Raw genomic sequence first — 69,693 nt, 5'->3', positions numbered from 1 at the left:
GGGGTTAAACCACCATGCTGAAAAACCAGAAAAAACAAACAAACAAAAAATGAACATGATCGATCTAAAAACAAAAATATCAAAACAAAACTATTGGAGCTAAAGAGAAAAAACCCAAAACTTCCAAATGCAACGAAACTGAAAATTTGGAATTAACATTGATTTTTTGTATCATGCGAACACTTCTTACCGTTCCACTATCATTGAGATCGAGATTTATACTATGCAAACACATCTTACCGTTCCACTATCATCGCTGTCATCTTGAATGCCATATGCCTCTCCCTAAATGTGGCAGCATGTATTTAGAATATGCTGAACACATTTAAAAATAATATGAAAAACAATAATAACATAAAAAAAATTAAATCTCTCTAAAATGAAGTGTCTATAATTCTCTCCAGAGTCATAGACAATTATACTTACTTCATCAAAATTTGTTGCGGGTCCCGCCGGCAGCTGTTGGAATATAAGCATAATGAGAGATATGATGGTCACGTTGACGCCAATGAATTAACTAATTCAAGTAAAACTATCTAGGAGGTCCAATGTTTTCCTGATCAAAGGTGTATTTAAATGTTCGTAATTCCATCAATTTAACCATCAGTTTTTAAAAGATATAAATACATCTAACCTCATTGCGGGTCAGCGCCTGGATTCTTTTTTGACGAACCTAGGATTTAATATTGTTCAAAGTTAACAGCCGTCCTCTCCAGCAAGCTCCAAGGAAAGACAGTCCTTTTCCCCTCAGCTTCACGTGTGAAGTAAAACTAAACTTTCGTTGTATTTTTGCCCGACGCAAGCAAAGTTCAAAAGTACTATTAAATCAATTTAGTCGTGTAATTTTAGCTATGCTCTAAAAGGTCCAGACTGTTGAATTAAGGGTTTAGTTATGACTTTACATTCCCCTTACTGTGATCAATTTGCCATATCAACTCTGTTGATAGAACCAGATGATCAAGATTCAATAGGCAAGGAATTGGTAGATTATATCTACTCTCTATTATTTAGCAACTGGCAGGGCGTGAAATTAACTTTTTTTTCTGATAGCCACTTGGCTCCTAAATTCTTCAAAGTGGTAGCCAATTCAAAAAAAGTTGGTCGCCATTTTCAAAGACAAACAAAATCTTTCTTTACGCTGTCAGCGTGCTAGAAAGACCCTCAAAAATTAACGTGCTACAAAGTGGACACTAGGATGGATGATATACAACGTTCAGGCTCATCTAAATCCAAGATGGCGTCTAGTTATCCATCGAGATGCATGTGCTACGTTTCGGAAACAAACTTAACGAGGAAGTTTTCCGCCGATTTATCTTTGCAAATCTTTTTAATTCACTATATCTCTTGGTAAGGTTATGATGAAACGTTCTAGTCGCCAATTTGGCGACTAACTTTCAGGATTTGGTCGCCAAAGTGAAAAATTTAGGCGCATTGCCGCATGTATTAGGCGCAATTTCACGCCCTGAACTGGTCGTGCATCATTCAAAGCCAATTTTTATTATATATAGAAAAGGTATTTTAGATCAATACAGGGTATGCACCTGACATAGAAAGTGTCCAAAGTGGCTGTGAATATTAGTGCAAAAGCAATTACCCATTCACTGTCTGGTTCGGTGACATCAAGGTCTCCTTCTTCCTCCTCTGCCTATGAACATTTTTGTAAGAATTATGTATTCATCTATGGTTGGCTTGCAATAGATCTAAGTGTTTCAGTTGCCTAGCCTTGAAATGTTTAGTAAGGGAAATTTTATGCAGAGCTATCTTTCTACCGTTACGCTTAGAAAAAGTTGTCACGGGAAATCTAATCTCAAATTTATTTAAATCAGCGATCATTATAAGCATTCTGCAGGGTATTTTCAGAACTTTGCTTTCATAACCTTCGTTTGCGGTATCATATCAAATTGGAGATGCAAATTACACTTATTGTCGCTGTTTTCATGCGAAAACACAAACGATTAAGACTCTTCAAATCTACCAGGTACCTGCTCTTATCTACTTACCTCACGCTCACGTTGTTTTCCTTTGTCTGCGGCCTCCTATCGATACAGATATCCACAGTAAGCGTAAGTCAAAGGTTTACATAATACTTATTCTTAAGCGAAAAATGAGTGATCTTTATTGTGTAAAAAATTAAAAATTCCAAATGAGGGAGTGCGTTTAATTGAAAAGTAATTATGTAATTATCGTGGTTAGATCCCGGGGGAAATTAGTAACAACGTTAATGACTATTGAGAGCGCCGAAAAGGAATGCAAGCTGTTATCTCATACCACCAAACACTCCAAAGATTTTGCTATCGTCATAAAGAGTGTTAAGAGTGTTAAGTATGGGGCGCGCTTGTCGATTCTATTGTCAATTTTTAAACCAGAACATTACAGCATCCTCATATACACCAGGGATATCCCGACACCTTACAAAGCACGAGCTCTCAATAATTTTTTTAAAAATGTGAGCTTTCAAATGTCTTAAAATGCGCGATGTATCAATTGTCTTACAAAGCACGCTGTCTTAAATGACTTGAAAGGCACGTTGTCTCAAATGTCTTAAAAAGCACGATGTCTCAAACGTCGTAAAATGCACGATGTGCTATATGTCTTACAAAGCACGATGTGACAAATGTCTTATAAAGCACGATGTCTCAAATGTCATAAAAAGCACGATGTGTCAAAGGTCTTAAAAAGCACGATGTGTCAAAGGTCTTAAAAAGCACGATGTGTCAAAGGTCTCAAAAAGCACGATGTCTTAATTGAGCTAAAAAGCACGATGACTCAAGTGTCTTAAAAAGCACGATGTCTTAAATGTCTTAAAAAGCACGATGTCTCAAACGTCGTAAAATGAACGATGTGCTGTCTTATAAAGCACGATGTGACAAATGTCTTATAAAGCACGATGTCTCAAATGTCTTAAAAAGCACATCTCAAGTGTCTTAAAAAGCACGATGTCTCGAATGTCATAAAAAGCACGATGTGTCAAAGGTCTTAAAAAGCACGATGTGTCAAAGGTCTCAAAAAGCACGATGTCTTAAATGAGCTAAAAAAGCACGATGACTCGAGTGTCTTAAAAAGCACGATGTCCCAGAAGTCGTAAAATGCACGATGTCCCACAAGTTTTAAAATCCACGATGTCTCAAAGGTCTTAAAAAGCACGATGTCTCAAAGATCTTATAAAGCACGATGTCTTATATGTCTTATAAAGCACGATGTCTCAAATGTCTTATAAAGCACGATGTCTTATGTCTTATAAAGCAAGATGTCTCAAATGTCTTATAAAGCACGATGTCTTATATGTCTTATAAAGCATGATGTCTCAAATGTCTTACAAAGCACGATGTCTCATGTCTTATAAAGCATGATGTCTTATATGTCTTATAAAGCACGATGTCTCATATGTATTATAAAGCACGATGTCTTAAATGTATTATAAAGCACGATGAGTCAAAGGTCTTATAAAGCACGAGGTCTCATATGTATTATAAAGCACGAGGTCTCATATGTCTTATAAAGCACGAGGTCTCAAATGTATTATAAAGCACGATGTCTCAAAGGTGTTATAAAACACGAGGTCTCATATGTCTTATATAGCACGAGGTCTCAAATGTATTATAAAGCACGAGGTCTCATATGTCTTATAAAGCACGATGTCTCAAATGTCTTATAAAGCATGATGTCTCATATGTCTTATAAAGCACGAGGTCTCCAATGTATTATAAAGCACGATGTCTTACATGTCTTATAAAGCACGCTTTCTCAAATGTCTTATAACTAACACTGAATATGAAAATAAACACTTTAACGGGCGCATTTTACGAACACGTAGCAGTCGTAGTTTACGCAATTTTAAAAATTTTACGAACATTTCACGGTTGCAGTTTACGAACATTTAACGGGCGTATTTTACGAACATTTTAGTCGCATTTTGCGAACATTTAACGTATTTTTAACGGTCGTATTTTTACGAACATTTAACACCAACATTTTACGAACATTTAGTCGCATTTTACGAACATTTAACGTATTTTTACGAACATTTAAGAGTCGCATTTTACGAACATTTAACGGTCGTATTTTACGAACATTTAGTCGCATTTTACAAACATTTAACGTATTTTTACGAACATTTAAGAGTCGCATTTTACGAACATTTAACGGTCGCATTTTATGAACATTTAAGAGTCACATTTTACGAACATTTAAGAGTCGCATTTTACGAACATTTAAGAGTCGCATTTACGAACATTTCACAGCTGCATTTTACGAACATTTCACAGCTGCATTTTACGAACATTTAACGGTCGTATTTTTACGAACATTTAAGAGTCGCATTTTACGAACTTTTAACCGTCGCATTTAGCAAATATATAACGGGCGTATTTTTACGAACATTTAACACCAACATTTTACGAACATTTAGTCGCATTTTACGAACATTTAACGTATTTTTACGAACATTTAAGAGTCGCATTTTACGAACATTTAACGGTCGTATTTTACGAACATTTAGTCGCATTTTACAAACATTTAACGTATTTTTACGAACATTTAAGAGTCGCATTTTACGAACATTTAACGGTCGCATTTTACGAACATTTAGTCGCATTTTACGAGCATTTAACGTATTTTTACGAACATTTAACAGTCGCATTTTACGAGTATTTAACAGTCGCATTTTACGAACATTAAACAGCCGCATTTTACGAACATTTAACAGTCGCATTTTACGAACTTTTAACGGGTGCTTTTTACAAACTTAAAGGTCGTACATTTTAAAAACATTTATTACATAAGGCTATTCATTTGACCTTAATTACATAAGGGTTGTTTACTAGTACTGTTTTATATAAGCTGTTTTGCCGTAAATTTAAATGGCTCTGTTACATAGCGCCTTCGGCCCAGATACTGATATTGATCCCATATACATACTTATATATATATATATATATATATATATATATATATATATATATATATATATATCAGAAATATTCAATCATGCAATGACTCTATTCCTATCCTATAATGTGCTCTTTTTTACTTTGTACAGTTTCCCTTAGGATCGTGGAAGTACAGCAATAGGTAAAGAACAAGGTCTCTCTTTTTGTGTGTTAAAATTTGCTTCCACTGTTAAGTTTTCAATAAAAGATCGAGGAAATGCTCTTTAGTGGCAGGTTTTTTTCCCTCTGTATAGAATAACCCTTCCTTGCGATGAGTTAGTAAATTTACCATACTGATTAGCGATTTCGAATCCAATCCACCGATGAAAAAATTAATCCCTCTTGATCTCTTGTTTGGTTTGTCACGCAACGGATGTGGCCAAACAACGGCTTCGAAGAGAACAGACAGAAAATATAAGGCATTATCTTCCCACAATGAAAGTCCATGTTGTAACCGTCATAGAAATTTTCCTACGTCTGGTCATTCAAACATAATATACATCGTAAAAACGCAAGACATTGCAAAACTCTTGGCATATTTGATATGCAGTACTTCATGGTTATCTAAAAATTATTCTTCGTAGTGGACGTAACTAGTGTGAATATTTACCATCTGCTACATCTGCTTGTTAATCGAAAACGGCTGATCATCATATTCGCGAACTATTATTCCAGTTAATTTGCTTGCCCAACAACGTAGATTTCATAGCATTTTGTTAAAAGCGATAAACTGGTGCCATACAGCATCTGATTACACATGGGGCACATTCATTCTCTCCTGGTTTACCTATGGCCGTGAGTTAATTCCCTCACATCTTGTACACCCGGTCCCTTTTGCTATTCAAATTGGGGTAAGCACCTTAAGCAAATCATGACGGCAACGGAAACGAGAATGTGGCAAAACAAAAGATCTAATGGGCAAAACAACAACTCCGCACGTGCATTTTGAAACTTTGTCCTAAGCCGTCCTTTTCAAAAGAAAGAATTTGTAATTAATTCTTGGTATGATACATTAGAAACCAGGCTTGTTGTTCTTTTATCTGTGGAGGATTTCAAGCCTCGCTAGTTTTGTTTTCATCGTTAGCAACGCTGGAAATAAGTGCGCAAACGGAAATGCTAATTTTATCAGAAGTTTGTATAACAGGAAAATGTCAAAAAAGCTCTTGTTAACTGTCAACCTGGTGAATATGCCTAATTTATAGTTTCAACCAGTTTAAAGTACTCTTTGAATATGAAAAAACGCTGAAAAACGCTGAAAAAACTTTCTGACTTTTTGTTCTTGAGGCTGATGCCATATACACACACATATATATGTACATATCATAGCAGCTGACGCCGCCGAATGACAAGTTTTATTTACTATAGAAAAACAAACAAAACAAAATAAAAAACAAGCAAAGATTTATATTTTATCGGCAAAAATGACATAGAAAGTGGTCTTTGCGCATGCGTTAAGTGGCATGAACCTTTTTAATTCGCATTTTCCTATCTGTTTCTTGAATTTCTGTTTAAAAAAATGAACGCCAAAAAGACTTGGTTTTTTCTGCTTCACGGAATGATGCATTTGGCAATCGTCGCTGCTGCTAAACAGTTTCCTATTTCTCGTAGAGCAATATTTTCCACACAGGAAAACGTGCGCTTGAAAGGCCATATTGTTGAGAGTCTTAACTCACCCAGTTTAACGTCGTGCAGCCATTCCTGCCTCAGGAATTCATGGTGTTCTTCCACAAACTTCAAGAAGCCATCAAGGGACAACGACCAAGGAACTTGTGAACTAAACCAACACGGGTTCCTCGACGAAGATGCCGAGTTTCAAGACGAGCAAGGTGTAACATACTCCGTGTTTCTCAAGGTAGGATATAGGAAAAATTTATGTTCATACATTTTTCTCGTATTTTTTTGTCATTTCTTTGGATTTACTTCAGTTTCTGATCTTTGTTATCTTATACATATATATGTGAAACTATCATAATAAACTTATGTTGCACTGAAACTTGCTGGGAATGGCTTATCTCTCATAGAGCACAGGTGTGGTATTATTTTCCAAGGTTGATAAATAATCAAATGAGAATGTAAGCGAATAGCTTTTTGTTAATAATGGGTGTAGTTGGAGTTGTGGTCGAAAGTATTTGAGGTTGGATTTAGAGTTAGACTTGATGTAGCATCAAAACATATTATTTTGAAGTAGAAAGCTCAGTTGTGATCCAAGGATCTCGGCACCTGCCTCTCAACCAGTTTCCCCACTGACTTCGCAACATTATTTTGAATAGGATAAGAATAAATATTTATAGACATGGCGCTATCGACATCGCTGATCCTAGAAGTATGCAGGACGCGTGTCACATATGAACATCATAATGGGCGTCGTTCACCATAGAGTCTCTGTGGCTCAGTGGTACAGCATCGCAGCGCGGAATCCGAAGGTTTGAGGTTCCATTCTTTATAGGAACTCAGAATTTTTTCTTTGTCCCCCGCTCGTGACAAGACGCAAAACATCTTGCTGTATTATTTTGAATATTTGAAGATTATCATTGTTATGTTAATCATAGGGATGTGATACGACCTGTTGTCTCAATGGTGGATCCTGCGTTCTTGACCAAAACAAACAGACATTTCAATGTTCGTGCAAGGCTCCTTGGACTGGAGAAAGATGTCTAAATGGTAAGATCTCTTTTAAGCTGAAATCTGGCATAGTACATGTCAAGCAGGATTTTCAGCAAACTGAGCTGTTTACCTGCCCTGAGGCACTAGTGATTTAGACTATGTAAGTCGTTTGGTGGATTAGAGTTTGTTATAACTTCATTGTAAAATTTACGTAACATTTGATCTATAGCAGAGAATCTGGTGGCTCTTCTTGTCCACTGTTTCCAGGTCAAATTGGAAATTGGAATGTTGGCTTTCGTGGAGGAAGAAAACCGGAAGATCTGGAGAAAAACCCTCGGACGAGATCCGACAATAATCTCGCCTCAGATGTAACACCAGGTCCGGGAATCAAACCCGGGCTACAGCGGTAGGAGGCGAGCGCTCTCACCACTGCGCCATCCATACTCTCTCTTATAGTTAAGCTTATTTCTTTATTCTCCGAGATAGAACGTAAAGAGGTGTTTTCTGGGAAAATATATCAAGGTAGAGTGAATGGGCCTCTCTCTCGAGTAATGTCCCGGTGGCTTTCGCTCTTAGTTGAGCAGAAGCTGGGGGGCGTTTATCGGCTGAGGCTTAAGTGTGGACTCTAATATTTTGATAGCTCCTCTTTCATGCAAGGACATCCGGGACTCATGGGACTCCATTGGGGACGGAGAGTACTGGATCGACCCTGAGAACAGTTGCAAGCCTGTGAAGGTCTTCTGTGACATGACAACGGAAGGAGGTAAGCTTGGTATGAAAACAGCTCATTCACAAGAAAGCGATCAGTCTTCTGTCCTATAAATGCTAGATCAAGGTAAACTAAGTTTTCATTAAACATTTCGAAAAATTCACACGTTACGAGTACTTGAAAGAGTATTTCACCCCTCAAAAATCTAAAAGGGTAAACTTCAAATTTCAGCTTACCTTGCCTTTCTGTAAAACTTATGTATCACATCATCATTTTGATCTTAATCACGTGACAAGTATGAACCTTTGGAAAAACTCAGCTAATAGCTACCTTACCCTCTACCGACAGTTTCACCCTGTAACAGCGAACAAATTACTAAGTGATTTCATTCATTGAAAATAGGCTTAAAAAGAACTTTACATTCCGTTCTGTTTTATTTCAGGAGGATGGCTTCTCGTCGCGAACTTTGTGACTGATGGCTTTACTTCATTTACCAGATGGACTTTAAATTCATCATACCGAGCGATCAGCAACTTCTCCAGCAATAAAATGGGTATTACAACAAAGGCAATGCAAGATCTCAGATCACACTTGAATTTCACTCAGCTTAGATTCCATTGCAGTAAGAAACAGGGACGTACGTTCCACGTGGCCACTGTGGCTAACAGCTCTGGCGAAGCTGTAGTTCAGTATTTCAGCGGTCAGACAAATGTAGTGCCTAATTCATGCGGGTCCTTTCAAAAAATGCGCGGGGATAAATCAAAGCTGGCAGCGCAGTGTGAAAGGTGGGGACATGAAAACAGGTACTATGTGGGAAAATGGGGAAAGAAAAACCAGAAAAGAGAGCAACGGTTGTACGATAGGGCTGCATTTGTTGGGTATAAGTACTACTGGTATTTGAGAGAAGACTACTGGTTCTGTGATGACATGACTAATGATACCATCTCGTCGCCAGGAGACTTTTGGAAAATCTACGTGCGTTAAATGATTAAAACGCACAAGAGTAAGAGCAATTTTGATTTGAGCATCGAAGCAGTATATACAGATCTGCGCTATTCGTCACACTGTTGGAAACTGTACGATACGTTAATTATTCTTGTCTGAGTTGACTGATATTTATTAGTGATTTCGTTTATCTATACATAGCCAAACTAACATGTATGCGGCACGTGTTTTATCGCCCCATATATGGCGCTATTCCACCTGCTTACGACGGGACGTTTTGTGTGTGTTTCCTCGGAATAAGCCGAGAGTTGTTAGTGGGAGTTAACCGAGGCGTTGTAGTAAAATCGTTAAATCAAGTGAATAAACCGTGAGTTAATAAGGAGGCGTGGTACAGCTTTTTCACCTTTTGGACAACACTATGCTTTGTGAACTTTCTACCTTAAGACACGCACCATCCCGGCTCTCAATTGCCAATCAGATCCAAAACTAAAAATAAATAAGCCGAAATTTCCCGCCCTTAAGACCGATTTCGCACAGTCACTCTCAGTTCTGAGAGATCTTCTGATTAGTTCCTTGTATATATAAAAAAAATAAATACTCTTCCTCTAATTTTCGTTTTGTTTCTACAATATTCAATCCAAAATCGCTCTATATATCTCTACTTTGTGTTTATTCGCACGTTAGGTCGTGTACATAAGTAATCTTGGCTATGCAGTGTTCATAAAAAGGGTTCATGAGGGTCACGATGAGGCAAGGGCTTTACGTCTCAAGCTAAACGTTTTAGCCATTCTACGGCCAACGGTTAATTTCTTTTCGTTAAAGTTGACAAAAAAATTTATGGTTAGCTTTTTTTATCGACAACCAGTGTAACTCTGACAGCTTTCAAGCCTGAAAGCTGAATTGTTTTAACCGTTTACGGCTAACGGTAAACCTTTATGGACCCTCTTTCAATGCGCATGCGTTTGTAGGCAAATCAACTGTCATAAAGGTGGCAATTGCATAATGAATACATAATTAAGGTTTTTAAATGGAAGAAACCACCAAACGTTTACAGAAGTAATTTAATTCCGCCAAGTGCAATTTCAAAATCAAACGTGCTGCAGCGCCAATGTATGATTTTAGACAAAATTGCGGGACTCCAAGAGAAATTACTTTTTTTTTCGTATTTTTTCACGTGGAATTCCTTGTATAACACCATAGTTGATAATATATAGATTTAGCCAAGCCTAAAAGCGGAGCTCGCATTTTTTTTCCCGCACGTCTCGAGGGCACAACGCCTTACCCCGGCCAGGACTAGAAACAGGGTCGTCCGACTCGGAGCCCAGTGCACTGACCACTGGACTACTGGACAAAGCCGTGGCGTTGGCGTGCCCGCAGTACAGTTGACCACGCATGTTAAAAGTAGCACTTTGTACGGTCGGTCATACGGTCGTACATCTAAATTTTTTCGGCTTGATGGGTTACTACTATTTTTTATAATTACAGGGCTACGCTCTGCGAACTCCGCTATAATAAAACAAAATAATCAACGATAAAACTAATAAATACATCGATAAGTAATAAGAAGGAAAAAAAAGAAATTAGTGTGATTTTTATTCTCGCCTAATTCGTACAGCGCTGAAATCTGTAATCTTACTTGTTGTTTTTTCTCATTGCCTTAGAGAAAGTTACGACCGATGCCAAAAATTTGCGAAAAAATCGCACTGCAGGTTATCAATCAAACTACAACGATGATGGATTTAATACATCTTGAAATATTTGGGAGATTAAATTGTTGAGGAAATTTGAGCCTGATCATTTTACTGGTGTAGAAGATTTTGAATGACACTGTCTGCTAAATGGGAAATACATAGTTCTAAATGAATAAAGACTGAACACAAAGGAGAAATGCGTTGTTTCACTAAGAGGAAATTTGTAAGCATCGTAAGAGTACACCAGTCCAATAGGTGTTCGCAGCGCACGCAGTGAAACGTGATGCATAAATTCCAAATTATCAAGTAGAGACAATAGCCTCCATTTGGCGCGAAAAATATGCGAAAATATGCGTTTCCTGGAGCAAAGCTCGAGGAAAACTGTGAGCTTCAACAAACAGATATTGTCCACTGAGGACAAGTACAAGAAAAATATCCTTCGCAGCTCAGAGCTCACAGTTTTCCATTAGCTTCGCTCTCGGGAAACTGTTCGCATCTCGGAACAGATAATGTCTGCCCTCTTCTAATATGTAGTCTGGCCCTTCCTGGCCGACTTTTTTGACAACCTTCGCTCTATAATTCCCTGCTTTGTTTTTATTTGCACATTGGGTCGTCTCCATGAGTAATCTATGCAGGTTTATAAAGAGGGTTTCAGTACGCTTACATTGGAAGGCAAAACTGCTAAACTGTTCCTCGAATGACTACTAGTATTAAAAAAAAGAAACATCAGAAGTTTCCTCAAAAACATGATCAGATTACTCGAAAAGCTTATATTAAGACTAACCCTAAGCAAACTTCATTTCTTACGGACCGTATAAGAAGAAAAACAAATTTTTAGACATCTTTTATCCTCTACGATTCTCTTTTGTTTACCAATTGATTTATGTTGAAACAACTCGTCATTCTTACACCTGTGGTACGTGTCCGTGTATTGGTACAAATTTGAATCCGATCAGTTCACCTGTTTTAGAGATTTCAAAAGACACTGCACGCTACCTGAAAAGACATTGTTCTAGCTGAATAAAAGCTGAACGCAAAACAGAAATGCGTCGTTAAACTAAGAGGAAAAACTTGTACATTTGGTAACCATACATAAGCATGTTAGTTGGTCCTCTTGCTGCGCCTATGCACATAGGGCCTCAGCCATAAAACGCCATTGATTTCTTTTGGTTGCCTATCCGTCAAGCTACCCCATATCCAGCCTCTGGCCCTCATTTCCTTTTTACAGCTCTCCTCATGCCTTGTTTGGGCGGTCTCTTTTTCGTCGGTCAAACAACCTTTGGACTCAATAAGATCGAAATCCATTGCTCTGTTAGTGTGAGAGACTTCGTTGGAAGTGCATTTTTCGAGCTAATTTTAGCCTTTACCCCAGGAATTTAATGTGGCGGCTCTAATACCTCAGGGATTAGCCGCGAGCCCAAACCATTATGGATTCTTCAATAACTTATTGATCCTCATAAACTGTGAAAGTTTGAAAGAAATCGGTGAGATGGCATGTGTTACGCCTGCCCGGTCCTCTCGCGGACAGACTCTTGACTTCTCCTTTCCTTTATAATTAGAATTATCCACACCGTCAGATAATCACTAATGAACGATCCGGCTGTCAAAATTTAATTAGAATCTGGTAATATCATTTTATGACAGGGTTTAACTGGCTTTTAAGGGCCTGCTGATTTTCATCGAAACTTGAAAGAGTAGTGAAAGAAACAAGTTTTCAACCTTCCCCCCCCCCCCCTTCTGTAAGTATGGACTCTCGCAATAAGACGATACATCACTACATTTAAGTCCAAACAAACGATCAACAAGTGACTAATGAATTGAAAACATAGCTAGAGCTATCCTTTGTGCTTTTCATTCCTAGGCTGTCCATCTTGCGAAGGTTCCTTCACATTTAGGATTGTGATGGAAATTTAACGACAGAAATATGAGAAAATTTACCGTGCAGATGCTTTGTGAGAAAGCAACTGTACCCCATCGGGACGCTCTTCTTGTGAGGCTGTGTTGTAAAAGAAATGGCTGCGGAGATAAGTAAAGCGTGCCGCGATGGCTTCTTGAAAGACACCTGTCAATATGGTATCTAAGGGGGAACTGGGTGTATAGCAACTTTTGAAAAGTGAGTTTGCATATCTGGATACTTAGTTGGAAAAAGTTTGAGGTAAGAGTCATGTGTCATTCTGGAGTTTCTTTGTTTCCCCATCCATGCTTTGTTTGTCTTTTTTTCGTTCGGTCACGTAGTGTTATTCCCAGTTTACATCTCAGAATGGATTGACTTTGAGGGCCTGGGAGAAAGTCTACAGGAAATATCTAATAGGGCAAATTTGGTCAAGTATTTAATCCCAAGACTTAAAAATGATAAAAACGGGAGAGCTCCATCGCTCATTTTATGCAAAACGCCACTTACATGGGCTAATTTCGAATGCAGACAACTCGGAGACGGCTGATCATATTCGCGAACTAATATTCAAGCTAATTTTCTTGCCCAACGTGAACACTGTTGACAGATTTTATGGCATTTTGTTAAAAGTGATTAACTGGTGCCATAAAGCATCTGATTACAGATGGGGCACATACATTCTCTCCTGGTCTATCTATGGCCTCGGGTCCGTTCCCTCACATTTTGTGTGCACCTGGCTTCTATTGTTATTCAAATTAAGGTAGGCACTTTTAGCAAACCACGACAGCGACGGGGAGGTGACAAAGCAAAAGATCTAATAGGCAAGAACAAGAACTCCGCTCGTGCGTTTTGAAAATTTGTACGAAACAACAACGTGAAATCCCCAAAATTTGCGTGGATTAAGAAAGGAAATCCCGACGGCAAATTAAATTATTTAAGTTTCCGTCTGGAATTAAAACACTACTTCCAAACGTGAAGCTGAAGTTGAAGCGTGGTGCTGCAAGACATTCATCCATTCACGAAAGTCTAACTAAAAATATGTATTTAATTTTTAATCTACGTCTTCCCTGAAATTTCCTTCCTCGCTGTTTAAGGTCCCAAATGATTCAAAGAAATGCAATGATAGCAAGTGGCCTAAACTATGGCCTAAACTGTTCAAAGCTGTCAAGGAATGATTTTTTAATTAATTCTTGGTATGATATATTAGAAACCAGGCTTGATGTTCTTTTATCTATGAAGGATTTCAAGCTTCGTTAGTTTTGTTTCCATTGTTAACAACGCCAGAAATAAGTGCGCAAACGGAAATTCTAGTTTTATTAAAAGTTTGTTTAATACGCGAATGTCAAAAGAGCTATTGTTAACTGCCAACCTGGTGAATATTCCTAAAATTATACTTTCAACCAGTTTAAAGTTCCCTTTGAAAATGATCACTGGAAAAAACTTTCTGACTTTTTGTTCTTGCGGCTGTCGCATATAGAGCAGTTTTCGCCGCTGAATAATAAGTATTATTCTTCATAAAAAACAAAACAAAACAAAACAAAACAAAAAACAAGCGAATGCTTTTTTTTTAAAAAAGGAAAAATTTGGCAAAAAGGACATAGAAAGTGGTCATAGAGCATGCGTTAAGTTGCATGTTAAAAATATAAATCAATCCTTTTAATTCGCAGTTTCCCATCTGTTTCTTGAATTTTTCTAAAAAAATGAACCCCCAAAAAACGTTGTTTTTTGTGTTTCACGGAATTATGCATTTGATAATCGTCGCTGCCGCTAAACAGCTTCCTATTTCTCGTAGAGCAATGTTTTCCATACGGGAAAACATGCGCTTGAAAAGCCATGTTGTTGATAGTTTTAACTCACCCAGTTTAACGTCGTGCAGCCATTCCTGTCTCAGAAATTCATGCTGTTCTTCCACAAACTTCAAGAAGCCATCAAAGGAAAACGACCAAGGAACTTGTGAACTAAACCAACACGGATTCCTCGACGAAGATGCCGAGTTTCAAGACGAGCAAGGTGTAACATACTCCATATTTCTCAAGGTAGGACCTGGGAAGAAATTGTGTTCATACGTTTTCTCGTATTTTTTTGTCATTTCTCTGGATTTACTTTCTGATGTCTCTTATCTCATATTATGTGTAACTATCATGAAAAACTTATGTTGCACTGGAACTTGGCTGAAATGGTTTAGTCACAATCTAAAGTGAAAAAGTAATTATTAAAAAGAAAATAACAGTATTTATAATAAACAGATGAAGATAATGATGACCATAGTGCAACTGATATGACAATTCCATAGACAATAAATGGAGGAGATGATTACAAATGCAACAGTCATGTAATCAATAAAAACAATCAGTATTTCAAACTTTAAGTTACGGGAGTTTGATGTGACATCACTAGTGTTGGCAAGTGTTAGTGTTTTGTTTATAAAGAAGGAGCCAAAAATAAGGCTCTTTTCGGTCTCATAAAAACTTCGCATTCTATAATTATCATTGTATTTCATTTGCATAAGACGTTACGCTGTTTTATTAGCGTAATATTCAGTGTTTTCTCACTACAAAGGTTATTATTTATCTATGAGCCTTTCGTGCTTTACACTGTTTATCAATGGTTATAAGTGCACGCCACTATCTCACATAGAGCACAAATGTGTTGTTATCTTCCAAGGTTGATAAAAATAATAAAATGAGAATATAAGCGCATAGCTTTTTGTTAATAGAGAGTTGTACTTGGAGTTGTGGTCGAAAGTATTGGATTAAGAGCCAGAGTTTAAACTAATCAAGGAGAAAATACTGTGAACTTTGTAGCAGCAAAACGTGATACATTAAAGAAGAAAGCTCAGTTGTGTTCCAAGAATCTCGGCACCTTCCACTCAGCGAATTTGCTCAAGCCAGTTTCCCACTGACGTCACAACATTATTTTGAATATTTTGAAGATTGTCATTGTTATGTTATTCACAGAGATGTGATATGACTGGTTGTCTCAATGGCGGATCTTGCATTCTTGACGAAAACAAACAAACATTTAAATGTTGGTGCAAGGCTCCTTGGACTGGAGAAAGATGTCAAAATGGTAAGATCTTGTTTAGGCTGAAATCTGGCAAAGTACATGTCAAGCGGGATTTTCAAACAAGCTATTTACCTGCCCTGAGGAACTAGAGATTTATAATTTCCCTATGTAAGTCGTTTGGTGGATTGGAGTTGGCTATAACCCGTGAAATCTACATAAAACTTTGATCTATAGAGGAAAATCTGGTGGCTCTTCCCGTCCGCTGTTTCTAGGTTAAATTGGAAAGTGGAATGCTAGTTTTTGTGGAGGGAGAAGAGTTGAAAGATCCTGGTGAAAACCCTTGGAGCAAGGACGAGAACTGACAATAAACTCGACTCTGATGTGACACCAGGCCCGGGAATCAAACTCGGGCATAAAAATTTAGGAGGGAGCCCTCTCACCACTGCGCCATCCCTACTCCCTCTCATAATTAAACTTATTTCTTTATTATCAGAAATATAATGTAAAGAAGTGTTGTTCGGGGAGAGATTTCCAGGTAGGATGAATGGGCCTCCCTCGAGTAATGTCGCAGCAGCTTTGGCTCTTAGTTGAGCAGAAGCAGGCGGCGTTTATCTTTAGTGTTGACTTTGATATTTTGATAGCTCCTCGTTCATGTAAGGACATCCGGGGCTCATTGGACTCCATAGGGGACGGAGAGTACTGGATCGACCCTGAGAACAGTTGCAAGCCCATAAAAGTCTTCTGTGACATGACTACGGAAGGAGGTAAGCTAAGTATGGAAACGACTCATTCACAAGAAAGCGATTATTCTTTTGTCTTACAACTGCTGAATCAGGGTGAATTTAGTTTTCATTAAAAGTTTAGAAAAACTCACGCATCACTTGCACTTTAAACATTATTTCACACGTCACAAATCCAAAAGGGTAAACTTCAAATTTCACCTCACCTTGTCTTTCTGTAAAATTTACGAATCACGTATTAATTTTGGGCTTAATCATTTACGCATAACTGTGGAAAAACTTTTAGAAAATATTTACTTTTTTAAGGTTTAATTTGGTGCTAACATTACCATTTATTATCTCTTTTAATAAAAATGTACATCCAAGCCATTTCTCACAAAAGCTGCGTTCGAATTGGTTACTTTACTCGCTGTCTATTCCGTGATATATAGTGAGTAAAGAAATTAGGAACATTGTGTTATTATAAACAAGGTAAAATAAAAATATGAGGTTTTCTTGTCGTTTGAACGACTAATAGATCTTGCTGAAACAATGAGATAATTTACTTTTGATTCATATGCATAATGTTTATTTGGGATTTGTCTTTGTCAACTATCAAGCGACAGAAATCTCGAGCTCGTATTGGAATTGTGAAATCTCATTTTTTATTCAAGCTGAGTGATTTCTTTTATTGAAAATAGGCTTAAAACGCTGAAAGAATTTTAAATTCCGATTTGTTCTATTTCAGGAGGATGGCTTCTCGTCGCAAACTTTGTAACTGATGGCTCTACTTCATTCACCAGATGGACTTTAAATTCATCATACCGAGCGATCAGAAACTTCACCAGCAACAAAATGGGTATTGGAACAAAGGCAATGCAAGATCTCAGATCACACTTGAATTTCACTCAGCTTAGATTCCACTGCAGTAAGAAACAGGGACGTACGTTCCACGTGGCCACTGTGGCTAACAGCTCTGGCGAAGTTGTAGTTCAGTACTTCAGCGGTCAGACAAATGTAGTGCCTACTTCATGCGGGTCCTTTCAAAAAATGCACGGGGATAACTCAAAGCTGGCAGCACAGTGTGAAAGTTGGGGATACGAAAACAGGTACCATGTGGGAAAATGGAGTAAGGAAAACCAGAAAAGAGAGCAACGGTTGTACGATAGGGCTGCATTTGTTGGGTATAAGTACTACTGGTATTTGAGAGAAGACTACTGGTTCTGTGATGACATGACTAATGATACCATCTCGTCGCCAGGAGACTTTTGGAAAATCTACGTGCGTTAGATGATTACAACGCATAAGAGGAAAAACAATTCATTTTAGCATCAAAGCAGTATAGATCTGCGCTATTCAACACACTACGCTTTGTGAACTTACTACCTTAAGACACGCACCATCCCGGCTCTCAATTGCCAATCAGATCCAAAACTAAAAATAACTCACTCGAGATTTCCCACCTTTAAGGCCGATTTCGCACACTCACTTTCAGTTATGTGATTCTTCCGATTAGTTCCTTGTATATACACTCTTGCTCTGACCTTGGTTTTGTTTCTACAATACTCAATCCAAAATCGCTCTATATATCTCTACTTTGTGTTTACTTTGTGCGGTAAGTAATCTTGGCTCCGCAGTGTTCATGAAAAGGGTTTCGTGAAGGTCATAACGAGGTAAGGGCTTTTACGTCTAACGGTTAACGTTTTGGCCATTCTACAGCCAACGGTTAATTTATTTTCGTTAAAGTAAACCAAAAAAAATTACGGTTGGCTTTTTTATCGACAACCGGCTTAAATTTTATAGCTTTTAAGCCTAACAGCTGAATTCTTTTAACCGTTTACAGTTAAAGGATAACCTCGATGAGACCCGCTTTCAATGCACATGCGTTGGTAGGCAAATCAACTGTCATTGAGGTGGCAATTGCATAATGACAAACATGATTAAGGTTTTTAAATGGAAGAAACCACCAAACGTGTACTAGTAATTTAATTCCTTCAAGTGTAATTTCAAAACCAAACGTGCCTGCAGCGCCACAGTATGATTTTAGACTTAAATTAAATTGCGGGACTCCAAGAGAAATTGCCAGTTTTTCAATTCCTTTGCCTTCACTGCCTTTATACACGACCTCGGTCTTATTCACATTTTAGCAATTTTAACAAAACAGAATAATCAACGATAAAACTAATCAATACATTGATGAGTAATAAGAAGGAAAAAAGAAATTAGTGCGACTTTTGTTCTCGCATAATTTGTACAGCGCTGAAATCTGAAATCTTATTGGTTGTTTTCTTTCATTGGCAGGAGCCCATTACTTGATGGGCTCCTGTCATTAGCTGAGAAAAAGGTACAATCAATGCCAAAAATTTTTGAATAAATCGCACTGCTGGGAATCAATCAGACTTCAACGATTATGGATTTAATAAATTTTAAATTATTTGTAGAATAAATTGTTGAGGATAATCGGGAGTCAGTTCTGAGGGCGACTCTGGCCAGGGCTGATTAGACTCTATAAAAACATGTACATAGATACAAAGTATGTTATAAAAGGTTTGTGTGCTACAGTACGTTTGAACGAGCTTGTGTAATCGTTTTTTTGTGGAGCGCAGAGTAATGAACATTGTTGTTTCTTTTCTATAAACTCTAAGAAGACACGTTTCTCGTTACTATCGAGTAGACTTGCAGTACTAAAAATTAAAACTCTCACACAAAAACGCATGCTCGGAAACCTTAATTAATGACTGAGAACCACCTTTGAAAAAGAGTGTCCCTCGTGCACCGTTTGCTTTATGCTTAGATGCGTTTATATATGACTACCACAGACAGCATGAGTTATTTGCAATATTATTTTATTCATCCACTTATTTTAGCCCCAAAAATTAAGACATCGAGAGTTCTTGAAAAGTGTTCAAGAACTCTCGATGTCATTTATTGGCTGTATTACCAAAACTCATCTAGGCATTTTTTTTAGCTTTTTTGCCTTTAATGTTAAGCCAACCGGGTCAGCCCTGTAGGAAAGTACTGATAATTGAGAAGAATGATTAACTAAATATATTAACGAATATGATTTATCAATGTACTGAACTAATTCTCGTAGTTCCGGTGCATATTACGGTTAATTTTGTTTTTCAATTTTCTCTCGGATATTTGATGTCTCCTATCCCTGCCGGGTCAGCTTCTACGATTCAATTTAAGATTACCAATGCACTCTTTTGGTTCACTAAGAATAAATTCGTAAAACAAACAACATTACGCGAGGCCTCCATGAACAATACAAGTTCCACTTCTTATAATAATAGAAACACACGAAATTTATAACTTGAAGATCCAACTCTTCAGAAAAGAGAAAGAGATTGTTTTTCTTTATCCTTTGAAAAAAAAATAGTTTACGGAGTACAGCCCACGTAAGGTGGCCGATGGTTAGACCCACGCAAAATGGCTCTTTGTTCATTATCAAATCAAATCAGAACGCAAATTCGTAGTCGAGTCTGAATGCAGATGATCATTTAATCTCGGTTACTCTCGTAACCCTTTGTCACTAGCAACGAGTATTTGTTTTTTTACTTTTGCTTTTCTTTATAAAACTACACGGGTCATTCACGAAAAATCCAAGTCTTCAGCAGGATAAATGAGTTTTTAATTTGACACTAATGACGATTTGGTTACTATGTACGTCACCAGGGTAAACAAATCATGTGACATCCCATAATGCGCACGTCGACAATTACTGAGGTCACACAGAGCTCAGTGAACCGTGAGTGATTTTACCATGTCTTACCTAATAGTGTTCTTCTCTTCTTAAACTTAATTAGAAGTTCTAAGTAAGGTAAAAGAGGATTCCAGGATCATGGCTGCTCAAGAGAGAGGGATAAATATGATGGGAAAGCCGGTCTTTGTACATCTCAACGGGGACAGTTATAAGAGAAAGCGTATTGTTGTCAATCACAGAGACATGCGAAGCTTTGAATCTTTCTTAAATACTGTGGCAGCTAGTTTTCGTACACCAGCTCGAGAAATAAGGACTCCAGGTGGAAGACATCGAATCAGAACGCTTGACGATCTACAGAGAGACTGCACTTATGTCGTTAAGGGAAGAGAGCCGTTTAAAAAAATTGGGTAAGATTTTTGTTTGCGATGGCGCGATCAGACTCGTGTTTGCGGAGTAATTCTTCATCAAGTGTCATTTGGTTGATCTTTGTTCACAAATGCAAACTCTCCATATAATGATAGTCTGTTTGCGCTTTATTTTCTCAGATATGATGTGAAAGACTCGAGGCCCAACCGTTTACCGCCTCTCAAAGGACCTGAGGTAAGATATATTCAAAACGCGTCAACATACAGTTAAAATCTAATCTAGTTCATATTTTGTATACTTTGTCGTGCAGTGATAAAGGCAATTAAAGACAAATATTGTGTTCGATGTTTTTGGACTATTTTTTAATGATCGCACATTCGATCACAATCTATTTTTGTAAAGCAACTATCAATTGTTCAGAGTTTGATAGGTTGATCTTCTCTATTATTCATGGAGACGATAGAGCCTTAATTATGCCGAGTGAGTTCAATAACAAATCTGGTATCGAAGTGAACTTACCATGCATGAATAATTAAACACTTAAATGTTTAAATAAATATTTAACCCACTTGCTAAGGAGTTATATTCAAATAAAGACTCAAAAAACGTCAATTTTGAAATCGTGAAAGGATTAATAGGCTGGTCGTATTTTCCAGAGTATACTTCACAGAATTTATTCAATGAGTTGTTCATGTACACGTCTCTCATTGTTTGAGGATGTGACTGTCATTTCGTGATTATATTTCGTTAACAGGTAAATTTCCTCGAGCTAAATCATCGCAAATTTGGAAACGTGCCGGGCAGAGCGAGGGTAAGCGGTCTACGGAAAAAGGAAGAGATAAAAACCATCATGTAAGTACTGCAGCTCTCGGTAAATAATGTCCTTGTCGTTATTCACCATGAATTATTTCAAACTTAGCATGATTTGAAACCCAGCTTGTAAAAGGTGAACCAGTGGACAGTTAATATGTATGACAAAGGATTGAAACTTGGAGCCACACTGTTTTCTTCTTTTTTCATCAATAGGCACCCCCCTTTTTCAGTGCAGTCCCCAAATCAGTTGCAAAAGGCTCATGACCATTCTTTTACACAGCTTCCATCTAACTCTTGGGCTCAGGTTATGTAGAGTAGTATGACTCTGACAATGCACTCGGGCAGCTGTACTGGGTGTTTTTCATAGCATAGCATAGCCCCTTGCAGAGCTCCCTTGCAATACTTTTGTCAGCATCTTACTAGAGGCTATGTGTCTGTCAATTATTCCAAAGTGTTCTATTCCATTTTAGTAACCTGAACAGAGGTATTCTGAATTAAATTTGAGTAAACAATGAGGACCATTTGAAATAAAGTACTTTGAGCCCTGTTACTATGCTTGAGTGAGGCACACATGCCTTGAGTTTTCCCCCTGAAGAACTTTTTCTCTTTGGTTTAATGTGAAATGATTTAACGCAGAATATAAAATATATGTAGAATTATGTTTTGGACAAATTAAGCAGATGTTCTTAATGTTCAACTGTTGTGTGGGTGTTAAACCATTCATATTCATGTCACAATGATTAATGTAATATGTAATGTTTTATTGTAACAGTGTTTTTTGTAATGGAGTTGTGGCCAAACCAAAAAGAGTCCAGTTGCGAACAGACTTTAAAATGTTTCAGGTGAGGTGAATACTCCAAAAATCACATCATGTGCAAAATATGATTTAACCTTTTCACTTCCAAGATCTCATTTTAGTAATTCTCCTTACTATCTGCCATACAATTATTATGATGTTTGTTTGGAGAACTTGGTATTCGATCAGTCAGTAATCTCCTAATTGCTAGTTTTCTCTATTCTTGTTACTTGTCTGCTGGATGTTGTATTGATATTGCCTTGGTTGCTTTTGGGAGTAAAAGATTTTGAAAACATATGTAGGTCAATTTAATAAGCAGATCAGGGGCCTGTCCCTTGAAGGTTCTGGTAATTTAAAGCTGTTCTGTTTTAATACAAAATGGGAGCTTTAAAGGTTTTGAAAACTATAAAATTAAATATTACTATAAGCTAAAGAAAAATATTGTACTTGAGGGGGTGATAGAACTGTGCTTTAAATTTTGATCTTAAAAATTTGGCTTTGGGCCCCTAAAGCTATTGACTTTCAAGAAATGACCTTTGGGCCGAGTTGTTCAAAGGCGGATTAGTGCTAATACCCTCTTTTTGGGATAATTTTCTCTATCCTTTTTACAGCAACCAATCATCAAATTGTAGAGAAAATAATTAAAATGAATTTCTTTTTAAGCTTTCAGATCTGAAATCAAATTTCACACTAACCTTGGGTTATATTCACCCAGCTTTGAACAACCCAGCCAAGGCCCTGCCCTGAATAAAATAATGGAACCTTGACTTTCCAGATTTAATGGATGGAAAGCCTATGAATTTAGGAATTTCAGAGTGTCTTTCTGGAGTGCAGAGTTGATTTAAAAATGGTCGTATCCATACTAAAATTTTAAGCACTTTTAAAGCCAGGTAGTTGTAAATATTTTATTTCTTGATGGCAGAGATTATAGGTAAATATTTCTGAAGCATATTTCACCTTTTAATCTTACCAGTGGTTAGTTTATTGTGATAATCAAAAGCCCTTTTTTTTCCCTGAATACGATTAAGGTCTTGGAGTCTGTGAATGATAAAGTGAGCTCAGTCAGCAAGAATGGTGCAGTTTATGAGTAAGTCTTCATTGCTATAGTAAATTACATGTAGGTAGTCTTGAACAGTGTTAAGAGTGTGGCTATTAATTCTAGACGTGTTTGTGCACTCAAAAGAATTGTTAAAAAAGAAAAAAAGGTCAATTTTCAAATCTCTTTGAAACTTCCAAATAAGCTCTACATGAAACCATTGTCTGTTGAAGGATTGCTTTGTTCATTGATAAATGATATCTACTAAAAAGAACACTGTAAGTTGGATTCTGTTACTTTTTTGCCTGACATGGTAACAAAAAACTTTAGATCAGCACCAACATCAACCTCAGTTGAAAGTCAGCCAAAAATAATCCTCTGGCAAAGTTTTAAATGCAATTTTGTTTATCTAAATTGAATGAATGTGTGAAGACTGTCAACTTTCTTAATATCATTTATGCACATCACTTACTTGATCACTCAGATAATATTCAATCATCTTTCTAATATTTATGTTTTTGTCTCAGTCTGTATACTTTAGATGGTCAAAAGATATCAGAACCATCACAGCTGAATGATTCTGGACAATATGTTGCTGTTGGGAGAGAACGATTGTATGTTTAGTCTAACTTCTTCTTTAATGATGTATCTGTTTAACCTTTCACAACAGAACATCTGCAAGTTTATACTCCATACTGTTCTCTATACATTTCCTATGGTGCTGACAAGGAGAATTTCTTTAACAATCAATAGTATCTTTAGTTTGTGATCAAAATCCTTTATTCTCTTGACTGAAATGTTTGATTCAGGGGTGATATTGAATGGAGAAATTAGATGCTAGTCACCCATTGGGATCAAAGTGCTGATCCATTTTCCATGATTGAAAAGAATGCTTAAAAAAGTGGAAATCAGAGTTGGAGCTGACTGTATTGTGCAACAAGTGAATTATGATGAGTAATTGTGAAATTATTCATAATTATTGTTTTGGAATTTAAAGTGTTCCAGGAAGTACTTCCAGTTTTAAAAGAGCATTTCTAGACACTTAAAGATCAATTACTTGGTTGGTGGGATGAGTCTGTAATTTTCCTTGATTATCATGATTGTGACTTGAAGCAAAAAGGTTCATTCCATGTTCTGAAGACATAATGTGTAGAAGAATCTGACTGGATTGCAAGTGGTTTTCCTTTGGAATATTTCAATTAACTCCCTTGGCCTCCTTACCAAGATCTACAAAACCATACTCCTATCAGTGGGCTGAGAAATTGATTATATCGTTTACTTCTATGTAACCAACAGACTGATGAAGGCTGAATAATTCAGTCAAAATATTTCCAAAGAAAAACTAATTACGTTCCCATCATATTCCTTTATATACAAATTTTATGATAATAATTCACCCTTAATGTTCTTTGGACTTTCATTTCAGCTTTGATAGAAGTGTTACCTACAGTGACCAAGGAGTAGCAGCCCAGTTAACTCCAAGAAGGTGCGATAATCATTTATTTAGGATTTTTCTTTCACAATTTCTTTTTTCACAACCACAGTTATTTTAAGAATTGGTTAAATAAATTAAGAAAGGTTTATTCTTAGGTTTCCATAGTGGTCATTTGGTTACACACATGTAAATATATTTATTTGTAAGATAACAATAATTATATTTGTTTTGAGGAAAGATGATAAAAAAAAAGAAAAAATAGTTATTAGTCTTTGAATCAAGGAACTCAAAGACAAACATGGATCAAATGTAGCTGATAAGATATATGTAGAGACATTCTAAAGAGAAACATATTAAGGAATAAACACATGATTAAAAATCATATTTGTGTCAAGTTCACTTGTTAATCAGTTTTTAATGTTAAGAATTAATACATTTCACATTGTGAATTGACTTAAGTTTAATTTTTAAAAGTAAACTTACTTCACGGCTAATGATCATTTGTTTTCCAACAGAACCTCAACCAAAGCCAAAGGAATAGAAAGAAAACCCCCCAGTAAAGTAAGGTTAACTTAAACATTTTGGGTTTAGAGTGTGCAGTGTTTCTCAGGGTCTTTGTAAAATTATGTTCATCGAGGTAAATGTTGAATGTTAAATGCTATCATAATGGGTTTATTGAAGTTGTTTAACCTTCATTATAGAGTAAAGTTGTATTGTCCTGACATAAGAATTTTCACTCTACAATGTGAATGCCACTTTCTGGTACAGATGATTGAACTCCGAGAACATTTTTGATTTCTTTCTTCCACCTTGGACACAAAGCCCCAATTTTTTTTTGGAATTCCATCTTAAATTGTGCCCTCTTCCTTTCAGAAGTGAGGAAATTGTTTAATATGTTTTGATCATTATGACATGACCATCATGAATGACTGGCCCTTAAATATATATTTATATGAAATGAATTTCATATAAAATTGGAAAACAGCTACATTGATAATTCAAGAAACTGTTTTGTAAATAACAGGAAGAATTCGAAATTGATAACATTGTTTATTGAAGTTGATGAGTGTAATTTAAATGTTTTCATTCAGAGAGGAGCAGCTAAACGAGCTACAAAAAAGAAGTCACTTGTGGCCGACAATGAGGAGCCTGTGAGTAAAATAAATTACTTGAATCTGCTGTAGAGTGCAAGTCAAATAACATTTAATTATTCACTGAAGTTGACATACATGTCCACCACTTTCAGTGACACTGAGGTGAATACATGGACTACGTCCTGTTTTAGTATATACCACACAGACACCAAAAATGAACCTTTATTTTTTTTGCAAATTATATACTGAAAAATAATTAGAAATTGAAGTACCGATATGCAATTTTTGCCTCTTCTGCCGCTAAAAGGTAAATAATACTTGTTAATCACTTTCAAACTTCCCAATTCATGGGTGCAATCAACAACTATCCACCAAAGTGGAGGTGGCTAGTAGTGGATATTTACCGAGCCATGAAGCACAGCAAGGTATGTATCCACCACCAGCCACCAACACTGTGGTGAATATTTTTTTTCAGTACCTGGTAAAACAATGAGATCAGACACAGCACAAAGATAATTTAACTCATTTAGTCCTGAAATGATTAACTGGCTGTGATTTGTACACATGATTAGTAAATAAACATTTTATTACAGTGCCTATAATTTAGAGGCTCCATTGGTGCACCTCATCTGGCAGAGATCTGATACAAATATTGATACTACAAGTTCAATCTTTTGCCAGGCTAAACATCTGACTGTATGGTTCACCCAGAATTGGGTATTAACTGTAAATCATCACTAATGTGCACTTAACAATATTAAATTTTTTTTCAGCAGGTGAACAGTCTGCCCCCATACATGGCAACAAGAGATGAACCAGAACCATTTTCTCCTTTTGATTCTTTGAAAGATACTCTAGCTGAGTCTCTTAGAGATGATGAACCAGTGAGAGGCCATGTGACAGAAAGAAGTGACTCTCCACATGAATCAGAGATTGAGGATATACCAATAGAGGAAACTTTACAGGATCAGGTTGCTAATGTTCTTGGAGACAATGGCGTTCCAGTTGATAATTTTGTGTTTGGCAGAAAAGATAGTACAGATAATGGTAAGTCTAAAAACTCAATTGGTCAATAAGCACGCTAGAAATTGAGGAAAGATTTTTCAAGTGTGTGATTAGCAGCTAGTAGTAATGTGGTTAAACAATTTCTTTTTCCTTTTGACTTTTGTTTATTCTAGCATTGTATTATAGTTTAAGAAAGTTCTCAGGGATGCTAAAAATGACTCAAATATATATGTTGATGCAAGTTATCTGAACACTCTGATGAGCCTTCCTGTTAGGGTGCCAAACTTGTTACCTGGTGGTCCTGGGTTCAAGTAATACACCCTGCTACTCACTGGATTTGTTCTTGGTTGTCTGGAATTCAACTCCTGGGCAGTACCCTGTAAATAGCCAACTGGTCTGGGTCCTGATAGTTGGGATTTTCAAGCACTTGCACTCGTTTTTGATATGTTACTCGAAATATTTGTTTCTCTCTCTTAACAGTGCTTGGAGGCTTGCAATAAGCACTAATATATAAATTGTGAATTTAAAATATTTGTTTCATTTCCCTCTCTGATTATCCTCCCTCTGGGACTTCAAGTTTGGAAAGCCCCCTCTTTGTCCCCCTCTTGAACTTAAGCAAAAAAAACCGACAAGCTTATGTGGTCAACAAATTCACTCGGAGTGAGTTGTTCAGTGAACAATGTGTTACCATATCAGTTACTTCTGAATTTGTGCAAATCATGCTTCAAACAACTTGGTGCTGGTAGCCTTTAATATAACTCAATTCATTCTCTTGCTTGATACGGACATGTTTTCTCTTTGCAGGGAAGCCATCAGTGTATGAAGCTAGTGGCGAGAACAGAGAGGATGCCAGAGAAATCCAAGATGATAGAGGTGACGCCCTGTTTACTTTAATCTGTTAACTATAAGTGATCTTGTGAGGAGCAATCACACTTGTTCGATATACACTATTTATTTTTCCAACTCACTAGCAACTCCGATCTCACCATCAATGACCCTAAATCACCCATCATATTTTGGTACCAATCAGTCATGAACCTATCAACAAGCTCATTGTGGCACTTTTGTCACAACAAACTAGTTTTTAATGTCACGGACACTATTTGAATACAAAGTTGACACAAATGTTACTTGTTTCCATGTGTATCCAACCTCGAGTAGTACATTTTGTATGTCTCAGCTGTCTTGTCCTGCATGTTGTGTGTGCAGTTTTGCCAGAGTTTGAATTTAAAACATTCAGAGATGATTTGGTGTACTATAATGTTCCCAGCTTTACATTACATGTTACATTGTATTGTAAAATCATAAAAATCTTTCCTTCTTTTTAAAGAAACAATAGAAGACAAACCCATTGATCAAATGCCAGCTGAAGAGGTTGCTGATGAAGAAATAGAAGATGAAAACTATGGCAACCGAAATAATTCCACAGACAAGATACACCATGAAGAAGAACAGGAAGAGACGGAGGAAAATGGTGAAACAAAACATTATGACAATGAAAGAGTAAGTGACTGGATTGCATTTGGTTTGGACAAGTACTTTGCAATACTGTAGTTCAGTTAAAAGTAATAATTAAATGGTTAGCATTGTTGTATTTAGCATCACTTTTGGAACCCACACAGACACACAGGGGTATTGTTGTTATTTATAAATGTCGTTGAACTTTTAGTAAAGAAACCTCTGTGAAGTGGCATTCTGATGCATTTTGGGCCTCATAGTCTACAGCTAGCACCCACTCTTGCTAGTTAACCCTTAAACTCCCAAGATCTTATTGTTAATTCTTTTCTTTAGCTGCTAAATCTTACCCTGTAAATAAACAATGAGAATTTGGTGTTTCATCAGGACAACTTATTCCTTTTAAGTTTGAGTATTCTCATTACCTGTTTGCTGGATAATGTATCAATATTATGGGGAGAAGTTACATGTGAATCACTTCTGTGAGAGCTGTGGAAACCAGCAGGGGAAGCTGCACTTAGTGAGATTTAGTGAAGTCCTTTAAGTTTAGAGAAGTTAGAGCATTATCTTAGCTAGTTTTAACAATTAGAGTTAACTGTGTCAGGTAGCTGAGAAGGAAGGTACATTTGTCAAGTCACAGTCTTCGTTACAGAGGTTGAGACATCAGAGAAAAGGTGTGGTAGAAAAGTTAGGAGCTGATATTAAGTTTGATTGGCCATGTTGTCATGGAGCATGTTGCCATGGAGCATGTTGCCCTTGAGAACAGAAGAAACCACGAATAGAAAAACTAAAATAGATCTGCCCTCAGGACTACAACATGACTGTGGAGGTTAACAGAGGGCAAAATAGATCTTGTTACTCGTTAAAAGCTCATGATGCAACAGTGAAGTCCCCAGACATTAAAAGCTTTGTTTTGGCTAACCCTAGCTCATTTTATTTGTGAGGCCAAACAGGATCATAGCTTTTTATCCCCTGGGATCTAGCCTGGCTGCCAAATCTGGTTAAAATGAGCTAGATGCTTTCTTCTCCTCCCTGATCAGCAGGGTTACTTAATAGGTAAAAGAGTATATGTAGCTTTTCAATCAGGGTAGGTGTAAGCTAAACTGTGCCCAAAATCTGTGGTAGAAGTGCTGAAACCCATGCATTCTTAACATACTCTTTTGAGTATTGTATTATTTTAAAAGTGGTAGAGTCACTGATAAAACTCCTGGTGGTAGTTGGTTGTGAGGTATCCATTTCAAAGTCAATTGAGGGAAAGGTGACATTTACTTTTGGAGATGGATTAGTTGTTAGGGGTGACTCACTTTGTGTGTGTGTTTCTTTTTTTAGGATCAACCAAAAGCAAGTGAACAAATTGAGTCTAAAGATACAAATGAAAGTATAGAACAACAAGAACAACTTGAGCCAACAGGCACTGACAGGCCACAAGAAGAGATTCATACAACTGAAAATAGTGAGCCACGAGAAGAGATTGATACAACTGAGCACAATGAGCGGCAAGACTTAAACAACCATGATGAACCACAAAATGAACACGATCGACAGGAATCTGTACAGTGAAATTATTTGTTATGATTATACAGTTAGTAGTTAAGTAGATGCAACTCTTGTTCTTCTGAGTGAAAACGTGGCATGCTCCACAGGTTTCCTGGAGGGAAGAAAAGATCCTCCTTTTTTAAGAAGACAGCCTCTTGCCATGTTATGTCTCTAGAGGAAGAGTTGTTGAGGATTATTATATTTTTAAAAACTCAAGACATGACTCGGTGATTTACATCTTTGGAAGAAAGATTGTAGTTCAGCAACACACATTATAGTCCATATCCTATACTGGTGGGGAACGTTTCAGGATTGATCAACTGTTTACAGGACTGTTAAGAAGGTATTATTTTCTCCCCAGTACAATAATTTTACTGATCTGAAAAAAATCTAAAAATTTATTTCAAATGGAGAACAAATCACAAAAGTCTTAGAAACATGTGCAAAATCTATTTAATTTCTGGAAATTATTCTGAGATTAACAAAGACTCTTAATTTCTTAGACTCGAAATTTAACTTGAATAAATCCTCTTGATGAACAATTCTGTTTTCGCTTTCCTCACAAGGAATCCTTTTGTTTGTTTTTGGGATTTTGTGTCAAAGGAAATCATTTTATACAGTAAATAAATATGTTTATGTGGTAATGCAAGTTGTAACGGTATATTTTTATGGCGTTTCATTCATTTATGCATTTCGTAATGTAAATACATCAACTTGAAGAGTCTTTAATATAACGTGGGCTTTGTTTGTAAACGTAGTAAAGTGGTTGTTAAGATAGCTCAGGTACACCAGTTGTTTTCACTAGAGGTCTTAAATGGTCATTTGTCTGACAGTTGGATTAAATATTACTTTCTTTACCCAAATGAAGTAATGATTTGGACAATGGAATTAGTAATAAAAGCAAATATAAGTGAAGTTTATACCTGAGCTAAGTGGCCAATGCTGCTTGGGCTGGCCTACTCCACCCTGTATGGTTGTACCAGTTCATTGCAAAGTTACCCCCCAGGTTTCTGACAATTCAACTGTACCCACATGCACCTTTGGGAGGAGAGAGGGATCGTGAGCATTAAGTATTTTGCTCAAGAACATAACACAATAACCAGGTCTGCACAGCTGACCGTAAGGCCACCAAAATAGTTAATATAAAATAGTAAAAGCTACAGCAGCTGGGAAATAAGTTGTAGTTTACCTTTCTGCATGAAAGTTTTTGAGTGGCTCGGTGCTTGAGATTGATTTTCACTTTCTTGAATATTTGCTCAGTATTACAAACTAGTAACCACTGGCTTTAATCTGCAAGAACCCCTGTCTCTCACAACTGAACCATTTCAACATCAACATCTGTTAGCAATGCAGTTTTCAAGTTGAATTCAACACTGTCTATTGCTTTCAGCATGGCTAGATACTGTTGAAATTGTTTGTCTGCTGGGCTTATAGCCAGCAGGTAGTTTTACATATGCTAACAAATTCGTGCTGGACTTTTTCTCCTTGATTGAGCTTTTTTTGTATGAAAACTCTATTGCAAAAACAAAATGATCTGGGGATTAAAGAAGGAAACATTCTTCAATTTAGAGGATAGAGATTTATTTCTTTTTAATATGAGCTCAAGTACTACATTTACAATAATAATATAAATAATGATAGTGAGAATTTCAAAACTAACAACAACTAAAACACTTTTTCTTACATGGTTTTTTTTGCTTAAGATTAAAATAAATTTCCGAGGTAAAACATTTTTATCTATAATTCGAGAGCATTTCAGAAATCAGCCAGCCTTTTGAATTTTGAAGTAAACAACCCATAACCCACCTAACCCTTTCTAGAAAAAAATATAAATATTAGGTTAATCTCTGCTAATAACATCTTCAAAAATTTTACATCAAATGCAAGGAAATGGATGGCACACTTCCCAATAAGACTAGGTCCTAACATATCCAACAATCTCAATTAGCAAGTTCTGCTCCAGACAAAATGAATGACAAAAAAAAGAGAGATTCACGTGCTTGGATTTCATGAGATAGACATGTTCAGAAACTGGAAAAATAGAAAACAGAAGAATTGGTTCTTAGTGCTTGTTTGGCCAAGAAGACTGGATATTAACCTCTTTTTGTGTATGTTTTTATGGACTGAGATGAAATGGGAAAAAAAAAATTTTGTCAACTTCTCATCTTGACCTCGTACTTGGACAATAACCCCACATATATTGTTATATCAACTATTGTAATCATTATTGATTTGTGTTAATTAAGGGATCAATATATTCCGTGGACTAATTTCAGTTGCTCAATAAGGTTGTGTTTCTCATTTTCTGGAAGAAATGCAGATCTTGCAGCATTAAATGTCTGAAAAAAAAATGATATCATGTATGCACCTCTTTGTTATATCAACACACTTCTTAGGAAGAAAAATAAGTTAAAAAACTAATGGCAAGTATGGCAAAACATGTTATGAGCAAGCTAGGGTGCATTTTACATGCATGTACATTCCACCCAGCAGGCTAGAATGCATTTTGCATACATGTTTATTCTGCCCAGCAAGCTAGCATGCATTTTGCATACATGTATAATCTGCCCAGCAGGCCAGGATGCATTTTGCATCAATAAATATTCCACCCAGCTAGCCAGGATGCATTTCACATACATGCATATTCTGCCCAGCAAGCCAGGATGCATTTTACATACATGTATATTCCACCCAGCTAACTAGGGTGCACTTTGCATACATGTATAATCTGCCCAGCAAGCCAGGATGCATTTTACATCAATGCATATTCCTCCCAGTAAGCCAGGATGCATTTTGCATACATGTATATTCTGCCCAGCAAGCCAGGATGCATTTTACATAGAACATGTATATTCCACCCAGCAGGCTAGGGAGCATTTTACATACATGTATATTTTGCCCAGCAAGCTAAGGTGCATTTTGCATACATGCATAATCTGCCCAGCAAACCAGAATGCATTTTGCATCGATGTATATTCTGCCCAGCAAGCTAGGGTGCATTTTGCATAAATGTATAATTTGCCCAGCAAGCCAGGATGCATTTTGCATCTATGTATATTCTGCCCAGCAAGCCAGGATGCATTTCACATACATATATATTCTGCCCAACAAGCCAGGATGCACTTTGTACATGTTTATTCCACCCAGCAACTCAGGGTCCTTTTTGCACATATGTATATTCTGCCCAACAAGCCAGGGTGCATTTTGCATACATTTATCTACTGCTTAACCAGCCAGGGTGCATTTTGCATAAATGTATATTCCACCCAGCAACTCAGGGGCCATTTTGTATACATGTCTATTCTGCCTAACAAGCCAGGGTGCATTTTGCACACATTTATACCCTGCCCAGCGAGCAAGGGTGCATTTCACATACATGTATCTCCCGCTCATTCTTGCCTGCCCATTTTTTTTCCACTGAACATGAGCTTGCCATAAGCTAATATTCATCACTGCTGGAATTTAAAATTATTTTTATTGTATGAAGCAACTGGACTGGACTGAGTGTCGTAAAACCAAAACCAAAGTAATCTAAATGGCCAATTAGAAGAAAGGAAGATACCTTTAAAAAGCCAATGAAACTCACTTACCTACTTACTTTAAAACAAAATAACTTGCGCAAAATGCGGGAAACATATATGACCTAGTTGTGATTGGTTTTAGTTTTTCATCTGATTGGTTGGCACGGGTTTCCTGGGCCAATCAGAGTGCAAGGTAAAGTGAAAGCAAAACCATTCCAGATTTCTTTCAACACTCAAAATTGCTCTGTTGTGTACTTGACCCAAGAACAAACATGTGCAGTGCAGGGTAGGGCTTCATTGCACCCAAACATCCTAATCTAAACTCCAGCGCTCTGTTTTGTAAAAGAGTAGCTTAACTATCATGCAGCTTTGCATTGCAAAAGCCAAGAAAGAGACAACATAACATACCGCTTGGGTTAATTCTGCAGGGGTCAGTCCAATTTTATTAAAAGCAACACCTTGTTCAAGGTCCACTCTTGTTTGGCAAACAAGTGGATCATCTGAGTTAATGGAAAAATTTACTCCATCCTCAACAAACCTTGAAACAAAGAACACTCAATATTAAAATAAAACTAAATTAGAAAACAAACACAGGATATTTGCTCAAAGCCACATTTGCAACAATCTTGTCCAGTGAAAGGGATCTTACTCCTTTTGGACAAAGAGTAAAAGTAGCAATAACAAAAAGATATCATTTCAAAACCGTTAAGTTAAACAAGCCTTTTAATACAACCTACATATTATTGGGTCCACTTTACATTGCTCTAATGGTAACAATTTAATAATCTTCTAATTACTAATTAAGGATAACAAGGAACACTTTCACACCGATAGGCATTAACTTTTTTACAACTAAGCAATTCTAATGAAGGATAAAGTTAAACTGACTAACTATACAGAACTTAAGAAGTGGTATCCTATAACTATAAGCTAAATTTTCAATGTCAGTGTCAACAAAGCTAATCTTGTTTGAAGGACAGCAGATAGCTTCTATGGTCACCCATCCCCTGCTGCATACATAAGTTTTTACTTGTAGAGATCTATCAAATATATAATAATGTAGAAAGTATATGCAGGTTACATATTTTTCTCCCAGCACTCAGAGGCTCACTATAAAATTTGCATAATTATATAATAATAATAATAATAATAACAATAATAATGATCATTATAATCATTATTATCATTATCATCATCATCATCATTATTACTATTATTATTATTATTATTATTATTATTATTCTAAATTAGCTGAGTTCACAATTAGCAAAAATTTTAACTCCCAACAAATGAAGCCAATTTATTTCTTGAACCAGCTCTCTTTACTTAACTGTTAATCTAGTTCAGAATTTGTTTTTAAGAAATTACTTCCTACCTTCTTAGTGGATGTGTTTTGAAACATGGCTTTACAGCACCAGTTAGTATACTTGATGTAGGACACACCTATCAGAGGGTATCAACAAAGAAAATTCTTGTCTTAAAGAACAATACTCACATTTTCAAAGCCTTTATTGCAATTTCTTTTTCTAACCTCTAGGTGAATTCTTTCGTTGACTGTTCTCCGATAGAGTTCAGCATCTTGTATAACATGATATCCATGGCCTATTCTTTCAGCATGAAGGATGTCTAATGCCTCAACAAAAACAAAATGTAAAATGAATGCTAGTGATTGATTGATCACCACACAAATTCTCAATACTTCCCATGCAAGGGAATTAGGAGTGGCAAAGGGGTGCCTGCATGATGGTCACCCCTTGCTATTAGCCTGCAAGCAGGCCTTCATCACTAGGGTTACAGGAAACATGTTTCTCTGCCTGTGAGAAGATTGGAGACAAGGTTTTCCTGGGGTCTGGCACTAATACTGACCCCTTTGCAGGCCTCTAACCATCTACAAATGGTTGCATATTCTGCCTTCTTATAGAAAGAATGAAACCAAAAGCCCACTCTCCTGCATTTTTCAATGTCTTTGACTCCACTTTGAATCACATTGCATTATGGTTGTGACTAAAAGTGGGACGGGGACATGGGGACTGGGACATGGGGACTGGGACATGGGGACTGGGACATGGGACTCGGGGATGAGGGACTCAGGAAAGTGGGACTCGGGGACAGAATAGTTTCAATGCAGGGGGTCTTGAAACTGTTAAAAACATCGTGGGCAGCTATGGAGGACTTTCCTGGTAAGTAACTGTGTTTTCTTCTAGATCCTTTAACATCTGTACCTTATCCTTGCTAAAAAAGAATAAGGAAGAAAATACAGTTACTTACCAGGAAAGTCCTCCATGGTTGCTTATTATGATGTTTAAAACCCCCTGCATTGAAACTATTCTGTACCCAGAGTTCTCATGGTCAGACAGGCAAGCAAACATATCTGGCCAAACCATGGATGCTGGAAATCATCAGCTACTACTGACAAGCTCTCCAGCACATTACACCTTTCTCAAGACCACTGAAAATTATACTTTACAAATTCAGTGCAATTCAATTCATTCAGTTTGTTTCTCAAAAGTCTAGAGGTTTGCAATTCCTAAAGCTGTTTTTGTCATGTTTTTATTTCAAAATGGATTTATGCTATAACTAATTAAAACTAACATCTGTTAATTAAAATGGTTTTGAATTTCAAACAATAAAAATATCAGAAACTGAAACGAAGGCCTGCACTGTTATTCTCCTTAGAGTAACAGTTTAGAATATGGCTTTAAGCCTGTTAAGCTATTATAACTTTCAAGAAACTCTCCCATTGGTCTCTGTCTGACGTTCTATGCCACTGGAATGCTGGCAGAAAAAGAATGTTGCTGTAGCAACTCTTATGATGTAAGCTCTTAAAATGAATAGGGTAATGATTTCACTTCAAACCAACAAATCACGTGCCTGCTTGTAATTGTGCCCTTCATTGACATATTGATTCTGAAGTTCACATAGGCTTCCTAGCTTTGCTTTTGAGTGATGAAGACTATTTTTTTAAGATATGTTAACATTATAAGGCAAGGGAGACGTATTTACATGAAAATAAGGGAAGAACTTTGATGCTCACCATTTAAGAAAGGTGGTCAACAATAAATGGTTTTCTTTATATTCTACAATGAATCTGGAAATAGCTCTTGGATGGATAACATAGTGACATACTTCTGGTTTAAAATACTTTCATTCTAATAATACTTACTATTTTCACATTGGCAGCTGGACCTGCTTCTCCAGCATGGACTGTTCTATGTATATTGAGCCTTTTAGCTTCCTGCATAAAAAAAAGATTTCTTTCATAAATGGCAAACCTACTATGTCAGTAAGACATTTACAGGGTAGACCAACCATGCCATCAACCAGAAAAATGGAAATAGGTCAATAGTGAGGGATTGTGAATATGGAATGTTAAGGACACTAGCCAGAAAGCTCATTTTTATTTAATTGATTATTGATTAGTTTAATTATTTCTGTTATCTTAGGTAAGAACATAGTTACAATATTTATCTGTTTGTTTCTGTTTCTATTTGTTTTTGTAATTGGACCTTTCAGTGTCACCACATGCATGTAAAAGCAAGTTTAGTGTCCCTATAATCAGTTCTTTGCAAGTTTTTGATTAGTATTCATGAACTTGTTACATTTCAATCTTGATCTGTAAAATAGCCCTAAACACTCATTGAATGTGTCTTGGGGCGACACTGCCTGAAATCTTCTGAATTAGATTTTTGGTTGCCACAAGTGCTACATGGAATCATGTCCCTCTAAATTATTACAGTCCACACTACACAGAAGTTATTATACATTATGTTATTTCACAAATATTTTGCTTTTTTAACCCCATATCTTAAAATCTAAATTATTATATTGCTGGCAGTGCTCTTGGGCAATATCAATCAAATCCTGTGTTCTGATTGGCTACTCAAGTAAGCAAGATTGGCCCATTTTGCCTGTTTGGGATTGTCCCCTTTGATCACATACAATAAAAAAATTTACTTGGAGCAGACATACAAAGTTTATAATTTTTGGACAATATCAGCCATAGAGTTGCAAAAAGCAGCAGGAGACAGTCAGCAAACAAAGAAAACAAAAATGACTCCCGTGGGTTTACTTTGCTAAAAACACAGTTGGCTTTCTTTCAGGTCTCTTGAAATAAACATGTCTTGATTCTTACTAAATGACAGATCTCTTTTGCCATATAATAAATCCTTCATTTACCAAGCTTGTTGGGTCAAGAATTGGCTGGACATCAGCCTTGTTCTTCTTTTGCATTTTTAGTAACCTCCATTTCATCTCGGTCCATAAAAACAGAAAAAAAGAACTTGGCTACTATATCCAGCCACCTTTACCTCATGGCCAATAACGCATCTATATATATATTCTGGATATATCGTGATAACCATAGCCACAGACAGATGAAAAGCACAACGAGACCTTATATGCAATCACATGTCCTTCCATAGCTTGTCCTTCCCAAACCGGCTCATCACCAGCAATATCAATTCCTACCACTCCCTCATTTGCAAATTCTTGGCAGAGGGACACAACCTCCATTGAACAATCTTAAAACAAACACAAATTTAATTACACACATGCATAATTAATTAGCATTAAAGAACACATCCACTTTTCTAAGGCAATGACTGAATGTCTGTTGATGTTTAGATTTCATACAACTTGATAAACTTGTTTATTAAAAAATGCCAAGTTCTTGATTTCATAATGATACAAGAAGTTGATTTCTACCAATGTTTTCATTTGATCTTCTCAAAAAGTAATCTTAGTTTTTATGATACTTCAATGTGTTTGTAAATTTGTCTAAATCTGTTCTCGCTTAGCAATAAGATAACAGTTCATTAAAATTCGAGTAACACATTGTTAAATAAAATTTAATTCATTTCAACCCTTATTAATAATCAACATGTTCAGGAGGTGGGGAAGGCTGGCAGCAAACCCAGAGAAAAATTGGAAGGTATTCCCACAAACCTTACATTGGGTTATCACAAACGAGAATTGCCACATGGAGGGTGAAGTGGGAAAAAGCTTAGAAGAAAAGTTCTAGCAAACTGCAAGGTGATTCCTGCAGATCAAGGGCTTTTTAGCTTCCTCTCGTTGAAGTTGAAGGCCACACGTCACTATCAATGATAAATTTCTGTGTTAATTAACCAGCTGAATAAAATCTTTTAAATGTCATCTATACATTACCAGGGAGGTGACGCATACAACAGAGAATAGAGCGTGCAATCACATCAAAATCTTCAGCTCCTTTTTTCAATCCTCTATTCACTGCTTCCACTATAGCTTTTGGGGACACTCTTTCCTGGTCTGGAAAGGCTGAGTTTTCTGTACAAAGGGCATGAGGACTGTAACGAACTTCAAAGTACAGGACACCACATGCTGCCTGGTCTTCACAAAATTCATATGCTATTCTCTCCATTGCTTCAGTATCATTTCTAATTTTAAAAAGAAAAGTCAGGAAAACAATCGTTAACTTTCATTAGCGAGAGTAAGTACATCATTGTGCTACTTTCAACCACTTCAAAACTCTTTAAAATTATAATCAAAGCTGAACTCAGTCAGTTAACCCTTCAACTTCCACGAGTGACCAAGACAGAATTTCTCCGTACAAAATCAACACAATATCAAGCCGGAGAGTGATGAGAATTGAGAAAAAATATCAATCAGGGGTTATAAGTAGATCCAATACCAGACTCTCCAGACCAACCTCATAAGAATTCTATGGCAGACAGTGAGGAGAATTATTAATGAGATCTTGAGAGTGAAAGGGTTAACTGATGTGATTACCTAATCAGTGCTGTCCTCACTTTAATCATAACCATTACAAATTCCTCAAATATTATTGGTGCATTCACAGCTTCATTTTTTACCAATCATTCTGTACAGTTGTGATGGGACAGTGTAATTGAACAGTTGGCTGTAATTGCACCCCTGTAATCGGAAGTTGAAGCAGCCAATCATACTCAAGTCCACTCAGCTAATCTGCCAATCACAAAAATGATCAAAATAACCATAGCAACAACTACTAATCCAAAGAAAAACTGGGGAATTTCCAAAATGGAGGAATTCTTAACTGAAGACATAGTCTCCACTGGAGATATTTGTTCTAGGTGTATTTGTTTGTTCAGAAATTGAAATGGTTATGATTAATTGGTAACAGGACTTCTTGTCATCCAATTCCATCTGTGATCATATGAGTGATTAACAAATCAGATTCCTGCTTTGCAGTTATCTGATTTTGTTAATCACTCATATGATTACAGACCCAACTGGACTACACTTGGTCTTATTACTGTTATAAATAGAATGCAGTCATTGATTTCATAGTAGTCTAGTATAAGCATTTAAAGCATGACATGCAAAACCCATATCATGGAGAGGACAGGCAAGTCTTGCCAACAAGAATTGGTTCCACCAGAGAGCACTTGTTTGTGGCTATACATGGAATATGAACTTGAGAAACTGGCATGAGCAGTTTGGAAATTGTACTTTGTGGTGACTACATTCTGAGTTGTGTAATTCATGAGTTTTTTGGGTAAGATTACTGAAGATGCACCTGAGACACTTAAAGTTCTCAACATTTTCTAGGGGTGGGGGAAGGGCAAAACATGCCTCCAAACTTCCCTTATGAATGGGACCTTCAGCCATACATCCAGTGGCTGGTTTAACAATTGGTGGGGGTGTGTACAAATGATCAAAGTTTAAAGTTAAGTTCTGGTAATGGTGGGTTGAGTTTGTGGTACTCACCGAATAAGAGGGTAAAAAATTTTGAAACATTCCAAAAAACCTGCCAAAGTTGATGGTTTATTTAGACTAATGGACACATAGTCCTTTAAACAACTCTCATCAAAAGAAGGTAGCTGATATTGCTTCTTCCTGTAATTACAACCAAATAAGTAAAATATTCATTTGTGGATCTAATACTTTCCCATTTATCTTTTCACTCCTAACTGTGAATTGCCACAAATAAATCTAGCCATGTCTTGTGAAAAGCAAACCTTCAAATACCCTATGACATCAGGCCTCCCCTCCCCCCATCAGCAAAAATTTCATATCTTTTTTTTTCAAAGGGTTACGCCAAACTTAGCAGCATGTTTTCTGCCTTCAGAATTGTATTTTCTGATATTGTGTTTATCACTTCCGTAGTAATATTGACAAAATACTAGGCAACCATTTTTAAATTGAGTGCTTCAGTTACAACCACCTTGTGCTAAGTGATTATAGCAAGATATTATGCAATCTTTTACCAATCAAAGCACACGCATATCTATAATCATCAGAGCAATTATATTATTCTGTAAATAGCCAGTCCCCTAGCAGGCAAACTGTGCCCAAGCAAGGACCTCTGCAAGGGTGACCATAAGTGCATTACTTTGCCAAATCGATTATGGTCTGTATCCTAATGGCTCCATCAAGATGAACATGCAGCTCTACCTGAAAAAAAAAAAAAGAAAAAGAAAAAAAAGAAAAAAAAAAGAATAAACAGATGTCTTTTATTATATGATTGCAGCACTCATTGGGCCGGCTGTTTCGTCCTGACTGGCTAGGCTAATATTATTAGACATATAGTAAAATTCAAAAGGATTGCATAAAAATCCATGGGAAATCATTTTGATTCAAGTTACTGCAAGGCTTGGGGTATAGAAATTTGATCAAGTCATTGGGAGTTGAATGTACTCCAGAAGTAAAAGCATGTGACAAGTTTGCCATTAAATTTAAATGGGACTCCCAAAGTTTCTAACAATGCAATCACTTGCTGATCTTTACATATTAGGTCATTAAACAAACTAAACTTGCCATTCAGAATGCAGCTCTCCTCCCATACATTTTAAAGTAGCTAGATTTAGTGTAAGGAAAATGCATTATTTAACAAATAGATTCCAAGTTGCCGTGTGTCTGTTCAGTAATAGATCACAGATGACATCAAAATGTGGTAAGCTACCACATTTTGATGTTATTTGTGATCTATTACTGAACAGATGCATGGCAACTTGGAATCTACTTGTTTTATATAATAAAGAATTAAAATATATAGAAAAAAGATTTAATGATGACATCATCTATATGTCTGTCCTCCAATAGATTATAAGTGAGAACCAATAAGAATGCGTGCATAACTGAGCTTATTATATAATTTTGTATAGAGTAACATGATACACGAAACAACACCTCCAGTCCCTCCCAACTTTCTCTGGACGAGGCCCAAATATGGACACAAATATGGCTTCCGACTCTGATTTATTTTGCCAAACTTCCAGAAAATTTCATTGTAATAACGACTTACTTAAAAACTATGCTTGAGCATCAGGAGAGTGCTGAGTCTTAGAGATGTTTCTGAATTTAACCTTGACTTGAAATACAAATATTAACGTAGTATCATCGATCGCATTGGATTAAATTTCAATGACTCAAGATCTTGGACTTAGCAACGTGGAGTTTGAAGAACGAGAGTAAACATAACGATTGACTCAAAGAAAATTCTAACTTTCACTGATATGCGCTCTGAAGTTGATTCAAAACGAAGAGATCGGATTGAAAAGAGGCAAGGATTTAGGAAACAGAGATACCCGTCACAACACGTGTTAGCGGGTTTATACGTATCCTTAGACCGGCTACGCGTGTAAATCACTTCACATTTGCATTGAGTAAACTTATGTAAAAGGTAATCTTACACCGTGAAATCAAAGATATGAGACCCCTTTAATGATATGAGACCCCTGCAATGCTTTAAAAAAGCATACGGTTTAAGGTTTGTATAAACATTTAAGACGATAGGTTCACGTTACAGCTACGACAGGCTACGACAGACATGCTGTGAAACGTTACAACAGCACTACGAGATATATTTGGTTACTACGCAGAAATCGGCCGACGTGGCTAGTTATTTTGAAGTCAAACCTAAAATAACTTCACTCTCACCAACTTACTCTCGACTTTGGTTGTTTAAGTGCCATATCTGTTCAACTTTCCGGTCTTTCACTTCACCGTCTTTTCACTTTCTTCTGCGTGACGAGTTGGATGACTGCGTGACTTTTGCACAACTCTTGTTCTTTAGGAAAACTTAGTAGGGGTAGGCTCAACGCTCCTTGCCAAGTGAGGGAGGGGTAGGAAAGGAGTTGCACCTATGGAGGTAGGCTGCAAGAAACTGAACTACAACATGTAGATCAAAAGGTGAATAAGCTAACCTAATAAAGATGAAATATATTTTGAGCTCGGAAAGTTGGTTTAGTCTGTCTTGTTACGAAGGAAAAATTTTGGGTCCCCATGAATCCTCAAGAGACCTTCCGATGTCAGGGGTTAGTTTCAGCGACTGGAAAGACGTCGAGCAAAAAAAGAATATTGTATTTTATGTCAAGCGTCCCTTTGCCACACATCAACTTAAGCAAAACTTAGGTGGACAGCGTTGAGTTCCAGATGCAAACTGGAATAATTTGCTGTCGTTTCCGTTCACGAACCAAGCAAATCTTGGTCTGATTTCACGTGGTTGCACATGCTTGTGCAGAGGACAGCTCAGTAAGGAATATTCAAAGTTTTAAACGCACGTGCTGGGCTATTGTTCAGCTTCCCATAAGATCTTTTTTTGTTTTACCCTGACCTCGCCGCTGTCGCTGTCGTGGTTTGCAAGGGACTCATGCCCTACATAGTGCTTGGATAAGCAAAGGCAGAGTGTAAGTTGATCTTTGTCTCATATTCGTGGCAAGACGAAAAACAATTTCCTCTTTAATTCCACTCTGAGGTCAAAATTAAGCCTCTCTCTGTTCTATTAATTCACATGCTGCTCATGGATACATACAATATTTTCGATGTCTTGAATTCGTCACAGAACGTAAAAAATTAACAATTTTTTTTTACAGTAAGTTCATTTACCTTAAATATATAGGATCAATATGAGTATCTGGGCAACTGCCCACCTACCCCTCCCCTAACCCAACATTAACCCTAAGTTGTTATCAATTGACTGTTGTTGAGTCAGGGGAGGGGTAGGTGGGCAGTTGCCCAGATACTATACATATATATATATATATTCTTAATTTGGCTATATTTCATCATATGATTCTCTTCTAAGTATCAGTTGAGCAGTTCTGCTGGTTTCTTCATTCAATTGTTAAATGGCTTTTATGATCTATATTAAATTGAATTTTTTTTACTGATGCTAGGTGGCTTACAGCCTGTAGCACTTGTAGACTATTTACATTGGAATATAAAAAGCAAAAATTAAAATTGATCAATTGATTTTTGTGGTCAAAGAAGCATTAGATTATTACTTCCTTAACACAATAAGGTGACTTTCTCAAGAAAGCATTATATTTAAAAACTCAGCTAACAATTTTTCTCCGAAGCATTCTTATATTAAACTATATAATTAGATATTATATATTATTTACCCACGATGAAATAATATAATGAAAACAATTCCCTCGCGCAGTCTTTTTTAGCAGTGTAATGCGAGTTTAGGAGTTTTAAAAATTGACTGAGATGAAGTTTCAGAACCTGCGTATCATGTCATGCATGTATTCCACTCTCCTCTTTTGGCTCTGTTTGGTCTTGTAGAGAAACAGCAATATTCGCCATCGTATTCCAGTCTATGTAACTCATAGAAGGAGAGGTTACAACATGAGGAATGAATTTTTGGATCCGATCTATCAAAGGATGTGCGATATCCGTACCTTCGATCAGCCCAAATTTTTTCTTTTGGTAATATAAGGGTGTTCCTCGTAACAACATCAGAGGAAAAGCGACCAGCGAGCCATCGGTCGTCTCTTGAAGCTTCAGTATAGTCTGCTGGAAACTCTCTACGGTTTGCAGGGGCAAGCCAAAGATGAGGCTGACTTCATGCTTAATTCTACGTTGATTAACAAGTGCCAGTTTGCGTAAAACTTTCTCGGCTAACTTATATGTGTTAGCATTGCGCACTCGCTCTATATGCAGCAGCTCTTCGGGGTCGAGTGTTTGCACACCAAACTCCAAAACTACTTCAGCTCCTGTAGTTTTGCTCAGGGACTCTACCTGATCTAAAAACGCCTCCGTGATTCTTTCAGGCCTGCACTGAAGGCTGATTTTTCCGGAAAATCTGGCACGTTCTAGAAAGTCAAGTACCATATTTCCGTTCAGCGTGTTAAAAGTGGGATCTAGCACAGCAAGATCGTGGACATTATTGTCGACGAACCATTCGATTTCCGATTGAATCCGATCCCTTTGCGAGTGCTGGATTTTAGTCCAGCTCTTATTTGCTGGCGAAGAAGGTGATGGATCTCTGTGCTGGCAAAATGAGCAGCTGTAAGGACAACCACGGGTCGTTTCCCAACGCATGAAGTGCTGAGGTTCTAATGTTCCGTCGAGGAAAGGCGACGAAAGGTCGGATAATTTGGTAGACGTATGAAAGCCCTTGTCTGGAGTGTTTGCTAAGTGGACCCCTAGGATATTATCCTTCCCTTCCGCCAGTTCTAACACAGCCTGTTCTGCATACCCTCGTATGAATACATCTCCCTCCGGATAGTATTTTTCTAGCTCTCCTTTCTCGACGTAAGACACCTGAGGACCTGCAATAACAATCCGACCTGGGTAGTCATAATATTTCAGTTCGCGAAGAATCGTCTTGAGGAAAGGCTCATTCCAAACAAAGCCTCCAAACATGAGATCATATTTCGAATCATTGTACTGGCTCCAAATCGTGTCAAGGATATTCCTTGCTAACGGGTAAACCTGCACTTCTTGAGCGATATTGTACGAGTGAGCATTGTACTCGATTTTGTTATGGCTCAAATGGCTGATAATACTCGCCACACCAAGCGACAATCGGGGATCCTTAGGCCGAATATGATCGAGGCTTATCAGTATTGGAATTCTAGATCGTAGCATTTTGCTTTGCTTTCAAGCAGCAGTTATATTTAATGGGCTCCTGGTTCAAGGCATTCCTTGAAAAGAACTTCGATTTTAACCAAACCCATTTTGTTTTCCTATGGCGTAATTTAATTATATTTCTCAGAAAAAGCGGAAGTTTCGCGCGCGCGCACTCCTGGAGCGCCACAGGCTAACCAACATCATCGAAAGGCTGTGTGTAGAAGCGTTACGTCCAAGGCTGGTGAAATGAAAGGAACCCCGAGCAATAACTTGCTTCAACAGAGAAAAAGAAATATTTTTTTGCCCGCTTTGGACCGTTCGATATATTCCCGCAAAACTTACACTATTACACTATAATAATAATAATGATAATAATAATAATAATTATGATAATAATAATAATAATAATAATAATAATAATAATAATAATAAACCCGACAGCTTGAATGCTGCAGGGGTTTAAAACAAAGAACCAGTTACTAGCGTCTACCGCCGCCTTGTAAGACCTGACGACCACAGTTAGCCTTTTGGCTATTTAGCCTACTCTCTTTAAATAAAGAATTGGCTATGCATGTACTACTAAGACCTCTTACTTTCGTCCGTTTAGCCCGTAACAGGCTCCCTTCACTGATCACCGCCTCTTATGACATCATCGACAGTGTCATAGGGAAAAGATAAATAAAACTCCTGGGAATGGATGTAAAAACCGACCTTATTCCTTCCTCGTTTTATTGTCTCCTTACCAACGAAACTGTTAACTGTTCGAAGCTGAAATTTTTATAATTACTGCACACATGATGTGCACGAGCTCAACCTTGTGAGGGTTATCAATTTCAATTTCGGGAGACTTTTTGCTTTCGGACATTAGCGACGAGGTGCGGCCTCCCCTCCCCTACATGGGGGTAGCCAGTGTTCACCTGGGAATAGTCATTTGTGCAACTTTCGCTGTGGGGTAAAAGTCATTCGCAACTTTATTTCTTGTTCGAAAGTTATTTATCGTAGCGATAATTCCGTTGAAATCTCTGATATGAATTTCCGAACCCAACATTCTGGAAATCATTTGGTCCGAGTTCAAAGTTTCGTTTAAAATTTTTATGTTTCTATGGTAGCGGTGATGCTGGTTTATATTGAATATTGTACGGCGAAATGCAAATTTGACTCAGGCCACAATATATTCAAGGTTCACTGCTGCCGGTAATAACGTCATTCATATTTCACAATACAAGCAACTTGATAAATAGTTAGGAAAGCATCATGGCTGGGCTGTGAAACGTTAGTGTAACAACAAGGATTCAGTGGTGCCATGAGATTACCTCTTCGTGCTTGGAGATGGTACATGCGATGTTTAGAGATTCATCCGTGGAAAACTCAGCTCATCTCGACAGGTAGACTTTGACCCTTGAATCATTAATCGTTCCTAACAAGCTAATTTTTGAGGTAAATTTAAAAATTTGTGGGCAAGATTTATAATTTTTCAGCGGCTTGGTCATAAAAACCGCAAATTACTTCTCGGGTCTACGTTCCCAACCAGTGTTCTGCACTCTAACTGGGATTACGGTCTATCGAACGCAAGGTAATTAAATATTTGTCTTGACATCACAATAATTCGAAGAGTCGCATGTGTTTTTCAAACCACAGGCACTTATTTTTCTAATTTCTCATACATTTACTGCCACTCCACTTTAGGTTTCTCAAAATCTTTTCAGGTAAGTCAGATTTATATTCTGCAGGAATTTCTAGTTTGCGTTGAAATTCGTTGTGGTATAGGAAGTCATCGCAAAATCAAACTCGTTCAGATTGAAACCGCGGCTCCTCGTGATCTAATTCGGTCAAAATTTGCTCTCACAGTCCTCTTTGCGAAGTACATACGAAATACATTATTTTCAATACAAAATAATCTTTTAAAGACGAGCGAAAACTTTTTCAAGGATCAGTTCCGAATCCTTGCAAGATATTTCAAATGCCGTCGACCACTCAGCTAGAGAACTTCTGGTTTTTATGACATTACGAGCTCTAAGAATCACTTCAGTCCTGATCAATCGTTTTTAGAAATGTTAAATGGCCTCTTCGTAAAGCAGAATGGATTGGCCACCGAAAAATCAAGTGTATCTTTCAAAGTCTCGGAACTGTCTTACATAAAATCAGTGAACGCTGCTTACGGTAGCGAAGTAGAGAACGGTGAAAGAGTAAGAATTATCAGGAAACTAAAATTAGTGTTCGTTTTTGCAACTTTCTTTTGTTTCAAAGACTTTCTCTAAAGCAGCATTGACGGTAAACTTTACATATGACTCTTAAGTGTACATTAAAATCGCCGAAAATGAGTATGTGGTTCTTTACTTCGTGGCGTCAGCCTAGTCTCGAGCACAGAAATCTGTCACCTTCATTTGTTTTTGTCCCAGGGTCCTCGGTTGGTACTTTATATATGAGGACATAAATTATAGCCTAGTGTGGCCTAATCGTTTCTTGTTCCGTGCTTCCCTCGTTTTCCCACTTTCCTTGGCTTGCGTATTTTATTTGCCAGGATTTATTTTACTCACAGGTCTAACTTTTTCTGCCTGAAGTATTTGACCCGTCAGACTTCACTGACGTGGCTTACTTGATTTTACACAACTGCCCGTCCAGGGAAGGGAGTAGGTGGATCTCACTGTCTTTAGTTGTGGCTCTGTGAGGCCGGAGACCATTTTTTGCAGCTTCGTTCATTACAAGAACTCAGAAAATTATAACGCTGAATAGTTTTCTGATAATTTCTGTATATTTTAAAAAATCTGATGTTAACATTTCACATTACGTTATTCTACATTACTTACACACATACATTACACATACATGCTTGCCCGCTCACAATTGCCCATGATCCCCTATGCAGAAGAAGTGGTGGATTTAGTCTCGAAAAAATATCCAGAAGGTGAATCAGGTGGAAGGAGAAAAAATAAAGGGTGACACAAAAGAGGCTGCTGACAAAAATAACATGGTGTTCTTATTTAGCTTGTTTTATTTTCAGGAGCACTTCTCGGAGCTGGAGACTTCATTGCACAACAATACGTTGAGAAAGTCCCATTGCGAGAGCATGATTTGGTTCGTACAGCCCGAATGGCGGCTGTCGGAACTGTTGTGATTGGCCCCATATTCCACGTATGGTACGCACAACTGGATAAAAGATTTGCTCGCAAAAGCCCTGGAAATGCCATCCGGAAAATGACAGTAGATCAAAGCATCCTGGCGCCAGTGTTTCTTGTTTTATTTTACGGTGCTGTCGGAGTCGTTGAACGTCGCACCATCAAAGAGATTAGTGACAAAATCTACGAGGAATTTTATCCCAATATGGTTGTGAACTACCAAATCTGGCCAGCTGTTCAGTTCTGTAATTTTTATTTTTTTCCAGCCCATCTGCGAGTGCTGGTTGTGAATGTTGTATCACTGTTTTGGAATACATATCTAGCATGGACTTCGCACAAGGAGTTGGAACATTCCAAGCAGTAGTGTTGTCTGTCCAAGAAATTTTTGTAGGGGTTAGTGGGGGGGGGTGGGGAGGGAGGGTATCACTATCACTGTTTTGGAATACATATCTGGCATGGACTTCACATGAGGAGTTGGAACGTTCCAAGCAATAATATTCTCTGTCTGTTTCGATAAAGACTAGACGAAGATGTCGAGAATCATATATATTTTGTTTTGGAACGAAAACGTTGTATTGACAATTGAGATCAGTTGTCAGTTGTGTAGTGATTGTTGTTATACTGTTTTAGTGGTCTCTGTGGAACTGCAATTTAAGTGATCTCTTTTAAGGTTTGAATCGATCAAAGTTTCATCTTTCTGGAACAGGAATGGACTCATTTAGGGGCTTTTACTAAATTTTCTTCGAATATGCTATATTCTGCAATTCAAAATCCCCCTTCGATCAATTTCTAACCTGCCCCACCGATTTATTCTGAGTCGTATCACAGTCTCTCATTGGATGTTTTTCATGCCACAATTACTTCTGTTTCGGGTTGTTAGGGAAGTTTCTCTACTATGGAGAAGTAAGCTGATTGAGGGAGTATTCTCAATTTCAATGATTTGATTTGTCGACTACGAGACGTCAAATCATCACAGGGGCATCTTCGCCTTCAATATTTTCATTTATGGCAAAGGTGCGGTGCAGCTAATTCATGAATCTTTCCTTATCACGTATTTAAATAGTGACAGTACCTATTTATTTATTACTGTGGCTCGCAATCTTTTAAATAGATCGACGGCGTGGTTTTATGAAATTTTAATGTCATGTACTAACAAGAAATCCAGAAACACATCCAGACAACATAGCGGTAACTCAACATGCTTTTTATTTTTAACCTATGCGTGCGCATGAAATCAATTAATATATACAGTAAATGCACAGGCAGACCATAACATCTAGTTTGTACGTAATTTAGAGCTCATTCCGTAAACTGTATCATGTCGCGGCTTTTACGTCAACTATAAAATTGCAGGTATCATAATTTTAAAACGACTCGATTTATTGTATTAAAATTCACTCAGCAGCGAAGCTATATCGCAAAAAAGAAAATCCCAAAGTTTTGGAAAAATTGATCGAAGAAATTACGAGACCTTTCCGAAAAACTCTTTAGCCGGATTTCCCCATAACATTAGCATAACGACAACGATTGTTGTGCCACAACCACTGTTTCAAACTTGAATCATTTGTGTGTTTTGATAGAAACCAATCGTTTTTTATGCCAGTAAACCGATGTACATGAAGATGGTAAATTTTTAATTGAAGGAAGATGTTATTTAGTAAATGACGCAGGCCTACTCGAAGAAAAAAGAAACTTCGAGAGCTGCTAATAGGACTCGAACTTACGACCCTCCGATTAGTGTTTTGGATGCTCTGCCACTGAGCCTTACGAGACTTAAGCTAGGTCGCTCCCTTGGGGATAAAGTTCCTGTATTCGGGAAGGACTAGAATATCAATATGTGATAATAATGCGCATGAGTGACGTGTGAATGAACATGATAAATATTAAGGCAGTTATTGAAGTGAAAGAAGATGTTATTCTGTGAATGAAACAGACAGACACAAAAAAAACTCTAGGTACTCCTTTCATGATATGAACCCTGAGCTACACCAGACTGATGACAAGAATTATTGTTTATCGAGGTCCTTTCTGACAAACTTCCTGGACACTTCAAGGATAGAAATGTCGATATGTGATGCATATGCGTGACAGTGATGATGTAAACTGAATGAAGATGGAAAATGTTTACATCTGGTTATTTAAGTGAAGTGAGATGGTATTTAGTAAGTGAAACAAGCTTCATCGCAGAAAGAAGAAACTCGGAGTGCTCCTAATAGAACACGAACAGATTTGTATTTCACTCTACCACTGAGCTATAGATAACTCGTTGCCAGTAACGCCATTTAACTAGTTTCATCGTGGAAAAGTTCATGGATACCACGAGAGTAGGAATCTCCACATTTGATACCTTTGCGCAACAGTTATGATCTAAATATAGACCGGCGATAAATTTAAAGTCTCTTGATTTCAGTGAGGTGTAACGTTGTTCAGTGAATGAAACTGGCCGTGACTCGGAGAAAAATGAAACTCCGAATGCTCCTAATAGCACTTAAACCTGCAACCTTCCGATTAGTACTTCGAACCCTTAACCGCTATGTTTAAGGGCAAACGTGGCAAACTGAGCTCTTTCCATGGTGAAAAAGTATATGGAAACTGCCAGGATATATAGGAATGTCCATATGCGATGCTGATGTGCAACAGTTATGATGTAAATGAAGATGGTAAATTTAAGCTGCGTGATTTAAGTGAAGTAAAATGTCATTCGGAGAATGACACAGGCTTTGACGGAGAAAAAAGAAGCCCCGATGGCTCCCAATAGGACTCGAATCTACGACCTTCCGATTTGGACGCTCTACCACTGAGCTTCGAGTTCCTGCATCAGTGTGAGGATAGGAAGGTCTATATGTAATGCTCATATGCATGAAAGCCTGAAATGCTATTAAGCTCGTGGCCAGCTTAGCCGTTGCCATGGCGACAAAGTTCCCTGATACCGAGAGGATAGGAATGTCGATATGTGATGTTCATGCGCAATAGTGATAATGTAAATGAAGATGGTAAATTTTTGAGCGTGGGGATTTAGGTGAACGAAGATGCTGTTCTGTGAATAACATAAGCATAACCGAAGAGAGAAGAAAGTTCGAGTGGTTCTTGTAGGACTTAACCTACGACCTTCCGATCAGTACTTCGGAAACCTTTACCGCTGAGCTTCAGAAGACTAAATGATTGTAAAGATGTGAAAATCATATATGTGAACCGCGATAGAGAAATGAGTGTTGAAGCGATCTTCTCAATTATGAGCACAACTTAAGAAGTTGTTTCTCATATCTACCAGTCAAAGACAGGTAGATATGGGAAGCTGGGTCACGTTCCAACGATTAGGAAAAATGCATGGTCAGGTTGCATTTTATTCAGATTAAATCTAAACAAGCACATAACATTTATTCACTGTTTAGAGAAACAACAACAGTAACAACAACTATCTAAACTAATCCGAGAAAAGGAACAAAGCTCCACACTTTTTTTTATCTTAACAGAGAACTTCATGTTTGCGCCCCGTTCCTTCACAAGAATGCGCGCTCAATCAAGAGGAAAGAAAAACGATTTCTCTAGTGATAAAGTTTACCAACCTTTGGTAGTTACTTTAGGCGAACTTTCATGTAAACGTCATATTCTTTTTTTTTATTTTGACTATCACATTTAATCAATTTGTACTATGCAAAATTTGTCCGTGTTTTTTCTCGTTTTCGGTCCCGGCCTTAAACCCAGAGTGGTGCAACGAACGATCATTAGGAATATGACAATATTAATCTGCGTTCTTTTGAGTACTTATGATAGGAAGATATGACATACAGTTTTAATCATCTGCATTAGTAAAATCTTGATAGGTTTAGAGATGTTTTCTTTTGAAATATCTCGCATTCACCGACCACGCCTGAAAAACACTGCTCTTCCCATCCAGATACAAACACGCGTTAAGTGTCAATCCGAGAGAAATTCAACAGACTTTGGTTACGTTATTTCATTGCATCAGTTAAATCGTTTTAGTTTAATGCCAATCTAGTTCTACAAGATTCTGTTTTACAGATCTGTCTGTACTTCAGAGGCCTTTCCCTTCCAGTCCCATACTGGAGCGCACGGCCATCGTGTGTATCATAAGCATATAATTTCTCCTTACCATATCACCCCTGAATCAAACATTAACGTCACAAGAATAAAGGAAATAATCACCAGCTGGAGGAGTTCTTGATTTTTAAACAAATTCTCCTTGTCAGCACCTCAGAAAATGTGCAAAGAACAGTATGGAGAATATGCATACTGATCTTAGGGTGTAAAAGGTTAACAAGTCTTGTTCTTAAGTTAATGACCACCCCGGCAACAAACACAGACTGTCCTCAACCGCTGTGGGTGTGTGCACTTCTCTGCTGTTACAGAAACTTCATTAACGTTTAAACCTGGCCTAGAAGTAGGCCTCACACCTATTTTCTTCTCAGGCTTCCGATGATATCTTAGATTTTGAATAATAGGAGATCGAGAAAAAATGAATTTGAGACAACATATCTTCGGTATCAATGACTGTATAATTTTAAGGGGAGGTTGCTGGATGAATTCACTCTGTTTCAAAACGAACTACAAAAAAAGAGCGTTCAATCCCGCAATTCCGACTAAAATTTTTTCTCAATCCCGTAATCTCGCCGGTTATTCTGGCCAATCCCGATCCCGATCATACAATTTGTCTAAGTCTATTTCCTAAACTTGGGAGGGCCTTTTCGGTAGGTGATGATTTTCTCTCCAGCATTGATCCTTTGAAGTCTATGGTCAACGTAAGGTGTAAGTTTATCTCTTTTCATCAAATTGATGATATCGTTTACTTTAGAAGTTTTCAAAGTTTTGCACGAATAACGTAAGCCAGTCACGGTAATGACTTCCTTCCGTTAAACTTCGATCACGGACAAACGTATTAATAAAGACAGGTCGGTATCAAAGAAACGAATAGCAATGTCAACAAGTGCATAAAACACGAAAGATGACCGCAATCTCATAGTTTCATAACAAGGGAGATAAAGAAAACTTAATTGAACACAATTCTGCTTGTAGCGAAGCACAAGCGAAACAAATTTTCGACGACAACTATGAGTTTCGCAAATGAAGACACACTGTGATCGTTTTGTTTAACGTAGTCAAGGTAACCAAGTACTTAGCGTAAACTGAAATATGAAAATTATAAGGAAGAAGGTGAGCTAAATTCTAAAAAGGATAAAGGAGAACCGCTTGAAAACGAACTCTAACAAAAACTAATATCCAAGTGGGAAAAACGTGTAGCGTTCTAACGAAGCGTGAAAAACGTAAGCCACGTGTTAGAGGGTTGCGAAAACGAGCGATAAGGAAACTTGTTTAAAAACTAGGTGAAACTACAAAAATACTAGATATTTAGAGAAGTACAAAGAAGAGGAACAAAGGTACTTACATAAAATTCCCGCTTGTAAGAGTTTAACCAAAACGATCTTCAAGATAAGGTGGGCTAAAAAGGCGCTCCTCCGATAAACACGTCTTATCGATAGCCCAAAGCAAGATAACCAACTTAAATGCGGTTCTGGGTAAAACTTAAAAGATCACGTCCCTAATGGACAAACAGTAACGTCATTGTTCCCGTTTAACACGAATCAAAGTTATAGCGAATCAATGTCCGGTGGCAAAGGCGTGGCAGCCGTTATACCGCTGTTGAAGCGAGTACTTCTTACGAAGCTGATTTTCATCTTCCCAGGTAAAAATCAGCCTCTCTTTCCAAAGATGGAATGTCACTATCATCACTGACGGGGAATCGTACTCTAATATTCCATCTTCCTTTTCTTCTTGTTTCCTGCTGTTTTCTTGCTGCTCCTCGAAGTCAGAGCGTTCGAGGCTTACCGGTTCGCCCGGCTAAATTTCTCTCTGATAGAGGTTCAAAGGGGGAGTTCAAGCTATTGCCACCGTTGTTTCCTGTCTGACAGAGCGGTGACCCACTGCTGCAACAAATGTTTACGCCCAGTTCCTCATCTTCTATATGCTCTGTACTGTCACCTGTAGAGGTAGTAACGGTTGAATTGCTGATATGGCCGACAGGATCATGGCACGTTCAAGTACAGGATACCAAGAAATTGGATTTGTTAAATAGTACACCGCCCAACGGGTTGTCCCCTTTAAGCCATCTTTTGCTGCATTTCCAAAGTTTCTTGGGTAATCTGACACCATGGGGGTTTTCGAGGCCGTTAAGTATTTCAACTGACGCAGCAGTCTTAGATGCCTTGTTACCCTTTGGGCCATTGAGGATTTTTGGGAAATTGGCAACTTCGCTGCTGATATAATTTTCATTGCCGCGCAATAACTCAAAGAGTGTCGCTGAACAGCCCGACCGCCTCCTGAATGCTTGAGAGCCTGTATGCCTAGTGCTTTTCGTGGGCTGAGAATATCAATTTCTTCATAAACTCTCGTCAACGGACATCCCGCCGATTCCCGAGTCCCCTTCATGATAGCAATCCCGCATCTCGCTCCCCTCTTACTTTAAATTCCCGGATTCCGGCCTTTAAATAAGCTCAATCCCGGATCCCGAAAAACCTGTTGGGTATGTTGGGGATCCTCTATATAGTGAAATGCGAATGCGTTTGATCAGAAGTGTTGTCTATTTCAATCATCGAATCATCAGTGAAAAAACATAAATCGAGTAAGAGATCATTCAAAACAGAAAGGATTCTCGTTATCATACTCTGGTAAAGAATTGAAGAGCTATAAAATAGGGAAAGACTAAAACAGGGGAATGCAAAACAAGAGGAGGATTTGTCCTTACGCAATCCTAACCCACATTATTATTTCAGCATCACAATTAAAAACTCAAAATGATAACTAAACTGATATAAGTTGTTCATAAGATTTTTTATTGATCGTTAGCAATAAAAAAGTTACAACACTCAGTATATATATATATATATATATATATATATATATATATCAAAACAGCAAAGTTTTTATCAGAAGCTCTAGAGCAGTGAACAGCGATACAAAACAGAGTAATCGATCGACTCGAACTCGAAGTGACTTTAGTTACGTTACTGTCTTAGATAGCAGTGCCTATTACAAAGTGTAGATTCTCAGTCAGGGCATATGAGGGAGTTCGTTGAAGGATTTGTTATCAATGCAGTCACACATACACTTATAAGCCCCGCGCATGCACAGACCATATTCGTTATTGGAGTCATTGATACAAGTGTAAAAATAATGGTTACAACTTCGGCAGCAGTCAAACACTTGCTTGCAGACGTACTTCTTGGCCGGTTCGTTTGCGAGCGGAGGGCGCGGCAGATAAATTGCTGCAGCATCACGGCATAACACTGGGTAGTTTTCGTAGCTAAGGTATTTGTCCTCGTCCTGCATGTTTAAAAAAGACATATAATCAGGGTCACCATTGATACTTCTTACTGTACGCAGTTACATGTAGGAGGGTTTTAAGGTACATGATATACACCAATTTACGTTATCAATTCAGTTGATATTACTAAATTACCCTGTTATAACAATAAAACAGCTTGAAGTACCATCCCTGGTGAACTGAACGCACTACGACTACGCCCAAACAACTGATAGCTAGGTACAAATTATGGTAAGAGAGTCAAAACAGAGGGTAAAGCAAAATCGTCTTATTTTCAGGTTGGTATTTGCTGCTCACGCGTATAAGTAAGATTAGGTACATTGCGATACTTAGATTTTTCTATTAATGCACAATCGTATCCTTGCAATATTATAACCACATACCCGAACATCGTGCGGCAACCTGCTAACGTTAAGCTTGTTACACTCGCTAGCACAGTCACAACTCATATTATGACTGTCCTCTTGAACCATTCGTGCATCAATAAGCTTTTCTTCAAAACTCGGCAGTTTAAGTTCATCTGGTATTCTTTCGAGGGCTTCGTGAGCTTCGTCGTTGTAAAAATCCCTCGAAGCGTAATGGCCTTGGGCAGCCAAAAGCGTAGCAGCGAAAAAGTAAATAAACAAATACGATTTCATATTGGCAGGTGAGAAAGAAGTTTTTATATTGGAAATCCGTGTTCAAGAAAACGAAGCGTACACTGAATGAGTTTGGGGAGGTAAAAAGCCTTTTATATCGCATCAACCATACGAGATTGACCTGAATAACTGTGGCTTTATTTTGATTGGCTACTCCTAAAGGATCGGCCAAGCATAACTTTGTTTGTACAATGAAATGTTATCATGTATGCGCATATACAAGCCTATTTTCTCAATGCGTTTACATGCGAAACGATAAATACAAGCTTAAAAAGAATAAATCTTTATGATTTGCCGGTTGTCAAAAAAGAGATTTTTTAAAAGAGATTTTGTAGCTAAGATTAATGACAATGAATATCTTGTTTGTGAGTATTATTCCAGTTTACAGCATACGTGACTTTTTTCTCGGCTTTTTTCCCGTTATCTCTTGAAAACTAACTTATATTTGTCACTAAATTGCCGATCCACTTCAAAACGTTACATAAAAGCTATTCCGACATGCACAGTATAAGATCGGAAACTTCTTGAAATAAACAAAGTGTGGCATTTAAATTTTAAGAGCTTACATGGACAGGAATGTTATTAATCTTTATCTCAAATTTTTATCGGTGAACCCCATATACACCACAGGAAACGCAAAAACAAGAAGTATCGCCAGACGTGGATCTGGTGCGTCCATTGTCAATATATCACTCTCAATCAGTAGGAGGAAAAAACAGTTTTCTGTACACGTGCAACCAACAGAGCTTCATAATATCACTTGCAAAAAGATTAAGTACATCCGCATGGCGTTTGTTATGGAAAAAAAACTGTAAGTCATTTTTGTTTATTACAATCTTTGAGCATTTCTCTCTTTTTTTTTTCCTATTACGGGTCCAAGGCAACAAAAAATAATAAAGGTATTCTTGAATAGCAAGTAAATTCATAGATTTTATCGGTTTGTACACAAGCCAGCCGGCTGAATTCCTTATACATGTATACTCAAGACCTCACGAGAAAAAATGGCAATTTTCTAATGAGTTTGACTTATCGAGAAGGTAGTATAGGTAATAGCATAATTTCGAGTGCCATTTGGTGTCAATAAGCACGAGTGAATTTTTCAAAGACAACAAAATTGCACGAGCCCGAAGGGCGAGTGAAATTTGTAGTCTTTGAAGAAGTTACAAGTGCCTATTACACCAAATTTCTAGAGAAATCATGTTATTACTTGTTAATAATGTACATGAATCAACATCACAGAAAGTCAAGAGAGAGACAGACGAAATTCTGAAAGCGTGCGCGCGCTATTTTTAATTTGCACTTGTGTTACAACTTTGCACTCTTGTTCAGTGATCACTGAGAATGCACTGGTTTTCAGCAGATCAGAAGCGTGCATATAATTTTTTCGTGCATATTATTACAAATGTTTCAGAATCAAGATCGTTGTCGGAAGGGAAATTGATGTTTTCAAATAAACATAGAGATAGTGCTTAATAGCACAACTTCTTCAAAAAGTATCAAGGGGTGCACTTGATAAGAGGATAAAGGAACAAGGGGTTTCCATTTATATTTCTATATATTTAGTTATTTCAGTAATTTATTTATGTGATCAGTCATATTAAAGGACAACAACAAATTTCGTATCAAACATTTATTTTGACAATAGGTTACAAAAACTTCGTTACATGGAGGAAATTACTCGCTAATGTTGATTTTGAAGTATTGGAGGTTAAAACTATTTAGCAATGCTAACAAAGAACTGATCAGGAAAAAAAAACTTCCCTTAATAGGATAGATATAACGTTCGGTACATTAATGCCACAGCATAGGAAAAATTGAAAGAGTTCTCCAGGAATTTAAGGTGAAGCGAATGGGGCGATTTCTGGTGGTGAGTTCTTTTCTATGCATTTACCCATACAATTGAAGGACTGACGATAGCAGTACTCTGGACCGCCGTTTAAAGCGCCATTTTGATCAAAACATTTCTTGTGGACTGCGTTACAATATCGGCAGCAATCGAACAAGTACAGCAACATAAACTGACATTGGTACAATGGATCTCTGTTGAAAACGATAGTAGAAGCCAGGACACAGTTGATAGGCATCTCTTGAAATTTATGGAAGCTGGTGTTTTTCTGTTCATTAAAAACAAGAGGAAAGTTTTAGAAAACCAAGAATGTAACCGATAAAGATTATTAATTGTATATGGGAACTAAAAAGTACATCAGTTTGTGTCGTTTTCAAATGACGCTTTCTTTATGGGGTGCTTCGGTTGCTCTAGAAAGCCGTGGAACCTGTATCATGCACGGTGCACGAGACTGGAAATCTCATGCAGTTTACGCCTATTAGACTTGAATACTCGTGAGAACCAATAAATACAACTTAAGAAAGCAAAATTTTCTTACCGTTAAAAAATCTGGCACGTCTAACTTTTGGCATTCTGGCTCACAGTGGGCAAGACACTGAGTGGAATCATCGTTTTGTGGAACACGTGCCACGCTATTCTCGTCTTCGATCTGAAAGCTGGTTAAATCCGGCAGAAGTGCTCTATGCTCTGGGCGAAAGAAACGTTTTACATGTTCCTCGGTGCTGAATCCATTCACCATGGCAATAGCGAGGGTAAAACTAACAAAAAAACTGCAAGTCTTCATGGCGTTATTGTCTGTTTGTTTGCAAAGGATTTTACAAAACTCTAACAAAGTATTGCTTCTCAGCAAGTAGCTTCTCTCGGATGACTACAGCGCTGCGAATAATACAATTTTTATACTACTGTGAATTTATTCAAGTGGTATTTGTTAATTGTTTTTGAGTATTGGACCACATTCGTAATTGAGAGGGCTTCTCATGCTACGTGACTTGTAGCTGTCATGTCCCAGACAAACCATGAAAGTAATAATATCATTGGGTGTTGGGTCCTGTACAGAAACGTTGTTGATCGAAGCCTGATGATATTTCAACTGAATTTTTAGCCCTATTTTCTTTCATCCCCTACAAAACTCGACTTTCATGTTGTTTTAGTTATCTCAATTTCGTTTTTCTTAAATTAGTTTTTCTGCTCATTGTCAGAACGAATTCCGCAGCATATACGATGTGCAATGAAGAATAACTGATGAGGCCATTGAAAACAAATTGAATCATTGGCAAAGGAACCGGAAAAAACCACTTACTTACATCCTCTTCCAGGATAATTGCCAGTATATACGACCTTATTTGTCAAATAAAATCAACTTCAAGATAAGCGTCTGCGTGTTAGCAACATATCTCGAAGCACATCGCCTCGATATTCAGACGCTGCTTTGACCCAACCATTTCCCAGTCTATCCCGACACAGAGCCCACCTTGGCCCTTTACAAGTTATCAGACTTAGAAATTAGAACATTTTAATACTGGGTCAGTTTATTTGCTTGAATAAATCTCAAGAATCAATTTCCTGTATAATTAGCGCGTATACGATTGCAAAGAGCACGAAATAGTTGTCAACATGAGTTTCTGAGGTCTGAAAGGCAAATATATACTTCTCTACAAATTATCACTGCTTCGAATTACCTGAAAAAAAAATCTTAACGATTAAAGCCGGATAACGAGCAAAAACGTCTACTTGTTAATATGCATTCAGTTAACAAATAATTACCCAGACGGATATTGCTGAAAAGTCCAAAAAAAAAAATTTAAGTATTCTGAAGAATGAGTGCAAATATCAGTGGAACGGTACGTGCTTTTTTCCTTGTGTAATATCAATCTTTAAGAGATGTTTTTCTCAAAGAACGCTAACCCTCACAGAATTTCAGAGAGCTAACTCTTAACGATTTGCTTCTGACAAATATTCAGCTAACATATACCATAATAATTAATCATTGTAATGTTTTGAATGAGTTCCCATAATGCCTCGTAAATTTTACAAGTACCCAGAGTACTCAGCGAAATAAAATTTTGTTGACAATGGCCATGATGTTTGTTGCCACGAGTCTTTAATACTAAGAGATTATAAACTGCTTATATTCTCTTTTTAATACTAAGGACAATTAACTCAGTATATTACATTTACTTAAAAAAACAAAACCACGAATAAAAACATACAAAAACCAGATATAAGTATGTTCCAGTTTGCGTAAGTTGAGCAGTCAGCAGTCAAATGTTAAGTGCATTTTTTTCTTGCTAATACTGATCCGTTCAAGATGTCTTCCGAAGCGTTTCATAACAATACCAGTGACGTGCATATACCCTTATCTTCAAAGAAAGACCGCCGTTCTATGCCTCAAAGTATTTCTTGTTCAAAATACTTCTGTACTTTTCCAATGCTGTATCACTTGGAATATCATTTGATCAACTCTAGACCATTCATTTTCTAAAGAGCGATGACAGTTGGACTGAGTATTTCAAAAATTATCATAAAAATGAAAAAACTGGTTCATTAGATTAATAATTCTTCCTTTTTCATCTCCCAAAACGTCCTTCAAAATAAGTTTTGAAGCACTGCATACGGGCTGAATTGCTTACTTTGTGCATGATGATACACTGTACAATTTATGAAATGACGGGAAATTAAACCAAGCTCGCCTAAGTATGTAATAACAAAAAGTTGAGAAGTAAGTTCCACAATGTGAATACAGCAGTTAAACTTCTTCGCATGTGCGAACGCTATGACTAGGGACACAGCGACAAAATGATTGCGCATTGTTGTAACGCGCGAGGAATTTTACGCGCGCAAAGGAGTGCGAACGACCAAATTTCTTCAGTAACACTATCAGCAAACTGAAGACATTTTTGGAATTGCCATTGTTTGTTTTCACTTTGCATAAATAAGCGTAAACCAAAACAGATGAGATTGACGTTTCCAGGAAATTTATATCGAGTCTCCTCCATCACATAACTTACTCAAAAAAAAAAAAAAAAAAAAATGAGGTAAAAGGTGTGAAGTTAGGGAGTGAATCACGAAACGCTTTTTGAACGCCTTAAATCCGCGCACGCGCTCTCATTTTGCCGTTGTCTCACGACTACGTAGTCTGCTTCAGGCTGTCGGAACCAAGTTGCATCACACAATTTAAAAGAAAACACACAAACCAGGGTGTTTTAAAAGCGTATAACTTTTTTGGTAACGCCAAAAAAAGGAACAACAAATCTACAGGATACCCGTATTTGAATACGTTTTATGTTAATTTGCAGTTGTTTATTATTTTTGGGCGGCAAATTGGCTGGCCAGAATCATCCTCTTAGGCATGCTCGAAGTTTGACCAACTTGTGATAATCCATAATCGTTTATCTATCCTGGATATCTAATACTTTGTTTTTTGGTCGAAAGAAGTCTGAACTTGGTGACAATGGGGCCGAAGGAAGCAAGGAAACAATCCACGCCTGTTGGACCGCAGTAAAATGTTTGCACCGATAGGGAAACTAGTTCTCACTCAAAATTTCAGTTTTACCAACTTAGAAACATATTCTGTTAGGAAATCAAGAGAAAAGCTCTGATACTTTATCCAACAGATGCTTATAGAGCGCTTTTTGATTGAGTTTCTTAGAACAAAACTTACGTGCGTTATCATGACGGCCAAAAAAACCTTAAAGAGCTAATACTCATATACTCTTATTTAGGGATTTTCGAGATAAATTGTAAAATACAGCGCCTCTTGATATATATGTACTTGAATTATTATTGAGAGTTTTTTTCCCAGATGAACGCACATTGAACATTTGTACACTACAGTGTGACAACTTATGCACGTGATCAAGTTCGCCTTGGCAAAAATACCTATTATTAGACGTGCTACATGGTTTGCTAGTACATATGAATTGTTATCATCGTCACAATTGTCATCATCATTAGTAGTCAGGGTAAGTTTCATATTATTATCAGTTAATTATCGCAATAATTATCAAGTTTGAACTGAATTCATCGTTTAACGAATGCTATTCAGTTTGTCAACACGCTTGTTCCTAGAAACAGAGGTATGGCTTGCAAAAAAAAAAAAGTACCCTTTTTTACCGTGAAATAAAGCCTTATCACAAATATTGTGTTATGTTCTTTGGTGCGGCATTTCATGTCCGGTAAATCCCTCTGAAAATGGAGAATTTGTGATCAGTTTGAACGCAGTAGTTATCATGAAACTACTCTTCTCTTCCTGTCATGGCTTTAAGGGCTCTTGAAGACATTCGAAATGGATTGCTCCGCAGCAAACGGTCTCGTAAATTTCTTAATTAATCACATGTATTCGTAGTGAACGTTTCAATTTTCGTTCACTTACTTTGCGCGACAGCGGTTGCTTGTTATGTTTTCCCTGTAAATTATGCGCAGGAAATCGGCGCGCTGGCAGCTAAAATTGACTCCATCAATTTATGCCAAAGTATGTCCCTAAGTGATTGACGCTGGCTACTTTGAGTTAGGAGCGAAGGCTCTGAAACTGCCGTTCTTGACCCAGGGCCTCTCGATTTCCAATATGACGGCAACATCATAACATTTCGTATCTTTCGTACAATCTGAAATAGGATTTGCCATGAGAATTCTCGTGAGAGCTTGGGCCAGATATCAACAGTTACTCATAACTCACCCGTGGAGAACTCAAACTATTGGCACAGGTGAGAAATAATGGTGCAATTTTCACGGATAATTTTCTCTGTTATTAAAGCGGGCTTGGCGCGCTGCGAATGGTTAGAACGATTTTGTTTGGTAATCGCATGGGGTCGAATAAAATTATAATTACATAAAATTAAATTTTAGTAAACTTAAAATTAAGGAAAATGAATATTTTTCCGAGTTGCACAACGACGAGAGTGATTTCTGCAACTTCTGAAAACACAGGTGATATCAATCCTTAATATTACAATTACTTGTTTATCATATAAAAGTCAAAGTTTCCTTTTAATAAGATCAAAAACGCACGCTGTTACGCACATTCGTAGGAAGCCATTTCAGTGTTTAGTTAGCGTCAATGATCTGTAAAACGTACGAATCAGCTGAATTTAAAAATTATTTTAAAAAATTGTGACAAAGTTAAGCCTTTTCTAAATTTTGTCAATTGCCCAGAGCAACATCCAAAACTGATAAAAATGCCCTCTGTCTCAGCTATTAGCATTTAGTGATTTTGCTCTCTATATTATAACTTATTCAATTATTTGACACCTTGGTTTGCACCTGAATGTGGCAACTGAGGAAAAGACAGGCTCATGCAGTTGCAACTGAAGAAAAATGTAATTCAAAATAAGTCATGAAATACTCTAAAGATGCAGGCTACTGACACATGTACACTGTGCAGCACAACCAGACTTTTGTGCCAATTTAATTTGGAGACATTATTTAGCATAAAATCAATTGCTATTGATGTAGGAAGCGTTTTGTCCCTTTTGAAGGGCTGATGCAGGTGGCCTGAATTATTGTCAGCAACAATTAAAGAATGCTAACCATGAAAAAATTATTAACTAGTGTAACTCCCAAGGTTTGATTTTCAATGCTTCCCTCCAGCTGCTTGACATTTCTTTGTAAATTAGTTATGAGAATTTGGTGTCAGATCAACATAACAAGTTCTACCTGTACTCTCATTGCCTGTTTGCTGGATAATGAAGGGATGCTGCTAAGGGTTAGGGAGAAGTTACATTTTGATCACTCATGGGAGTTAAAGGGTTAAAGAAATTAGTCAACCTTACTGGACACTTGTAAACTATGCTTCGTAAAGAATCTTACCATTAAATTTGTGTTTTTTGTTTTTTTGTTTGTTTGTTTTTTTAGGTGTTCTTGTTGCCATTGGTGATGTTGTTACACAGCAGTGTGTTGAGCAGAAAGGGATCACTCACAATTTCACCAGGACAGCTCGTATGGGTGTTGTTGGTTTAATTATCGGCCCTGTGTTTAGAACATGGTACCTGACATTGGACAGACTTGTTCCTGGAGTAGCAAAGACTGCCGGCTTCAAAAAGATGCTCCTTGATCAGGCTCTCTTTGCTCCATGTATGATTTGCTTTTTCTTTGGTGTTACAGAGACTTTAGCTGGGAAAAAACCCTCTGAAATAAAAGAAATGCTTCAGGAGCGCTATTTGGAGACAATGGTTACCAATTACAAAATATGGCCTCTGGCGCAGACGATTAACTTCACGTTTGTTCCAATTCAGCATCAGGTGGGGTTTGTTCAGATAGTGGCAATATTTTGGAATGCCTACATGTCTTGGATGACCAACAAGCCACTTCAAAAGGCCACCCTAGATAGCGTGAACTAGATTTGCTGTCTGCTGACTAAATTATTTTCAAAAAGAAACCTGCCAGGAGAGCAGATGCTGAAATATGCATGAAAAGTAAACTAAGGTATTTGAAAGAAAATAGTGTTGTTTTCAATCACATTTCCTTAGTATTCAAATCACTCATGAACTTTGCAATTGGTTCATTTGTGTGCAGTTGGTTTATTTGTGTGTTTGTGTAAGAAGGTGAAGGAGTGGGTGTCAGTAGGGGGAAGGGGCCTTAAGGATTTTAGACCTTGACAATTAATAAGCTTAATTGCATATAATTCATGTAAACTGTCAGACTTTGGTGGTCAAAGACGCCAAAAAAAAGATGTCAACAATAACAGTTTAATAATGAGTAACATTTGTCAGCTATGAAATGTGATTATCATAGCAGTCACAAGCTTGTAGCTGTAGAAACAGACCAAGGAAAGGAAACTTATTTGCCTTCTAAGGCTCAGTTGTGAAGTAGTAATACTTTTAAACAAATGTAAAGGAAGTGAACACAGATTTGTATTCTGAAACTTTTAACTGTATTTGACCGGGGAGGGCAGGGATTTTTAACCCTCTTACCTCCTGGATCCTATTGTTATTCTCCTTAACTTAAGGATATTAATTTGGAGAATTTGGTATTTGATCAACTAATAATCCCCTTATTGATAGTTTTCTCTATTCTCATCACTTGTCTGCTTGATATTTTATTGTCAGTATTGACATTGTAGGGGAAAATTTTGGTAATCTTGGGAAGTTAAATGGTTAATCCTTTGCCCCTTAAGAGTGACCAACATCTCATTTTTCCTGTTAATATAATCCCTGAATCAAACATTAAGGTCAAAGAATGAAGGAAATGATCATCAACTAATGAAGCTCTAGATTTTTTAAACAAATCCTTCATGTCAGCACTTAAAAAATGTACAGGGAATGGTGGGGAGAGTCTGTTTTGATGTTAGGGTGTAAAGTTTTAAAGGGCAAGTAATTGTGCCAGAAGCTATTAATTTTTTCTTTAGCATAAAGAGGTACACTGTGAATTATAAACTAAGCTGCTCATGATCACTGATGATCAGGGATCTCGCTCATCATGTGAGACTCCATTGAGCATCCAAACTATTCAAACGTGTTGAACTTTTGGCTGCTTGCTCAGTAACCTGGCTGCTTTCCTGTGATGTGAAGAAGTCTCTTTCCTCTTCTTTTTTTTTCCATCTGGAAATTTTTTTATATAAGTTGGAGCTACAGGAAATTATAAATTTTTGTGATGATCAGAATAGCCGCTTTTTGTGATACCCCACTTTGTGGTTTTGTGTGTAGTTAGGTTACCAAGTTTTACATAATTAGATGTAATTGGCATAATTAAGTTCTGTACATGAAAATTATGTGACTGGGAGGCATTCTTTTCCTTTAAGAGTGGAAGTATTGAATATTTATGTAGACATTATTGATAAAATAGAGGTGTGAAATTAAAATTTTTTGAATATCAAATTACATTTTGTATTCTATATACAAGGCTAAAAGGTTAAAAAAAAAAAAAAAGTTTTTTTTAACCTGATGATGGCAAACAGCCGAAAATGTTTGGTTTAAACATTTTCTTTATTTTTTTAACCTTTTAGCCTTGTATATAGAATACATTTTACAAAGCAAACATTATGGACAAATTACATTTTGTTGCCTTATTAATGCTATGGTTATGAATGTCATATTATTGTGTATATTTATTGACAGGTGTATGAAATATCTCATGCATAAGATTTTTATTTTCCTCTCATATTCTCTAAACTTCCACAATAAAGGTGGTGAAATTTTTGGGTTTAAAAATAAAGAATTTTTGAATGATTAAAATTTGGTGGCTGATGTGCCAGCATTGTGTGAGGTTCAAAACATTTTGTCAGTACCACATTGCTCTTCCTGGCTAAGAATAAAGATTCAGCACATTCTCATTACTTCAAAGATGATAGCAGAGGAATTGATGTAAATTTAAAATTTAATTGTTTCGTTTTAAAGTTCTGACGCTGACCGCTTTTAAGAATTTAAATTTTCTTAAATTTCTACCACAGCCGTGACCATAATTAATGCTGACCATCATGCAATCTGGCCTCTCACCTGTGACGTACAAGGCCTCATCCCTTGTTTTTTTTGTATCTCTTGGTGATCTGTTCTAACGATTGGAACCTACACAAAGGAAGTATAATAGCTAAAATGATTTGTTCTTTCATGTTGTTTAGGGATAAGCAGTGTGGCAGCTGTTGCAACTGACGCGTTGTGATTTTTAAAGCACGTGGCTTGATTTCTGATTTGTTGTTCTTGTTGTTGTTTAGCTCGTTTGAAGAAAATTTTTGATGAGAAAACTTCGCGGTTTAAAACTAGAAACACGCTAAGCAGTTAATATCTATCCATACTTGTAAGGCGGAAAGAAGACTTGTTGTTCATCCCAGCAAACGAGTCTGATGAACTGCGGGCGCAGATTACTAAATCGTCACGACTATCGTCACGTTATTCGTCATTAAACGTCCCTATGGTGACTGGAAGTATGTTTATTTTGGCTGTTTGATTCGGTGAATTTGTCGGTTATTGAAAACAGTATCAGAAATTACGATATTACTATTTCCTTGAAAAGAGTTACTCAAAGATCACGATGGTTGGATTGCAGAAAACTGAGAATCAGATTTACGCAGACATTGTTCGCAGCTTGAAGCAAAATTTTCGTTCCGAGCCTCAAATGTCGCTGACTCAAAGCGACAGAAAAGTGCGAATTCGCACAAATCGTTACTACAAGTCCGAACTAACCGAAGATCACTGGAAAGATAAATACAACCGGCATGTTAAACAGCGACTCTGTGGATTCTACACACCGGCTCATCTACCATATGCTTCATTTGGTGACGTTTGTCTGGATATGCGCGATCTAGTCCTCGACACTGTTGGAATTGATCAAAGCTCAGAGAAAGTAAGCAGACAACAAATATTATCCATATTGATAACGCTCAGTTGCCGAGTGTTTCTCTCGTTTTTATAAAGCCTGCTGTGCAAGTGTTCGGCCTGTTTCACTACTGTTAGTTATTATACTTTTTTCGTCTTAATCAGGTGGATCCTCGTGTGTGCGCATTTATTTTAAGTTACATAGCTGTTGCTTCTTCTAACTGCGCAGAAAGTTTAAGATAGCTTTGTGTTCAGAAAAAGAATTAAAATTTGATCCAAACCAAGAGATTGAAATATCTTTTCCAGACTCAGAGTCAATTTTCCCTATTTTATGCACGTAGTTTAGAATCTAAAACATCGTCACAAAGGTTTTACTTGCCGTTAAATCTCTCCATTCACCTTATTTGCCCAAGTACTATTTTGACACTTCTTCTTTTTGTTCCTCCTTTATTTGTTTCTGAAACTACAATTAGCTGATACCACAGATTCTATTACACCTGTTTTTTGGAGGAAAAAACAGGAAAAAAAGGGCAGGAAAACTTTTCATATACGTTTCTGTCCAACCTAAAATTTGAAATGTCGGCGAGAAATTGCGCGCGCAGATTCGTTAAAAGCTCACGTAAGGTTGGATTTTGAAAGAAAAAACTTCAAGTGATCTTAAAAAGTTTTACATAGCAATAAACTTTGAGAATCAGAGTGTAACGTATCTAGGAATTATTTTGCGGTGTTACACAGCCATCGGAACATATGCAAACACCACAACAACGACAAAAAAACCTCAGAGTGAAAGAACACCATAGATTGTACCAAGGGTGATTCACAATTGGTATCAGCTTCTAATTGGTTGAGTGGCTCACTGGCGCGAGTTTCTACCCCAATCACAAAACGCTCTCGAAATATGGAGTTCAGCGTCATACCTCGTCCACTTTAATATCTTCAGCCTTCATTTTTCGAGTCTATAATTAAAATTGTTGTTCAATATTTCGCATCCTGTACCATCTTCTTTCTTTTTTATGGGAACCTTCCTTATCGTTCAGATTATTTTTACCCAAGAAAATGATTCTTTATGGTGTTGTTATATGTGAATTAAAGATATTATTGATAAAATAAAGTACCGCATGGCAGGTCTGACCTCAAGTTTGGCATCGCTTACATGTTTGGCGAAACGAACCAACTTACTAACTTACCTTGTTTTCACCTCTAGTGTAATGTCAGTGTTGTGGTCGACTCGAACGAAAAGGAAAAAAAGGAAGAAACAGACACAGAGAGTACTGCTCAAAAGGCATGTTCAATGAATTTGCCTACTAATTGATTTGCGCGTCAACAGAATTACATCTCGCGGATGCTCTTAGAGGCCCTTAGGGGTGTAATTAATTTTTAGTTCTTCCAGATGAGAAATCGTTTAGAGAAGGGACATATGTATTAGAAAGTTGGGAAGGGTGTGGGTAAAAAATTTATACAGTTAAAATGCGAAATTTTTTCCCTCAGAATCTTTGCTCATATTTGATTCAAATATTGATGTTTATTTTGTCACCATAAATTTTACCTGATCCTCCCATATGGTTCTGTAATCTTTTTATAACCCCCCCCCCCCATTGTCAGTAGATTGGCAGTCAAATTTCTACAGTCGTCCGTTTATACTCCGTTGACGACGACTGATCCGCCTCCGAAACGCGCAAGGATTATGTAATTCCCCCAAAATCTTCCACATCCCACCCTTTCCCCGGATTGATAATGACTTGTGTAAGTGTAGCTTGTAGAGGTCACATTGGTATGCTTTCATTTATCCTTTGATTTATTTCGAATAAAATAGAAATCTGATGTAAGCAAGAAGCGAAAATCACTCTCGTTGCAAGATCAAGCGGGATTGTGTGAAATAAAGGAAAAGTTGTGCCAGAGTCGAGACAGACTTGCAGCCGTGCGAGCCGGGCAGTCATTTAAAGAATGTCTGAACAAAAAGAATATCATGTCTACGGTTAGTTATCTGTCTTAACATGCGAAGACTCTTTTTGAGTGTCTGTCATAATGTTCAAAGCGGGACACGTGGTAGCCTTATGGTTGATGCGGTGGACTGGGTCGAGAGGTCCGGGCACGGGACCTATGGCTCGGTCAATGTGTTGTGTTCTTGGGCAAAACAAGTAACTCTCACAGTGCCTCTCACCATTCAGGAAAATAAATGGGTACTGGCAAATTTTCAGGGAAGCCTGATGAAATGCTGGGGGGTATCCTTGCGATAGACTGGCACCCATCCAAGAGGAGGGGGGGAGGGTAGTGATACTCTCGGTCGCTTTTACGTAAAAGAAACTGGGATAAGCTCCGGCTGGGTGAGCCTCTTGGCTCGGGAACTGACTTAACCTTTACCGTACAGTAATCAAAACAGCCATTTAGAGTAAAAGTTTTCCTTGTCTCTCATTACGTGACGAGGGAATTGAC

At 37.3% G+C, this 69,693-nt stretch overlaps 8 protein-coding genes and 1 long non-coding RNA gene across 11 annotated transcripts in view; 5 read left to right on the top strand and 4 right to left on the bottom strand.

Moving 5' to 3' along the window:
- The window catches only part of LOC136281300 (uncharacterized), a 2,489-nt gene extending 371 nt beyond the window's left edge, over positions 1–2,118 (bottom strand). Inside the window, exons 1-5 of the long non-coding RNA XR_010717665.1 lie at positions 2,001–2,118; positions 1,595–1,645; positions 635–673; positions 427–459; positions 241–285 (exon numbers count right to left, since the gene is read on the bottom strand). This is a non-coding gene — a long non-coding RNA (uncharacterized lncRNA). The remainder of the gene's footprint in view (positions 1–240; positions 286–426; positions 460–634; positions 674–1,594; positions 1,646–2,000) is intronic.
- A 4,276-nt stretch (positions 2,119–6,394) lies between these two features.
- LOC131784513 (uncharacterized) lies at positions 6,395–9,537 on the top strand. Its single transcript, XM_059101324.2, has 4 exons — positions 6,395–6,780; positions 7,478–7,589; positions 8,173–8,295; positions 8,684–9,537. Exons 1-4 carry the CDS (start codon positions 6,445–6,447, stop codon positions 9,223–9,225), a joined length of 1,113 nt encoding a protein of 370 aa, XP_058957307.2. The 5' UTR covers positions 6,395–6,444; the 3' UTR covers positions 9,226–9,537.
- Positions 9,538–14,513: 4,976 nt separating this feature from the next.
- LOC131784520 (uncharacterized) lies at positions 14,514–17,786 on the top strand. The gene is made up of 4 exons (XM_059101336.2): positions 14,514–14,807; positions 15,729–15,840; positions 16,419–16,541; positions 17,245–17,786. Exons 1-4 carry the CDS (start codon positions 14,514–14,516, stop codon positions 17,784–17,786), a joined length of 1,071 nt encoding a protein of 356 aa, XP_058957319.2.
- A 2,430-nt stretch (positions 17,787–20,216) lies between these two features.
- Positions 20,217–30,601, top strand: LOC131784517 (doublecortin domain-containing protein 2). 2 transcript variants are annotated; one of them, XM_059101331.2, is made up of 13 exons: positions 20,217–20,609; positions 20,748–20,802; positions 21,323–21,420; positions 22,154–22,223; positions 23,206–23,264; positions 23,741–23,827; positions 24,640–24,699; positions 25,164–25,209; positions 25,740–25,799; positions 26,519–26,789; positions 27,552–27,620; positions 28,078–28,250; positions 29,532–30,601. In XM_059101331.2, the coding sequence occupies exons 1-13, from the start codon at positions 20,341–20,343 to the stop codon at positions 29,760–29,762; spliced, it is 1,548 nt and encodes a 515-aa protein (XP_058957314.2). In that variant the 5' UTR covers positions 20,217–20,340; the 3' UTR covers positions 29,763–30,601. The 2 variants fall into 2 exon arrangements, with proteins under 2 accessions (XP_058957314.2, XP_058957313.2); XM_059101330.2 differs by having other exon boundaries at positions 26,516–26,789.
- A 696-nt stretch (positions 30,602–31,297) lies between these two features.
- On the bottom strand, positions 31,298–45,790 carry LOC131784470 (adenosine deaminase-like). Of its 2 annotated transcripts, XM_059101281.2 has the most exons (10): positions 42,163–45,291; positions 40,608–40,669; positions 39,983–40,111; positions 38,423–38,670; positions 37,652–37,779; positions 36,423–36,494; positions 34,791–34,892; positions 34,635–34,702; positions 33,668–33,797; positions 31,298–32,077 (listed from the first exon to the last, which is right to left on the bottom strand). In XM_059101281.2, the coding sequence occupies exons 1-10, from the start codon at positions 42,187–42,189 to the stop codon at positions 31,988–31,990; spliced, it is 1,056 nt and encodes a 351-aa protein (XP_058957264.2). In that variant the 5' UTR covers positions 42,190–45,291; the 3' UTR covers positions 31,298–31,987. The 2 variants fall into 2 exon arrangements, 1 of the variants encoding a protein (XP_058957264.2); XR_010717501.1 differs by lacking the exons at positions 31,298–32,077; positions 33,668–33,797; positions 34,635–34,702; ... (2 more) ...; positions 37,652–37,779; positions 38,423–38,670 and having other exon boundaries at positions 40,038–40,111; positions 42,155–45,790.
- Positions 45,791–46,231: 441 nt separating this feature from the next.
- LOC131784471 (protein Mpv17) lies at positions 46,232–48,780 on the top strand. Its single transcript, XM_059101283.2, has 2 exons — positions 46,232–46,461; positions 48,078–48,780. The coding sequence occupies exons 1-2, from the start codon at positions 46,380–46,382 to the stop codon at positions 48,554–48,556; spliced, it is 561 nt and encodes a 186-aa protein (XP_058957266.2). The 5' UTR covers positions 46,232–46,379; the 3' UTR covers positions 48,557–48,780.
- A 6,239-nt stretch (positions 48,781–55,019) lies between these two features.
- LOC131784512 (uncharacterized) lies at positions 55,020–56,243 on the bottom strand. Its single transcript, XM_059101323.2, has 2 exons — positions 55,915–56,243; positions 55,020–55,530 (listed from the first exon to the last, which is right to left on the bottom strand). Exons 1-2 carry the CDS (start codon positions 56,167–56,169, stop codon positions 55,258–55,260), a joined length of 528 nt encoding a protein of 175 aa, XP_058957306.2. The 5' UTR covers positions 56,170–56,243; the 3' UTR covers positions 55,020–55,257.
- Positions 56,244–57,784: 1,541 nt separating this feature from the next.
- LOC131784510 (uncharacterized) lies at positions 57,785–58,901 on the bottom strand. Its single transcript, XM_059101321.2, has 2 exons — positions 58,554–58,901; positions 57,785–58,283 (listed from the first exon to the last, which is right to left on the bottom strand). The coding sequence occupies exons 1-2, from the start codon at positions 58,797–58,799 to the stop codon at positions 58,005–58,007; spliced, it is 525 nt and encodes a 174-aa protein (XP_058957304.2). The 5' UTR covers positions 58,800–58,901; the 3' UTR covers positions 57,785–58,004.
- Positions 58,902–62,581: 3,680 nt separating this feature from the next.
- Positions 62,582–66,386, top strand: LOC131784508 (protein Mpv17-like). Its single transcript, XM_059101318.2, has 2 exons — positions 62,582–62,718; positions 63,866–66,386. Exons 1-2 carry the CDS (start codon positions 62,637–62,639, stop codon positions 64,348–64,350), a joined length of 567 nt encoding a protein of 188 aa, XP_058957301.2. The 5' UTR covers positions 62,582–62,636; the 3' UTR covers positions 64,351–66,386.
- Positions 66,387–69,693: the final 3,307 nt, after the last annotated feature.

This window comes from Pocillopora verrucosa, chromosome 5 (genome assembly GCF_036669915.1).
Source record: "Pocillopora verrucosa isolate sample1 chromosome 5, ASM3666991v2, whole genome shotgun sequence".
Lineage (NCBI taxonomy): Eukaryota > Metazoa > Cnidaria > Anthozoa > Scleractinia > Pocilloporidae > Pocillopora > Pocillopora verrucosa.
This window is presented reverse-complemented; position numbering and strand designations above follow the sequence as displayed.

Coding starts and splice junctions, on each gene's coding strand:
- LOC131784508 (XM_059101318.2), top strand. CDS start 62,637: ATGAGAATTCTCGTGAGAGCTTGGGCCAGATATCAACAGTTACTCATA. Junction 62,719..63,865: donor AACTCAAACTATTGGCACAG/GTGAGAAATAAT, acceptor TTGTTTTTTTAG/GTGTTCTTGTTGCCATTGGT.
- LOC131784510 (XM_059101321.2), bottom strand. CDS start 58,799: ATGAAGACTTGCAGTTTTTTTGTTAGTTTTACCCTCGCTATTGCCATG. Junction 58,284..58,553: donor ACGTGCCAGATTTTTTAACG/GTAAGAAAATTT, acceptor TTTAATGAACAG/AAAAACACCAGCTTCCATAA.
- LOC131784512 (XM_059101323.2), bottom strand. CDS start 56,169: ATGAAATCGTATTTGTTTATTTACTTTTTCGCTGCTACGCTTTTGGCT. Junction 55,531..55,914: donor GGTTGCCGCACGATGTTCGG/GTATGTGGTTAT, acceptor TTAAACATGCAG/GACGAGGACAAATACCTTAG.
- LOC131784517 (XM_059101330.2), top strand. CDS start 20,341: ATGGCTGCTCAAGAGAGAGGGATAAATATGATGGGAAAGCCGGTCTTT. Junction 20,803..21,322: donor CGCCTCTCAAAGGACCTGAG/GTAAGATATATT, acceptor TTTCGTTAACAG/GTAAATTTCCTCGAGCTAAA. Junction 25,210..25,739: donor AAAGAAAACCCCCCAGTAAA/GTAAGGTTAACT, acceptor GTTTTCATTCAG/AGAGGAGCAGCTAAACGAGC.
- LOC131784513 (XM_059101324.2), top strand. CDS start 6,445: ATGAACGCCAAAAAGACTTGGTTTTTTCTGCTTCACGGAATGATGCAT. Junction 6,781..7,477: donor CATACTCCGTGTTTCTCAAG/GTAGGATATAGG, acceptor TGTTAATCATAG/GGATGTGATACGACCTGTTG. Junction 7,590..8,172: donor TGGAGAAAGATGTCTAAATG/GTAAGATCTCTT, acceptor ATATTTTGATAG/CTCCTCTTTCATGCAAGGAC.
- LOC131784520 (XM_059101336.2), top strand. CDS start 14,514: ATGCATTTGATAATCGTCGCTGCCGCTAAACAGCTTCCTATTTCTCGT. Junction 14,808..15,728: donor CATACTCCATATTTCTCAAG/GTAGGACCTGGG, acceptor TGTTATTCACAG/AGATGTGATATGACTGGTTG. Junction 16,542..17,244: donor TGACATGACTACGGAAGGAG/GTAAGCTAAGTA, acceptor GTTCTATTTCAG/GAGGATGGCTTCTCGTCGCA.
- LOC131784470 (XM_059101281.2), bottom strand. CDS start 42,189: ATGGCACTTAAACAACCAAAGTCGAGA. Junction 37,780..38,422: donor TTGTATGCGTCACCTCCCTG/GTAATGTATAGA, acceptor GTTTGTTTTAAG/ATTGTTCAATGGAGGTTGTG. Junction 36,495..37,651: donor GACATGTGATTGCATATAAG/GTCTCGTTGTGC, acceptor TTTTTTATGCAG/GAAGCTAAAAGGCTCAATAT.
- LOC131784471 (XM_059101283.2), top strand. CDS start 46,380: ATGAGATTACCTCTTCGTGCTTGGAGATGGTACATGCGATGTTTAGAG. Junction 46,462..48,077: donor AACTCAGCTCATCTCGACAG/GTAGACTTTGAC, acceptor TTTTATTTTCAG/GAGCACTTCTCGGAGCTGGA.